This window comes from Schistocerca gregaria, chromosome 7 (genome assembly GCF_023897955.1).
Source record: "Schistocerca gregaria isolate iqSchGreg1 chromosome 7, iqSchGreg1.2, whole genome shotgun sequence".
NCBI lineage: Eukaryota > Metazoa > Arthropoda > Insecta > Orthoptera > Acrididae > Schistocerca > Schistocerca gregaria.
The window spans coordinates 92584877-92656965 of NC_064926.1; positions in this window are offsets into that span (position 1 = coordinate 92584877).

Here is a 72089-nt window from a genome sequence, read left to right on the forward strand (position 1 = left end):
TGCCTATTACTGTAAAGTCCCTCCCCCCATGAACCATGGACCTTGCCGTTGGTGGGGAGGCTTGCGTGCCTCAGCGATACAGATGGCCGTACTGTAGGTGCAATCACAACGGAGTTGTATCTGTTGAGAGGCCAAACAAACGTGTGGTTCCTGAAGAGGGGCAGCAGCCTTTTCAGTAGTTGCAGGGGCAACAGTCTGGATGATTGACTGATCTGGCCTTGCAACATTAACCAAAACGGCCTTGCTGTGCTGGTACTGCGAACGGCTGAAAGCAAGGGGAAACTACAGCCGTAATTTTTCCCGAAGACATGCAGCTTTACTGTATGATTAAATGATGATGGCATCCTCTTGGGTAAAATATTCCGGAGGTAAAATAGTCCCCCATTCGGATCTCCGGGAGGGGACTACTCAGGAGGATGTCGTTATCAGGAGAAAGAAAACTGGCGTTCTACGGATCGGAGCGTGGAATGTCAGATCCCTTAATCGGGCAGGTAGGTTAGAAAATTTGAAAAGGGAAATGGATAGGTTAACGTTAGACATAGTGGGAATTAGTGAAGTTCGGTGGCAGGAGGAACAAGACTTCTGGTCAGGTGACTACAGGGTTATAAACACAAAATCAAATAGGGGTAATGCAGGAGTAGGTTTAATAATGAATAGGAAAATAGGAATGCGGGTAAGCTACTACAAACAGCATAGTGAACGCATTATTGTGGCCAAGATAGATACGAATCCCACACCTACTACAGTAGTACAAGTTTATATGCCAACTAGCTCTGCAGATGATGAAGAAATTGAAGAAATGTACGATGAAATAAAAGAAATTATTCAGATAGTGAAGGGAGACGAAAATTTAATAGTAATGGGTGACTGGAATTCGAGAGTAGAAAAAGGGAGAGAAGGAAACATAGTAGGTGAATATGGATTGGGGCTAAGAAATAAAAGAGGACGCCGCCTAGTAGAATTTTGCACAGAGCACAACTTAATCATAGCTAACACTTGGATTTAAGAATCATGAAAGAAGGTCGTATACGTGGAAGAACCCTGGAGATACTAAAAGGTATCAGATAGATTATATAATGGTTCGACAGAGATTTAGGAACCAGGTTTTAAGTTGTAAGACATTTCCTGGGGCAAATGTGGACTCTGACCACAATCTATTGGTTATGACCTGTAGATTAAAACTGAAGAAACTGCAAAAATGTGGGAAATTAAGGAGATGGGACCTGGATAAACTGAAAGAACCAGAGGTTGTACAGAGTTTCAGAGAGAGCATAAGGGAACAATTGACAGGAATAGGGGAAAGAAATACAATAGAAGAAGAATGGGTAGCTCTGAGGGATGTAGTAGTGAAGGCAGCAGAGGATAAAGTAGGTACAAAGACGAGGGCTGCTAGAAATCCTTGGGTAACAGAAGAAATATTGAATTTAATTAATGAAAGGAGAAAATATAAAAATGCAGTAAATGAAGCAGGCAAAAAGGAATACAAACGTCTCAAAAATGAGATCGACAGGAAGTGCAAAATGGCTAACCAGGGATGGCTAGAGGACAAATGTAAGGATGTAGAAGCTTATCTCACTAGGGGTAAGATAGATACTGCCTACAGGAAAATTAAAGAGACCTTTGGAGAGAACAGAACCACGTGTATGAATATCAAGAGCTCAGATGGCAGCCCAGTTGTAAACAAAGAAGGGAAGGCAGAAAGGTGGAAGGAGTATATAGAATGTTTATACAAGGGCGATGTACTTGAGGACAATATTATGGAAATAGAAGAGGATGTAGATGAAGACGAAATGGGAGATACGATACTGCGTGAAGAGTTTGACAGAGCACTGAAAGACCTGAGTCGAAACAAGGCCCCCGGAGTAGACAACATTCCATTAGAACTACTGACGGCCTTGGGAGAGCCAGTCATGACAAAACTCTACCAGCTGGTGAGCAAGATGTATGAGACAGGCGAAATACCCTCAGACTTCAAGAAGAATATAATAATTCCAATCCCAAAGAAAGCAGGTGCTGACAGATGTGAATATTACCGAACTATCTGTTTAATAAGCCACGGCTGCAAAATACTAACGCGAATTCTTTACAGACGAATGGAAAAACTGGTAGATGCAGACCTCGGGGAGGATCAGTTTGGATTCCGTCGAAATGTTGGAACACGTGAGCCAATACTGACCTTACGACTTATATTAGAAGAAAGATTAAGAAAAGGCAAACCTACATTTCTAGCATTTGTAGACGTAGAGAAAGCTTTTGACAATGTTGACTGGAATACTCTTTTTCAAATTCTAAAGGTGGCAGGGGTAAAATACAGGGAGCGAAAGGCTATTTATAATTTGTACAGAAACCAGATGGCAGTCATAAGAGTCGAGGGGCATGAAAGGGAAGCAGTGGTTGGGAAAGTAGTGAGACAGGGTTGTAGCCTCTCCCCGATGTTATTCAATCTGTATATTGAGCAAGCAGTAAAGGAAACAAAAGAAAAATTTGGAGTAGGTATTAAAATTCATGGAGACGAAGTAAAAACTTTGAGGTTCGCCGATGACATTGTAATTCTGTCAGAGACGGCAAAGGACTTGGAAGAGCAGTTGAACAGAATGGACAGTGTCTTGAAAGGAGGATATAAGATGAACATCAACAAAAGCAAAACGAGGATAATGGAATGTAGTCAAATTAAATCGGGTGATGCTGAGGGAATTAGATTAGGAAATGAGACACTTAAAGTAGTAAAGGAGTTTTGCTATTTAGGAAGTAAAATAACTGATGATGGTCGAAGTAGAGTGGATATAAAATGTAGACTGGCAATGGCAAGGAAAGCGTTTCTGAAGAAGAGAAATTTGTTAACATCGAATATAGATTTATGTATCAGGAAGTCGTTTCTGAAAGTATTTTTTTGGAGTGTAGCCATGAATGGAAGTGAAACATGGCCAATAACTAGTTTGGACAAGAAGAGAATAGAAGCTTTCGAAATGTGGTGCTACAGAAGAATACTGAAGATATGGTGGATAGATCACGTAACTAATGAGGAGGTATTGAATGGGATTGGGGAGAAGAGAAGTTTGTGGCACAACTTGACTAGAAGAAGGGATCGGTTGGTAGGACATGTTTTGAGGCATCAAGGGATCACAAATTTAGCATTGCAGGGCAGCGTGGAGGGTAAAAATCGTAGAGGGAGACCGAGAGATGAGTACACTAAGCAGATTCAGAAGGATGTAGGTTGCAGTAGGTACTGGGAGATAAAGCAGCTTGCACAGGATAGAGTAGCATGGAGAGCTGCATCAAACCAGTCTCAGGACTGAAGACAACAACAACAACAACTGTAAAGTCGAGTAAAGTTGCAGGCTGCTGTTCTTTGAACTATTCCTGGGAGTCTCGTAGTTATTTCCGATACAATACTGCACGTTTATTGGTAACCTTGGACCTTCGCACTGACGATGAAACTCTGAAATTGAATCAAATTTGAATACAGCAGGGGTCATGACGACTACTGTAAAGTCGCGTAACGTAGCAGACTACTGTTTTTGGAACTAGTCTTGCGAGTCTCGTAGTTATATCCGATGCAATACTGCTCATTTACTGGTAACGTTGGACCTTTACATGGACAATGGTACACAGAAATTGCATCAAGGTTTGATACAGCTGGCATCATGCCGACGACTGTAAAGTCGAGTAACGTTCCTGACCGCTGTTCTTAGAACTAGTCCTGGGAGCCTCGCAATTATTTCCGATGCAATACTGCACGTTTACTGGTAACCTTTCACCTTCGCTTTGACGACGAAAAACAGAAATTGCATAAAAGCTGAATACAGCTGGCATCATGCCGACTACTGTAAAGTCCGGTAAGTTGCAGACTGCTGTTCTTTGAACCTGTTCTGGGAGTAGCGTAGTAATTTCGGATGCAATACTGCACGTATACTGGTATCCTTGGACATTCGCATTGACGATGAAACACAGAAATTGAATCAAGATTGAATACAGCTGCCATCATGACGATTACTGTAAGGTCCAGTAACGTTTCACACCGCTGTTCTTGGAACTAGTCCTGGGAGTCTGGTATTTATTTCCAATGCAATACTGTACGTTTACTGGTTGCCTTGGCCCTTCACATTGACGATGGTACACAGATACTGCATCAAGATTGAGTACAGCTGGCATCATGACGACTACTGTAAAGTCGAGAAACGTTGCAGACTGCTGTTCTTGGAACTAGTCCTCCAAGCCTCGTAGTGTTTTCAGATGCAATACTATTCGTTTCCTGATAACAGTGGACTTCGCATTGACGATGAAACTCAGAAATAGCATCAAGATTGAATACAGCTGGCATCATGCCGACTACTGTAAAGTCGAATAACGTTGCAGACTGCTGTTCTTGGTACTAGTCCTGGGAGTCTCGTAGTTATTTCTGATGCAATACTGCACGTTTCTGGTAACCTTGGACACTCGCATTGACGATGAAACATAGAAATTGCATCAAAATTGAATACAGCTTGCACCATGCCGATTACTGAAAGGCAGAGTAACGTTGCAGACTGCTGTTCTAGGAACTAGTAGCGGGAGTCTCATGGTTATTTCCGATGCAATACTGCTCGTTTAATGGTAGCCTTGGACTTTCGCACTGACGATTAAACACAGAAATTGCATCAAGAGTGAATACAGCTGGCATCATGCCGATTACTGTAAAGTATAGTAACGTTGCACACTGCTATTCTTGGAACTAGTCCTGGGAGTCTCGTAGTTATTTTCGATGCAATACTGAACGTTTACTGGTAGCCTTGGACCTTCACATTGACGATGAAACAAAGAAATTGCATCAAGATGGAATATAGCTTGCATCATGCCGACTACTGTAAAGTCGCATAACGTCGCAGTCTGCTGTTTTTGGAACTAGTCCTCTGAGCCTCGTAGTTATTTCCGATACAATACTGGCCGTTTACAATTTATCATTGCAAATTCGCATTGACGTTGAAACAGAGAAATTGCATCAAGTTTGAATACAGCTGGCATCATGCCGATTACTGTAAAGCAAGTAATATTGCAAACTGCTGTTCTTCGAACTAATCCTTGGAGTCCCGTAGTTATTTCCGATGCAATACTGCACGTTTACTGGTAGCTTTGGACATTCGCATTGACGAAGAAACACAGAAATTGCAACACGATTGAATACAGCTGGCATAATGCCGATTACTGTAAAGTCGAGTAATGTTACAGACTGCTCTTCTTGGAACAAGTCCTGGGTGTCTCGTAGCTATTTCCGATGCAATACTTCTCGTTTACTGGTAACTTCGGACCTACGCATTGACGATGAAACACAGAAATTGCACTAAGATTGAATACAGCTGGCATCATGCCGATTACTGAAAGGCAGAGTAACGTTGCAAACTGCTGTTCTAGGAACTAGTAGTGGGAGTCTCGTGGTTATTTCCGATGCAATACTGCTCTTTTAATGGTAGCCTTGGACTTTCGCATTGACGATGAAACACAGAAATTGCATCAAGAGTGAATACAGCTGGCATCATGCCGATTACTGTAAAGTCGAGTAACGTTGCACACTGCTGTTTTTGGAACTAGTCCTGGGAGTCTCGTAGTTATTCCAGATGCAAATACTGCACGTTTACTGCTAGCCTTGGACCTTCGCATTGACGATGGAACACAGAAATTGCATCAACATTGAATGCAGCTGGCATCATGCCGACTACTGTAAAGTCAACTAAGGTTGCAGACTGCTGTTCTTGGAAGTAGTCCTGAGAGTCTCGTATTGATTTCCGTTGATATACTGCACTTTTACTCGTTTCCTTGGACCATCGCATTGACGATGAAACACAGAAAATGCATCAAGATTGAATACAGCTGGCATCATGACGATTACTGAAAAGTCGAGTAACGTTGCAGACTGCTGTTCTTGGAACTAGTCCTGGGAGTCTTGCAGTTATTTCCGATGCAATACTGCATGTTTACTGTTAGCCTCGGCCTTCACATTGACGATGAAAAACAGAAATTGCATCAAGATTAAATACAGCTAGCAGCATGCCGATTACTGTAAAGTCGACTAACGTTGCACACTGCTGTGTTTTGAACTAGTCTTGCGAGTCTCGTAGTTATATCCGATGCAATACTGCACATATACTGGTAACGTTGGACCTTTACATGGACAATGCTACACAGATATTGCATCAAGGTTTGATACAGCTGGCATCATGCCGACGACTGTAAAGTCGAGTAACGTTCCTGAATGCTGTTCTTGGAACTAGTCCTGGGAGTCTCGTAATTATTTCCGATGCAATACTGCACGTTTACTGGTAACCTTTCACCTTCGCTTTGACGACGAAAAACAGAAATTGCGTAAAAATTGAATACAGCTGGATCATGCCGACTACTGTAAAGTCTGGTAAGTTGCAGACTGCTGTTCTTGGAACCTGTCCTGGGAGTAGCGTAGTAATTTCGGAAGCAATACTGCACGTATACTGGTATCCTTGGACATTCGCATTGATGATGAAACACATAAATTGAATCAAGATTGAATACAGCTGGCATCATGACGATTACTGTAAGGTCCAGTAACGTTTCAAACTGCTGTTCTTGGAACTAGTCCTGGGAGTCTGGTATTTATTTCCAATGCCATACTGTACGTTTACTGGTATCCTTGGACCTTCACATTGACGATGGTACACAGATATTGCATCAAGATTGAGTACAGCTGGCATCATGCCGACTATTGTAATATAATGTAACGTTGCAGGCTGCTGTTCTTGTAACTAGTCCTGGGAGTCTCTTAGTTATTTCCGATGCAATACTGCACGTTTACTAGTAGCCTTGGACCTTCGCATTGACGAATAAACACGGAGATTGCATCAAGATTAAATACAGCTGGCATCATGCCAACTACAGTAATGTCGCGTAACGTTGCACACTGCTGGTCTAGGAACTAGACCTGTGAGTCTCGTAGTAATTTCCGATGCATTATTGCAAGTTTCCTGGTAACGTTCGACCTTCACATTGAAGATGGTACACAGAGATTGCATCAAGATTGAGTACAGCTGCTATCATGCCGATTAAAGTACAGTCGAGTAACGTTGCAGACTGCTGTTCTTGGAACTAGTCCTGGGAGTCTCGTAGGGATTTCGGATGCAATACTGCACGTTCACTGGTAGCCTTGGACCTTCGCATTGATGATGAAACACATAAATTGCATCAAGAACAAATACAGCTGGCATCATGCCGATTACTGTAAAGTCGAGTAACATTGCAGAATGATGTTATTGGAACTAATCCTAGGAGTCTCGTAGTTATTTCCGATGCAATATTGCACGTTTACTGGTAACCTTGGACATTCGCTTTGACGATGAAACACAGAAGTTGCATCACGATACAATACAGCTGGCATCATTCCGAGTTCTGTAAAGTCGAGTAACGTTGCACACTGCTGTTCTTGGTTCTAGTCCTGAGAGTCTCGTTGTTATTTCCGATCATTTACTGCACGTATACTGGTAGCTTTGGACCTTCACATTGACGATGAAACACAGAAATGGCATCAAGATTAAATACAGCTGACATCATGCCGATTACTGTAAATTCGAGTAACGTTGCAGACAACTGTCTTGGAATTAGTCCTGGGAGTCTTGTAGTTATTTCGATGCAATACTGCACGTTTACCGGTAGCCTTGCACCTTCGCATGTCGATAAAACACAAAAATTGCATCAAGATTGAGTACATCTGACATCATGCCGATTGCTGTAATGTCAAGTAATATTGCAAACTGCTTTTCTTGGAGCTAGTCCTTGGAGTCTCGTGGTTATTTCCGATGCAATACTGCACATTTTTTGGTAGCCTTGGACCTTCGCATTGACCAAGAAACACAGAAATTGCATCACGATTGAATACAGCTGGCATAATGCCGACATCTGTAAAGTCGAGTAAAGTTGCAGACTGCCGTGCTTGGATCTAGTCCTGGGTGTGTCGTAGTTATTTCCGATTTAATACTGCACGTTGACTGGAAAGCTTGGAAAAACGCATTGACGATTAAAAACAGAAATTGCATCAAGATTGAAAACAGCTGGCATCATGCCGATTACTGTAAAGTCGATTAACGTAGATGACTGCTGTTCTTGGAAATAGTCCTGGGAGCCTCGTAGTTAATTCCGATGCAATACTGGACATTTACTTTTAGCATTGCAACTTCGCATACACGATGAAACAGAGAAATTGCATCAAGTTTGAAAATAGCTGGCATCATGCCCATTAATGTAAAACGAGTAACGTTGCAGACTGCTGTTCTTGGATCTAGTCCTAGGAGTCTCGTAGTTATATCCGATTCATTACTGCACGTTTACTGGTAGCCATGGACCTTCACATTGACGATGAAACAAAGAAATTGCATCAAGATGGGATACAGCTTGCATCATGCTGACTACTGTAAAGTCGCGTAACGTTGCAGACTGCTGTTCTTGGAACTAGTCCTGGGAGTCTCGTAGTTATTTCCGATGCAGTACTGCAGGTTTACATGTAACCTTGGTCCTTCGCATAGATGGTGAAACATAGAAATTGCATCAAGATTGAATACAGCTGGCATCATGCCGATTACTGTAAAGTAGAGTAAGGTTGCAAACTGCTGCTCTTGGAACTAGTCCTGCGAGTCACGTAGTTATTTCCGATGCTATACTGCACGTTTACAGGTAGCCTTGGACCTTCACATTGACGATGAAACACAGAAATTGCATCAAGATTAAATAAATCTGGCATCATGACGACTACTGTAAAGTCGAGTAACGTTGCAGACTGCTGTACTTGGAACTATTCCTGGGAGTCTCGAAGTGATTTCCAATGCAACACTGCACGTTTACTGGTAGCCTTGGACCTTCGCATTGACGATGAAACAAAGAAATTGCATCAAGATTGAATACAGCTTGCATCATGCCAACTATTGTAAAGTCGAGTAAGGTTGCAGACTGCTGTTCTTGGAACTAGTCCTGGGAGTCTCATAGCTATTTCCGATGCAATACTTCTCGTTTACTGGTAACCTCGAGTAACGTTGCAGACTGCTGTACTTGGAACTATTCCTGGGAGTCTCGTAGTGATTTCCGATGCAATCCTGCACCTTTACTGGTAGCCTTGTACCTTCGCATTGAAGATGAAACATAGAAATTGCATCAACATTGAATACAGCTGGCATCATGCCGACTACTGTAAAGTCGCGTAAAGTTGCAGACTGCTGTTCTTGGAAGTAGTCCTGAGATTCTCGTATTTATTTCCGTTGCAATACTGCACTTTTACTCGTTTCCTTGTACCATCGCATTGACGATGAAACACTGAAATTGCATCAAGACAAATACAGCTGGCATCATGCCGATTACTGTAAAGTCGTGGAACGTTGCTGACCGCTGTTTTTGGAACTAGTCCTGGGATTCTCGTAGTAATTTCTGATGCTATATTGCACGTTTACTGGTAACTTAGGACCTTCGCATTGACGATGAAACGCAGAAAATGCATCAAGATTGAATACAGCTGGCATTATGCCGATTACTGAAAAGTCGGGTAACGTTGCAGACTGCTGTTCTTGGAACTAGTCCTGGGAATCTTGTAGTTATTTCCGATGCAATACTGCATGTTTACCGTTAGCCTTGGCCTTCACATTCACGATGAAAAACAGAAATTGCATCAAGATTAAATACAGCTAGCTGCATGCAGATTACTGTAAAGTCGACTAACGTTGATGACTGCTGTGTTTGGAACTAGTCCTGGGAGTCTCGTAGTTATATCCGATGCGATACTGCACATTTACTGGTAACGTTGGACCTTTACATGGACAATAGTACACAGATATTGCATCAAGGTTTGATACATCTGGCATCATGCCGACGACTGTAAAGTCGAGTGACGTTCCTGAATGCTGTTCTTGGAACTAGTCCTGGGAGTCTCGTAATTATTTCCGATGCAATACTGCACGTTTACTGGTAACCTTTCACCTTCGCTTTGACGACGAAAAACAGAAATTGCATAAATATTGAATACAGGTGGATCATACCGACTACTGTGAATTCCGGTAAGTTGCAGACTGCTGTTCTTGGAACCTGACCTGGGAGTAGCTTAATAATTTCCGATGCAATACTGCACGTATACTGGTATCCTTCGACATTCACATTGACGATGAAACCCAGAAATTGAATCAAGATTAAATACAGCTGGCATCATCACGATTACCGTAAGGTCCAGTAACGTTTCAAACTGCTATTCTTGGAACTAGTCCTGGGAGTCTGGTATTTATTTCCAATGCAATACTGTACGTTTACTGGTAGACTTGGACCTTCACATTGACGATGGTACACAGATATTGCATCAAGATTGAGTACAGCTGGCATCATGCCGACTATTGTAATATAACGTAACGTTGCAGACTGCTGTTGTTGGAACTAGTTTTGCGATTCTCGTAGGTATTTCCGATGCAATACTGCACGTTTACTAGTAGCCTTGGACCTTCGCATTGAAGAATAAACACGGAAATTGCATTAAGATTGAATACAGATGGCATCATGCCAACTACAGTAAAGTCGCGTAACGTTGCACAATGCTGGTCTAGGAACTACACCTGTGAGTCTGGTAGTAATTTCCGATGCATTATTGCAAGTTTCCTGGTAACGTTCGACCTTCACATTGAAGATGGTACACAGAGATTGCATCAAGATTGAGTACAGCTGCTATCATGCCGATTAAAGTACAGTCGAGTAACGTTGCAGACTGCTGTTCTTGGAACAAGTCCTGGGAGTCTCGTAGTGATTTAGGATGCAATACTGCACGTTCACTGGTAGCCTTGGACCTTCGCATTGATGATAAAACACATAAATTGCATCAAGAACAAATACAGCTGGCATCATGCCGATTACTGTAAAGTCGAGTAACATTGCACAATGATGTTATTGGAACTAATCCTGGGAGTCTCGTAGTTATTTCCGATGCAATATTGCACGTTTACTGGTAACCTTGGACCTTCGCTTTGACGATGAAACACAGAAATTGCATCACGATAGAATACAGCTGGCATCATTCCGAGTTCTGTAAAGTCGAGTAACGTTGCACACTGCTGTTCTTGGTACTAGTCCTGAGAGTCTCGTTGTTATTTCCGATCATTTACTGCACGTATACTGGTAGCTTTGGACCTTCACATTGACGATGAAACACAGAAATTGCATCAAGATTAAATACAGCTGACATCATGCCGATTACTGTAAATTCGAGTAACGTTGCAGACAACTGTCTTGGAAATAGTCCTGGGAGTCTTGTAGTTATTTCGATGCAATACTGGACGTTTACTGGTAACATTGGACCTTCACATTGACGATGGTACACAGAACTTGCTTCAAGATTGAGTATAGCTGGCATCATGCCGATTACTGTAAATTCGAGTAACGTTACATACTGCTGTTCTTGGAACTAGTCCTGGGAGTCTCGTAGTTATTTCTGATGCAACACTGCACGTTTACCGGTAGCCTTGGACCATCGCAGTGACGATGAAACACAAAAATTGCATCAAAATTGAATATCTCTGACATCATGCCGATTACTGTAATGTCAAGTAATATAGAAACTGCTTTTCTTCGAACTAGTGCTTGGAGTCTCGTGGTTAATTCCGATGCAATACTGGACATTTACTGGTAGCCTTGGACCTTCGCATTGACCAAGAAACACAGAAATTGCATCACGTTTGAATACAGCTGGCATCATGCCGACATCTGTAAAGTCGAGTAAAGTTGCAGACTGCTGTGCTTGGATCTATTATGGGATTCTCGAAGTGATTTCCGATGCAACACTGCACGTTTACTGGTAGCCTTGGACCTTCGCATTGACAATGATACAAAGAAATTGCATCAAGATTGAATACAGCTTGAATCATGCCGATTACTGAAACGTCGAGTAACGTTGCAGACTGCTGTTCTTGGAACTAGTCCTTGGAGTCTTGTAGTTATTTCCGATGCAATACTGCATGTTTATTGTTAGCCTTGGCCTTCACATTGACGATGAAAAACAGAAATTGCATCAAGATTAAATACAGCTAGCAGCATGCCGATTACTGTAAAGTCGACTAACGTTGATGACTGCTGTGTTTGGAACTAGTCAGGGGAGTCTCGTAGTTATTTCCGACGCAATACTGAACGTTTACTGTTAACGCTGGACCTTCACATTTGACGTTGGTACACAGATATTGCATCAAGATTGAGTACAGCTGGCATCATGTCGATTACTGTAAAGTCGAGTAACGTTGCAGACTGCTGTTCTTGGAACTAGTCCACGAAGCCTCCTAGTGTTTTCAGATGGAATACTGCACATTTCTGGTAACCTTGGACATTCGCATTGACGATGAAACATAGAAATTGCATCAAAATTGAATACAGCTGGCACCATGCAGACTACTGTAAAGTCACGTAACGTCGCAGTCTGCTGTTTTTGGAACTAGTCCTCGGAGTCTCGTAGTTATTTCCGATACAGTACTACACGTTTACTGGTAACCTTGGACATTTGCATTGACGATGAATCACAGATATTGCTTCAAGATTAAATAGAACTGGCATCATGCCTATTACTGTAAGGTCGAGTAAAGTCTCAGACCGCTTTTCTTTGAACTACTCCTGGGAGTCTCGTAATCATCTCCGATACAATATTGCACGTTTATTGGTAAACTTGGACCTTCGCATTGACGACGAAACTCAGAAATTGCATGAAATTTCAATACAGCTGGGTTCATGGCGACAACTGTAAAGTCCCGTAACGTTGCAGACAGCTGTTTTTGGAACTAGTCTTGCGAGTCTCGTAGTTATATCCGATGCAATACTGCACATTTACTGGTAACATTGGACCTTTACATGGACAATGGTACACAGATATTGCATCAAGGTTTGATACAGCTTTCATCATGCCGACGACTGTAAAGTTGAGTAACGTTTCTGAATGCTGTTCTTGGAACTAGTCCTGGGAGTCTCGCAATTATTTCCGATGCAATACTGCACGTTTACTGGTCACTTTTCACCTTCGCTTTGACGACGAAAAACAGAAATTGCATAAAAATTGAATACAGCTGGATCATGCCGACTACTGTAAAGTCCGGTAAGTTGCAGACTGCTGTTCTTGGAACCTGTCCTGTTAGTAGCGTAGTAATTTCGGATGCAATACTGCACGTATACTGGTATCCTTGGACATTCGCATTGACGATGAAACACAGAAATTGAATCAAGACTGAATACAGCTGGCATCATGACGATTACTGTAAAGTCGGGTAACATTGCAGACTGATGTTATTGGAACTAGTCCTGGGAGTCTCGTAGTTATTTCCGATGCAATATTGCACGTTTACTGGTTACCTTGGACCTTCGCTTTGACGATGAAACACAGAAATTGCATCACAATTCAATACAGCTGGCATCATTTCGAGTTCTGTAAAGTCGAGTAACGTTGCACACTGCTGTTCTTGGTACTAGTCCTGAGAGTCTCGTTGTTATTTCCGATCATTTACTGCACGTATACTGGTAGCTTTGGACCTTAACATTGACGATGATACAATGAAATTGCATCAAGATTGTATACAGCTCGCATCATGCCGACTACTGTCATGTCGCGTAACGTTGCAGACTGCTGTTCTTGGAAATAGTCCTGGGAGTCTCGTAGTGATTTCCGATGCAATACTGCACGTTTACTATTAGCCTTGGACCTTCGCATTGACGATGAAGCACAGAAATTACAAAAAGACTGAATACAGCTGGAATCAAGCCGATTACTGTAAAGTCGAGTAACGTTGCAGACTGCTGTTATTGGATCTAGTCCTGGGAGTCTCGTAGTAATTTCCGATGCAATACTGCACGTTTAATGGTAATGTTGGACAATCACATTGACTATGGTACATAGATATTGGATCAAGATTGAGTACAGCTGACACCATGCCGATTACTGTAAAGTCTAGTAATGTTGAAGACTGCTGTTCTTGGAACTTGTCATGGAATTATCGTAGTTATTTATGATGCAATACTGCACGTTCACTGGTATCCTTGGACCTTCGCATTGACTATGAATCACAGAAATTGCATCAAAATTTAATACAGCTGGCATCATGCCAATTACTGTAAAGTCTAGTAACGTTGCAGACTGCTGTTCTTTGAACTTGACCCGGGAGTCTCGTAGTTATTTGCGATGCAATAGTGGACGTTTACTTGTAACGTTGGACATTCATATTGACGATGGTACACAGAAATTGCATCAAGAATGAGTATAGCTGGCATCACAATGATTACTGTAAAGTCGAGTATCGTTGCAGACTGCTGTTTTTCGAACTGGTCCTCGGAGTCTCGCAGTGATCTCCGATGCAATACCGCACGTTCACTTGTAGCCTTGGACCTTCGCATTGACGATGAAACACAGAAATTGCATCAATCTTGGATACAGCTGGCATCATGACGACTACTGTAAAGTCAAGTAACGTTGCAGACTACTGTACTAAGAACTAGTCCTGATAGTCTCGTAGCTATTTCCGATGCAATACTGCACGTTTACTGGTAACATTTCACCTTCACATTGACGTTGATACAAAGAAATTGCATCAAGATTGAATACAGCTGTCATCATGCCGATTACTGTAAAGTCAGGTAAGGGTGCAGACTGCCGTTCTTGGAACTTGTCCCGAGAGTCTCGTAGTTATTTCCGATGCAATACTGAACGTTTACTGGAAGCTGTGGACCTTCGCATTGACGATGAAACACAGAAATTGCATCAAAATTGAATACAGCTGGCATCACGCCGACTACAGTAAAATCGCGTAACGTTGCAGACTGCCGTTTTTGGAACTAGTCCTGGGGTTCTTGTAGTTATTCCTGATGCAATACTGCATGTTTACTGGTAACCTTGGTCCATCTCATTGACGATGAAACACAGAATATTCATCAAGATTGAATACAGCTGGCAGCATGCCGACTACTGAAAGTCGAGTAACGTTGCAGACTGCTGTTCTTGGGACTAGTCCTGGGAGTCTCGTCGTGATTTCCAATGCAATACTGCACGTTTACTGGTAGCCTTGGACCATCGCATTGACGATGAAACAGAGAAATTGCATCTAGATTGAAGACAGCTTGCATCATGCCGATTACTGTAAAGTCGCGTAACGTTACAGACTGCTGACCTTGGAACTAGTCCTGGGAGACTCGTAGTTATTTCCGATGCAATGCTGCACGTATATTGGTAGCCTTGGACCTTCTGATTGACGGTGAAATACAGAACTTGCATCAGCATTGAATACGGCTGGCATCACAACGATTACTGTAAAGTCAAATAACGTTGCAGACTGCTGTCCTTGGTACTAGTCCTAGGAGTCTCGTAGTGATTTCCGATGCAATACTGCACGTTTACCGTTAGCCTTGGACGTTCGCATTGACGTTGAAACACAGAAATTGGATCAAGATTGAATACAGCTGGCATCATGCCGATTACTGTTAAGTCGAGTAACGTACCAGACTGCTGTTCTTAGAATTAGTCCCGGGAGTATCGTAGTTATTTCCGATGCAATAATGCGTGTTTACTGGTAACCTTCTACCTTCCCATTGACGATGAAACACAGAAATTGCATGAAGATTGAATACAGCTGCCATCATGACGACTACTGTAAAGCGCATAACGTTGAAGACTGGTGTTCTTGGAACTAGTTCTGGGAGTCTCGTAGTTATTTCAGATGCAATACTGCAAGTTAACTAGTTGATTTCGTCCTTCGGATTAACGATGAAACACAGAAATTGCAATAAAATGAAATACAGCTGGCAACATTCCGACTACTGTAAAGCGCATAACGTTGAAGACTGGTGTTCTTGGAACTAGTTCTGGGAGTCTCGTAGTTATTTCAGATGCAATACTGGACGTTTACTGGTAACCTTGGACCTTCGCATTGACGATGAAACATAGAAATTTCGTGAAGATTAAATACAGCTGGCATCATGCCGACTACTGTAAAGCGCATAACGTTGAAGACTGGTGTTCTTGGAACTAGTTCTGGGAGTCTCGTAACTATTTCCGATGCAATACTGCACGTTTAGTGGTAGCCTTGGACCTTCGGATTGACGGCGAAAGACAGAAATTGCATCAAAATTGAATACGGCTGGCATCATACCGATTACTGTAAAGTCGCCTAACGTTGCAGACTGCTGTTATTGGAACTAGTCCTGGGAGTCTCGTAATTATTGCCGATGCAATACCGCAAATTTACTTTTAACCTTGGACCTTCACATTGACGATGAATGACAGAAATTGCATCAAATTTTAATACAGTGGCCATTATGCCGATTAACGTAAAGTCGAGTATAGTTGCAGACTGCTGTTCTTGGAACTAGTTCTGTGAGTCTCGTAATAATTTCCGTTGCAATACTGTACGTTTACTGGTAGCCTTGGGCCTTCGCATTGAGGATGAAACACAGAAATTGCATCAAAATTGAATACAGCTGGCATCATGCCGACTACTATAAAGTGGCGTAACGTTGAAGACTATTGTCCTTGGAACTAGTCCTGGGAGACTCATAGTGATTTCCGATGCAATACTGCACGTTCAATGGTAGCTTTGGACCTTCGCATTGACGATGAAACATAGACATATCGTCAAGATTAAATACAGCTGGCATCATGCCGACTACTGTAAAATAGCGTAACGTTGCCCACTGCTCTTCTTGGAACTAGTCCTGGGAGTCTCGTAGTTATTGCTAATGCAATACTGCAAGTTTACTTGTAACCTTGGTCCTTCACATTGCCGATGAAAGACAGAAATTGCATCGAATTTGAATATAGCTCGTAGTTATTTACGATGCAATGCTGCACGTTCAGTGCTAGCCTTGGACCTTCTGATTGACGGTGAAAAACAGAAATTGCATCAACATTGAATACGGCTGGCATCATACCGATTACTGTAAAGTCAAACGACGTTGCAGACTGCTGTCCTTGGAACTAGTCCTGGGAGTCTTGTAGTTATTGCTAATGCAATACTGCAAGTTTACTTGTAACCTTGGTCCTTCACATTGCCGATGAAAGACAGAAATTGCATCGAATTTGAATATAGCTATCATTATTCCCATTACAGTAATGTCGAGTAATGTTGCAGACTGCTGTTTTTGGAATTAGTCCTGGGAGTCTCGTAGTTATTTCCGATTCAATACTGCACGTTTACTGGTAACCTTGGACCTTCACATTGACGATGAAACATAGAAATTGCATTAAGATTAAATACAGCTGGCATCATGCCGACTGCTGTAATTTCGAGTAGCGTTGCAGATTGCTGTTCTTGGAACTAGTCCTGGGAGTCTCGTATAGATTTACCATGCAATACTGCACTTTTACCGTTAGCCTTGGACGTCCGCATTGACGTTGAAACACAGAAGTTGTATCAAGAATGAATACAGCTGGCATCATACCGACTACTGTAAAATCGAGTAATGTTGCAGACTGCTGTTCTTGGAACTAGTCCTGGGAGTCTCGTAGTTATTTCCGATGCAATACTGCATGTTTACTGGTAACCTTCTACCTTCGTATTGACGATGAAACACAGAAATTGCATCATGCCGACTACTGTAAAGTCGCTTAACGTTGCACACTGCTGTACTTGGAACTAGTCCTGGGAGTCTTATAGTGTTTTCTGATGCAATACTGCACGTTTAGTGGTAGCTTTTGTCCTTCGGATTGACAGTGAAATACCGAAATTGCATCAAGATTGAATACAGCTGGCATAATGCTGGTTACTGTAAAGTAGAATAACATTGCAGACTGCTGTTCTTGGAACTAGTCCTGGGACTCTCGTAGTTATTTATGATACAATACAGCACGTTTACTGGTAGGCTTGGATCTTCCAATTGACGGTGAAACACAGAAATTGCATCAACATTGTATAAAGCTTATATCATGCCGACTACTGTAAAGTCGCGTAATGTTGCAAAGTACTGTTCTTGGAACTAGTCCTGGGAGTCTTGTAGTTATTTCCGAAGCAATACTGCACGTTAACTGGTAAAGTTGGACCTTCACACTGACGATGGTACACAGCATTTGCATCAAGATTGAGTACTGATGGCATCAGCTGACTACTGTAAAATCGAGTAACGTTGCAGACTGCTGTTTTTGGAACTAGTCCTGAGAGTCTCGTATTTATTTCCTTTGCAATACTGCACTTTTACTGGTTTCCTTTGACCATCGCATTGACGATGAAACACTGAAATTGCATTAACATTCAATACAGCTGGCATCATGCCAAATACATTAAAGTCCTGGGAGTCTTGTAGTTATTGCTAATGCAATACTGCAAGTTTACTTGTAACCTTGGTCCTTCACATTGACGATGAAAGACAGAAATTGCATCAAATTTGAATACAGCTATCATTATTCCGATTACAGTAATGTCGAGTAATGTTGCAGACTGCTGTTTTTGGAATTAGTCCTGGGAGTCTCGTAGTTATTTCCGATGCAATACAGCACGTTTACTGGTAGCCTTGGACCTTCGCATTGACGATGCAACACAGAAATTCCATCAAAATTGAATACAGCTTGCATCATGCCGACTACTGTCAAGTGGCGTAACGTTGCAGACTGCTGTTCTTGGAACTAGTCCTGGGAGTCTCGTAGTTATTTCCGATGCAATACTGCATGTTTACTGGTAACCTTCTACCTTCGCATTGTCGATGAAACACAGAAATTGCATCAAGATATAATACAGCTTGCATCATGCCGACTACTGTCAAGTCGCGTAACGTTGCAGACTGCTGTTGTTGGAACTAGTCCTACCAGTCTCTTAGTTATTTCCGATGCAGTGCTGCACGTTTAGTGGTAGCTTTGGACCTTCTGATTGATGGTGAAATTTAGAAATTGCATCAACGTTGAATACGGCTGGCATCAAACCGATTACTGTAAAGTCAAATAACGTTGCAGACTGCTGTCCTTGGAACTAGTCCTGGGAGTCTCGTAGTTATTGCTGATGCAATACTGCAAGGTTAACTTATAACCTTGGTCCTTCACATTGACGATGAAAGACAGAAATGACATCAAGATTTAATACAGCTGGCATCATGCCGACTAGTGTAAAGTCGCTTAACGTTTCACACTGCTCTTCATGGAACTAGTTCTGGGAGACTCGTAGTAATTACCGATGCAATACTGCACGTTTACTTTTAACGTAGGACCTTCACATTGACGATGGTACACAGGAATTGCATAAAGATTGAGTACAGTTGGCTTCATGCCGTCTACTGTAAAATCGAGTAACGTTGAAGACTGCTGTTCTTGGAACTAGTCCTTGGAGTCTCGTTGCAATTTCCGATGCAATACTGCAAGTTAAGTAGTAGCTTTCGACCTTCGGATTAACGTTGAAACACAGAAATTGCAATAAGGTGAAATACAGCTGGCATCATGCCGACTACTGTAAAGTCGCGTAATGTTGCAGACTGCTGTTCTTGGAACTAGTCCTGGGAGTCTGTTAGTTATTTCCGATGAGATACTGCATGTCTACTGGTAACCTTGGACCTTCCATTGACGATGAAACACAGAAATTGCATCAAGATTGAATAGAAATGGCATCATGCCGACTACTGTAAATTCGAGTAACGTTGCAGACTGCTGTTCTTGGAACTAGTCCCTGGAGTCTCGTAGTTATTTCCGATGCAATACTGCAAGTTTAGTGGTAACCTTTATCCTCCTCTATGATGATGAAACACAGAAATTGCATCAAGATTGAATACAGCTGGCATCATGCCGACTACTGTAAATTCGAGTAACGTTGCAGTTTGCTGTTCTTGGAACTAGACCTAGGAGTCACGTGATTGTTTCCGATGCAATAATGCATGTTTATTGATAGCCTTGAACCTTTGCATTGACGATGAAACACAGAAATTGCATCAAGAGTCAATACAGCTGGCATCATGTTGATTAGCGTAAAGTCGAGTAACGTAGCAGACTGTTGTTTTCAGAACTGGTCGTGAGTTTCTCTTAGATATTTCCGACGCAATACTGCACGTTTACTGGTAGAGTAGGACCTCCGCATTGACGATCAAACACAGAAATTGCATGTAGATTAAATACACCTGGCATCATGCCGACAACCGTGAAGTCGCGGAATGTTGCAGACTGCTGTTCTTGGAACTAGTCCTGGGAATCTCGTAGTTATTTGCGATGCAATACAGCACGTTTACTAGTAACCTCTTACCTTCGCATTCACGATGAAACACAGATATTACAACGAGATTGAATACAGCTGGCATCATGCCGAATACTGTAAAGTCGCGTAACGTTGCGGACTGCTGTTCTTGGAACTAGTCCTGGGAGTCGCGTAGTAATTACCTTTGCAATACTGCACGTTTACTGGTAACGTTGGACCTTCACATTGACGATGAAACACAGAAATTACATCATGATTGAGTACAGCTGGAATTATGCCGACTACTGTAATGTCGAGTAACGTTGCAGACTGCCGTTCTTGAAACTAGTCCTGGGATTCTTGGAGTAATTTCCGAAGCAATACTGCACGTTTACTGGTAAGGTTGGAACTTCACATTGACGATGAAACACAGAAATTGCATCATGTTTGAGTAGACCAGGAATTACGCCGACTACTGTAATGTCGAATAACGTTGCAGACTGCTGTTGTTGAAACTAGTCCTTTGAGTCTGTTAGTTATTTCCGATGAGATACTGCATGTCTACTGGTAACATTGGACCTTTAAATTGACGATGAAACACAGAAATTACATCATGATTGAGTACAGCTGGAATTATGCCGACTACTGTAAAGTCGCGTAACGTTGCAGACTGCTGTTCTCGGAACTAGTATTGGAAGTCTCGTAGTTATATCCGATTCAATACTGCACGTATACTTGTAGCCTTGGACCTTCGCATTGACGATGCAATACAGAAATTGCATCAAAAATGAATACAGCGGCGTCATGCCGACTACTGTCAAGTCGCATAACGTTGCAGACTGCTGTTCTTGGAACTAGTCCAGGGAGTCTCATAGTGATTTCCGATGCAATACTGCACGTTCGCTGGTAGCCTTGGACCTTCGGAATGACGATGCAACACAGAAATTATATCAAAAATGAATACAGCTGGCATCATGCCAAGTACTGTCAAGTCGCGTAACGTTGCAGACTGCTTTTCTTGAAACTAGTCCTGGGATTCTTGTAGTAATTTCTGAAGCAATACTGCACGTATACTGGTAAGGTTGGACCTTCACATTGACGATGAAGCACAGAAATTACATCATGATTGAGTACAGCTGGAATTATGCCGACTACTGTAAAGTCGAGTAACGTTGCAGACTGCTGTTCTTGAAACTAGTCCTTTGAGTCTGTTAGTTATTTCCGATAAGATACTGCATGTCTACTGGTAACCTTCGACATTTACATTGACGATGAAACACAGAAATTGCATCAAGATTAAATAGAGTTGGAATCATGCCGTTTACTTTGAAGTCGAGTAACGTTGCAGACTGCTGCACTTGGAACTAGTCCTGGGAGTCTCGTAGTTATTTCCGATGCAATACAGCACGTTTACTGGTAACCTTGAACCTCCGTATTGAAGATGAAACATAGAAATTGCATCAAGATTGAATACAGCTGGCGTCATGTCGACTACTGTAAAGTGTCGTAACTTTGCAGACTGCTGTTCTTGGAACTAGTCCTGAGAGTCTCGTATTTATTTCCGTTGCAATACTGCACTTTTACTGGTTGCCTTTTACCATCGCAATGACGATGAAACACTGAAATTGCATCAAGATTGAATACAGCTTGCATCATGCCGATTACTGTAAGGTCGAGAACATTGCAGACTGCCGTTCTTGAAACTAGTCCTGCCAGTCTTGTAGTAATTTCCGATGCAATACTGCACGTTGACTGGCAGCCTTGGACCTTCGCATTGACGATGAAACACAGAAATTGCATCAAGATTGAATACAGCTGTCATCATGCCGACTACTGTAAAGTCGCTTAACGTCGCACAATGTTGTTCTTGGAACTAGTTCTGGGAGTCTCGTAGTAATTCCTGAAGCAATACTGCACGTTTACTGGTAACGTTTTACTTTCACATTGACGGTGGTACACAGAAATTGCATAAAAATCGAGTACAGTTGGAATCATGCCGACTACTGTAAATTCGAGTAACGTTGCAGTCTGCTGTTCTTGGAACTAGTCCTAGGAGTCACGTGATTGTTTCCGAGGCAATAATGCATATTTATTGATAGCCTTGAACCTTTGCATTGACGATGAAACACAGAAATTGCATCAAGATTCAATACAGCTGGCATCATGTTGATTAGCGTAAAGTCGAGTAACGTAGCAGACTGTTGTTTTCAGAACTAGTCCTGAGTGTCTCTTAGATATTTCCGACGCAATACTGCACGTTTACTGGTAGAGTAGGACCTCCACATTGACGATGAAACACAGAAATTGCATCTAGATTAAATACACCTGGCATCATGCCGATTACTGTAAAGTCGAGTAACATTGCAGACTGCCGTTCTTGAAACTAGTCCTGGGATTCTTGTAGTAATTTCCGAGGCAATACTGCATATTTACTGGTAAGGTTGGAACTTCACATTGGCGATGAATCACAGAAATTGCATCATGATTGAGTAGACCAGGAATTACGCCGACTACTGTAATGTCGAATAACGTTGCAGACTGCTGTTGTTGAAACTAGTCCTTTGAGTCTGTTAGTTATTTCCGAGGAGATACTGCATGTCTACTGGTAACATTGGACCTTTACATTGACGATGAAACACAGAAATTGCATCAAGATTGAATACAGCTGGAATCAAGCCTATTACTATGAAGTCGAGTAACTTTGCAGACTGCTGCACTTGGAACTAGTCCTGGGACTCTCGTATTTATTTCCGATGCAATACTGCACCTTTAATGGTAACATTGGACCTTCACATTGACGATGAAACACAGAAATTACATCATGATTGAGTACATCTGGAATTATGCCGACTACTGTAAAGTCGCGTAACGTTGCAGACTGCTGTTCTTGGAACTAGTCCAGGGAGTCTCATAGTGATTTCCGTTGCAATACTGCACGTTTACTGGTAACGTTGGACCTTCAGATTGACGATGGTACACAGAAATTGCATCAAGATTGAGTACAGTTGGCATCATGCCGATTACTGTAAAGTCGAGTAACGTTGCAGACTGCTGTTCTTGGAACTAGTCCTGGGAGTCTCGTAGTTATTTCTGATGCAATGCTGCACGTTTACTGGTAACCTTGGACGTTCGCATTGACGTTGAAACACAGAAATTGCATCAAGATTGAATACAGCTGGCATCATGCCGATTACTGTAAAGTCGAGTAACGTTGCAGACTGCTGTTCTTGGAAATAGTCGTAGGAGTAACGTGGTTGTTTCCGATGGAATACTGCACGTTTACTGATAGCCTTGAACCTTTGCACTGACGACGAAACACAGAAATTGCATCAAGACTGTATACCGATGGCATCATGTTGATTAGTGTAAAGTCGAGTAACGTAGCAGAATATGGTTCTCAGAACTTGTCCTGGGAATCTCGTAGATACTTCCGACGCAATACTGCACGTTTACTGGTACAGTTGGACCTCCGCATTGACGATGAAACACAGAAATTGCATCAAGATTAAATACAGCTTGCATCATGCTGACAACCGTAAAGTCGCGTAACGTTGCAGACAGCTGTTCGTGGAGCTAGTCCTAGGAATCTCGTAGTTATTTCCGATGCAATACTGCACGTTTACAAGTAACCTCTAACCTTCAGATTGACGATGAAACGCAGATATTAGAACGAGATTGAATACAGCTGGCATCATGCCGATTATTGTAAAGTTGAGTAACGTTTCAGACTGCTGTTCTTCGAACTAGTCCTGAGAGTCTCGTAGTTATTTCCGATGCAATGCTGCACGTTTACTGGTAACCTTGGACATTCGCGTTGACGTTGAAACACAGATATTTCATCAAGATTGAATACAGCTTGCATCATGCCGATTACTGTAAAGTCGAGTAACATTGCAGACTGCCGTTCTTGAAACTAGTCCTGGGAGTCTTGTAGTAATTTCCGATGCAATACTGCACGTTTACTGGTAACGTTGGACATTCACATTGACGATGAAACACAGAAATTCCATCAAGATTGAATACAGCTCGCATCATGCCGATTACTGTGAAGTCGAGTAACGTTGCAGACTGCTGTATTTGGAACTAGTCTTGCGAGTCTCGTAGTTATTTCCGATGCAATACTGCACGTTTACTGGTAGCCTTGGACTTTCACATTGACGATGAAACACAGAAATTGCATCAAGATTGAATACAGCTGGCATCATGTTGATTAGTGTAAAGTTGAGTAACGTAGCAGACTGTTGTTTTCAGAACTAGTCCTGAAAGTCTCGTAGATATTTCCGACGCAATACTGCATGTTTAGTGGTAGAGTTGGACCTCCGCATTGACGATGAAACACAGATATTGCATCAAGATTAAATACAGCTGGCATCATGCCGACAACCGTAAAGTCGCGTAACGTTGCAGACTGCTGTTCTTGCAACTAGTCCTGGGAATCTCGTAGTTATTTCCGATGCACTATTGCACGTTTACTAGTGACCTCTTACCTTCGCATTGACGATGAAACACAGATATTACAACGAGATTGTATACAGCTGGCATCATGCCGATTACTGTAAAGTCGCGTAACGTTGCAGACTGCTGTTCTTGGGACTAGTCCTGGGAGTTGCGTAATAATTTCCGGTGCAATACTGCACGATTACTGGTAACGTTGGACCTTCATATTGACGATGGTACACAGAAATTGCATCAAGATAGAAAACAGCTGGCATCATGTTGATTAGTGTAAAGTCGCGTAACGTTGCAGACTGTTGTTCTTGGAACTAGTCCTGGGAATCTCGTAGTTATTTCCGATGCAATACTGCACGTTTACTAGTAACCTCTTACCTTCGCATTGACAATGAAGCACAGATATTACATCGAGATTGAATACAGCTGCCATCATGAAGATTACTGTAATCCGCGTAACGTTGCAGACTGCTGTTCGTGGAACTAGTTCTGGGAGTCTCGTAGTTATTTCCGATGCAATGCTGCACATTTACTGGCAATCTTCTACCTTCGCATTGACAATGAAACAGAGAAATTGCATCAAGATTGAATACAGCTTGCATCATGCCGAATACCGTAAAGTCGAGTAATGTTGCACACTGCTGTTCTTGGAATTAGTCCTGGGGGTCTCGTAGTTATTTCCGATTCAATACTGCACGTTTAGTGGTAATGTTGGACCTTCACATTGACGATGACACAGAAATTGCATCATGATTGAGTACAGCTGAAATTACACCGACTACTGTAATGTCGAGTAACGTTGCAGAATGCTGTTCTTGAAAGTAGTCCTTTAAGTCTTTTAGTTATTTCCGATGAGATACTGCACGTTTACTGGTAACCTTGGACGTTCGCATTGACGATGATACACAGAAATTGAATCAAGATTTAATACAGCTGGCATCATGCCAATTACTGTAAAGTCGAGTAACATTGCAGACTGCTGTTCTTGAAACTAGTCCTCGGAGTCTCGTAGTTATTTCAGATGCAATACTGCACGTTTACTGGTAACCTTGGACGTTCGGATTGACGGTGACATACAGAAATTGCATCAAAATTTAATACAGCTGGCAGCATGCCGACTACGGTAAAGTCGCGTAACGTTGCAGACTGCTGTTCTTGGAACTAGTCCTATGAGTCACGTGGTTGTTTCCGATGCAATAATGCTCGTTTACTGATAGCCTTGGACCTTTGCATTGACGATGAAACACAGAAATTGCATCAAGATTGAATACAGCTGGCATCATGTTGATTAGTGTAAAGTCGCGTAACGTTGCAGACTGCTGTTCTTTGCTCTAGTGCTGGGAATCTCGTAGTTATTTCCGATGCAATACTGCACGTTTACTAGTAACCTCTTACCTTCGCATTGACGATGAAGCACAGATATTACATCGAGATTGAATACAGCTGGCATCATGCCGACTACTGTAAAGTTGCGTAACGTTGCAGACTGCTGTTCTCGGAACTAGTCCTGGAAGTCTCGTACTTATATCTGATGCAATTCTGGATGTATACAGGTAGCCTCGGACCTTCGCATTGAGGATGAAACAGAAATTGCATCAAATTTGTATACAGCTGACATCATGCCGATTACTGTAAAGTCGACTAACAGTGCACACTGCTGTCCTTGGAACTAGTTCTGAATGTCTCGTAGTTATTACCGATGCAATACTGCACGTTTACTGGTAGCCTTGGACTTTCACATTGACGATGAAAGACAGAAATTGCATCAAGATTGAATACAGTTGGCATCATGCCGACTACTGTAAAGTCGCGTAACGTTGCAGACTGCTGTTCTTGAAGTAGTCCTAGGAGTCACGTGGTTGTTTCCGATGCAATAATGCACGTTTACTGATTGCCTTGAACCTTTGCATTCACGATGAAACATAGAAATTGCATCATGATTGAGTACAGCTGGATTTATGCCGACTACCGTAATGTCGAGTAACGTTGCAGACTGCTGTTCTTGAAACTAGTCCTTTGAGTCTGTTAGTTATTTCCGATGAGATACTGCATGTCTACTGGTAACCTTGGACCTTCGGATTAACGGTAAAATACAGAAATTACATTAAAATTTAATACAGCTGGCATCATACCGATTGCTGTAAAGACAAGTAACGTAGCAGACTACTGTTCTTATAACTAGTCCTGGGAGGCTCGTAGTTATTTCCGATGCAATACTGCACGTTTACTGGTAACCTTGGACATTCGGATTGACGGTGAAATACAGAAATTGCATCAAAATTTAATACAGCTGGCAGCATGCCGACTACGGTAAAGTCGCGTAATGTTGCAGACTGCTGTTCGTGGAACTAGTCTAGGGAATCTCGTAGTTATTTCCAATGCAATGCTGCACGTTTACTGGTAAACCTCTACCTTCGAATTGTCAATGAAACACAGAAATTGCATCAAGATTGAATACAGCTGGCATCATGCCGATTACTGTAAAGTAGCGTAACGTGCAGACTGCTGTCCTTGGAAATAGTCCTGGGAGTTACGTAGTAAATTCCGGTGCAATACTGCACGTTTATTGGTAACGTTGGACCTTCAGATTGACGATGGTACACAGAAATTGCATGAAGATAGAGTACGGTTGGCATCATGCCGATTACTGTAAAGTCGAGTAACGTTGCACACTGCTGTTCTTGGAACTAGTCCTTTGAGTCTGTTAGTTATTTCCGATGAGATACTGCATGTCTACTGGTAACATTGGACCTTTAAATTGACGATGAAACACAGAAATTACATCATGATTGAGTACAGCTGGAATTATGCCGACTACTGTAAAGTCGCGTAACGTTGCAGACTGCTGTTCTCGGAACTAGTATTGGAAGTCTCGTAGTTATATCCGATTCAATACTGCACGTATACTTGTAGCCTTGGACCTTCGCATTGACGATGCAATACAGAAATTGCATCAAAAATGAATACAGCGGCGTCATGCGGACTACTGTCAAGTCGCATAACGTTGCAGACTGCTGTTCTTGGAACTAGTCCAGGGAGTCTCATAGTGATTTCCGATGCAATACTGCACGTTCGCTGGTAGCCTTGGACCTTCGGAATGACGATGCAACACAGAAATTATATCAAAAATGAATACAGCTGGCATCATGCCAAGTACTGTCAAGTCGCGTAACGTTGCAGACTGCTTTTCTTGAAACTAGTCCTGGGATTCTTGTAGTAATTTCTGAAGCAATACTGCACGTATACTGGTAAGGTTGGACCTTCACATTGACGATGAAGCACAGAAATTACATCATGATTGAGTACAGCTGGAATTATGCCGACTACTGTAAAGTCGAGTAACGTTGCAGACTGCTGTTCTTGAAACTAGTCCTTTGAGTCTGTTAGTTATTTCCGATAAGATACTGCATGTCTACTGGTAACCTTCGACATTTACATTGACGATGAAACACAGAAATTGCATCAAGATTAAATAGAGTTGGAATCATGCCGTTTACTTTGAAGTCGAGTAACGTTGCAGACTGCTGCACTTGGAACTAGTCCTGGGAGTCTCGTAGTTATTTCCGATGCAATACAGCACGTTTACTGGTAACCTTGAACCTCCGTATTGAAGATGAAACATAGAAATTGCATCAAGATTGAATACAGCTGGCGTCATGTCGACTACTGTAAAGTGTCGTAACTTTGCAGACTGCTGTTCTTGGAACTAGTCCTGAGAGTCTCGTATTTATTTCCGTTGCAATACTGCACTTTTACTGGTTGCCTTTTACCATCGCAATGACGATGAAACACTGAAATTGCATCAAGATTGAATACAGCTTGCATCATGCCGATTACTGTAAGGTCGAGAACATTGCAGACTGCCGTTCTTGAAACTAGTCCTGCCAGTCTTGTAGTAATTTCCGATGCAATACTGCACGTTGACTGGCAGCCTTGGACCTTCGCATTGACGATGAAACACAGAAATTGCATCAAGATTGAATACAGCTGTCATCATGCCGACTACTGTAAAGTCGCTTAACGTCGCACAATGTTGTTCTTGGAACTAGTTCTGGGAGTCTCGTAGTAATTCCTGAAGCAATACTGCACGTTTACTGGTAACGTTTTACTTTCACATTGACGGTGGTACACAGAAATTGCATAAAAATCGAGTACAGTTGGAATCATGCCGACTACTGTAAATTCGAGTAACGTTGCAGTCTGCTGTTCTTGGAACTAGTCCTAGGAGTCACGTGATTGTTTCCGAGGCAATAATGCATATTTATTGATAGCCTTGAACCTTTGCATTGACGATGAAACACAGAAATTGCATCAAGATTCAATACAGCTGGCATCATGTTGATTAGCGTAAAGTCGAGTAACGTAGCAGACTGTTGTTTTCAGAACTAGTCCTGAGTGTCTCTTAGATATTTCCGACGCAATACTGCACGTTTACTGGTAGAGTAGGACCTCCACATTGACGATGAAACACAGAAATTGCATCTAGATTAAATACACCTGGCATCATGCCGATTACTGTAAAGTCGAGTAACATTGCAGACTGCCGTTCTTGAAACTAGTCCTGGGATTCTTGTAGTAATTTCCGAGGCAATACTGCATATTTACTGGTAAGGTTGGAACTTCACATTGGCGATGAATCACAGAAATTGCATCATGATTGAGTAGACCAGGAATTACGCCGACTACTGTAATGTCGAATAACGTTGCAGACTGCTGTTGTTGAAACTAGTCCTTTGAGTCTGTTAGTTATTTCCGAGGAGATACTGCATGTCTACTGGTAACATTGGACCTTTACATTGACGATGAAACACAGAAATTGCATCAAGATTGAATACAGCTGGAATCAAGCCTATTACTATGAAGTCGAGTAACTTTGCAGACTGCTGCACTTGGAACTAGTCCTGGGACTCTCGTATTTATTTCCGATGCAATACTGCACCTTTAATGGTAACATTGGACCTTCACATTGACGATGAAACACAGAAATTACATCATGATTGAGTACATCTGGAATTATGCCGACTACTGTAAAGTCGCGTAACGTTGCAGACTGCTGTTCTTGGAACTAGTCCAGGGAGTCTCATAGTGATTTCCGTTGCAATACTGCACGTTTACTGGTAACGTTGGACCTTCAGATTGACGATGGTACACAGAAATTGCATCAAGATTGAGTACAGTTGGCATCATGCCGATTACTGTAAAGTCGAGTAACGTTGCAGACTGCTGTTCTTGGAACTAGTCCTGGGAGTCTCGTAGTTATTTCTGATGCAATGCTGCACGTTTACTGGTAACCTTGGACGTTCGCATTGACGTTGAAACACAGAAATTGCATCAAGATTGAATACAGCTGGCATCATGCCGATTACTGTAAAGTCGAGTAACGTTGCAGACTGCTGTTCTTGGAAATAGTCGTAGGAGTAACGTGGTTGTTTCCGATGGAATACTGCACGTTTACTGATAGCCTTGAACCTTTGCACTGACGACGAAACACAGAAATTGCATCAAGACTGTATACCGATGGCATCATGTTGATTAGTGTAAAGTCGAGTAACGTAGCAGAATATGGTTCTCAGAACTTGTCCTGGGAATCTCGTAGATACTTCCGATGCAATACTGCACGTTTACTGGTACAGTTGGACCTCCGCATTGACGATGAAACACAGAAATTGCATCAAGATTAAATACAGCTTGCATCATGCTGACAACCGTAAAGTCGCGTAACGTTGCAGACAGCTGTTCGTGGAGCTAGTCCTAGGAATCTCGTAGTTATTTCCGATGCAATACTGCACGTTTACAAGTAACCTCTAACCTTCAGATTGACGATGAAACGCAGATATTAGAACGAGATTGAATACAGCTGGCATCATGCCGATTATTGTAAAGTTGAGTAACGTTTCAGACTGCTGTTCTTCGAACTAGTCCTGAGAGTCTCGTAGTTATTTCCGATGCAATGCTGCACGTTTACTGGTAACCTTGGACATTCGCGTTGACGTTGAAACACAGATATTTCATCAAGATTGAATACAGCTTGCATCATGCCGATTACTGTAAAGTCGAGTAACATTGCAGACTGCCGTTCTTGAAACTAGTCCTGGGAGTCTTGTAGTAATTTCCGATGCAATACTGCACGTTTACTGGTAACGTTGGACATTCACATTGACGATGAAACACAGAAATTCCATCAAGATTGAATACAGCTCGCATCATGCCGATTACTGTGAAGTCGAGTAACGTTGCAGACTGCTGTATTTGGAACTAGTCTTGCGAGTCTCGTAGTTATTTCCGATGCAATACTGCACGTTTACTGGTAGCCTTGGACTTTCACATTGACGATGAAACACAGAAATTGCATCAAGATTGAATACAGCTGGCATCATGTTGATTAGTGTAAAGTTGAGTAACGTAGCAGACTGTTGTTTTCAGAACTAGTCCTGAAAGTCTCGTAGATATTTCCGACGCAATACTGCATGTTTAGTGGTAGAGTTGGACCTCCGCATTGACGATGAAACACAGATATTGCATCAAGATTAAATACAGCTGGCATCATGCCGACAACCGTAAAGTCGCGTAACGTTGCAGACTGCTGTTCTTGCAACTAGTCCTGGGAATCTCGTAGTTATTTCCGATGCACTATTGCACGTTTACTAGTGACCTCTTACCTTCGCATTGACGATGAAACACAGATATTACAACGAGATTGTATACAGCTGGCATCATGCCGATTACTGTAAAGTCGCGTAACGTTGCAGACTGCTGTTCTTGGGACTAGTCCTGGGAGTTGCGTAATAATTTCCGGTGCAATACTGCACGATTACTGGTAACGTTGGACCTTCATATTGACGATGGTACACAGAAATTGCATCAAGATAGAATACAGCTGGCATCATGTTGATTAGTGTAAAGTCGCGTAACGTTGCAGACTGTTGTTCTTGGAACTAGTCCTGGGAATCTCGTAGTTATTTCCGATGCAATACTGCACGTTTACTAGTAACCTCTTACCTTCGCATTGACAATGAAGCACAGATATTACATCGAGATTGAATACAGCTGCCATCATGAAGATTACTGTAATCCGCGTAACGTTGCAGACTGCTGTTCGTGGAACTAGTTCTGGGAGTCTCGTAGTTATTTCCGATGCAATGCTGCACATTTACTGGCAATCTTCTACCTTCGCATTGACAATGAAACAGAGAAATTGCATCAAGATTGAATACAGCTTGCATCATGCCGAATACCGTAAAGTCGAGTAATGTTGCACACTGCTGTTCTTGGAATTAGTCCTGGGGGTCTCGTAGTTATTTCCGATTCAATACTGCACGTTTAGTGGTAATGTTGGACCTTCACATTGACGATGACACAGAAATTGCATCATGATTGAGTACAGCTGAAATTACACCGACTACTGTAATGTCGAGTAACGTTGCAGAACGCTTTTCTTGAAAGTAGTCCTTTAAGTCTTTTAGTTATTTCCGATGAGATACTGCACGTTTACTGGTAACCTTGGACGTTCGCATTGACGATGATACACAGAAATTGAATCAAGATTTAATACAGCTGGCATCATGCCAATTACTGTAAAGTCGAGTAACATTGCAGACTGCTGTTCTTGAAACTAGTCCTGGGAGTCTCGTAGTTATTTCAGATGCAATACTGCACGTTTACTGGTAACCTTGGACGTTCGGATTGACGGTGACATACAGAAATTGCATCAAAATTTAATACAGCTGGCAGCATGCCGACTACGGTAAAGTCGCGTAACGTTGCAGACTGCTGTTCTTGGAACTAGTCCTATGAGTCACGTGGTTGTTTCCGATGCAATAATGCTCGTTTACTGATAGCCTTGGACCTTTGCATTGACGATGAAACACAGAAATTGCATCAAGATTGAATACAGCTGGCATCATGTTGATTAGTGTAAAGTCGCGTAACGTTGCAGACTGCTGTTCTTTGCTCTAGTGCTGGGAATCTCGTAGTTATTTCCGATGCAATACTGCACGTTTACTAGTAACCTCTTACCTTCGCATTGACGATGAAGCACAGATATTACATCGAGATTGAATACAGCTGGCATCATGCCGACTACTGTAAAGTTGCGTAACGTTGCAGACTGCTGTTCTCGGAACTAGTCCTGGAAGTCTCGTACTTATATCTGATGCAATTCTGGATGTATACAGGTAGCCTCGGACCTTCGCATTGAGGATGAAACAGAAATTGCATCAAATTTGTATACAGCTGACATCATGCCGATTACTGTAAAGTCGACTAACAGTGCACACTGCTGTCCTTGGAACTAGTTCTGAATGTCTCGTAGTTATTACCGATGCAATACTGCACGTTTACTGGTAGCCTTGGACTTTCACATTGACGATGAAAGACAGAAATTGCATCAAGATTGAATACAGTTGGCATCATGCCGACTACTGTAAAGTCGCGTAACGTTGCAGACTGCTGTTCTTGAAGTAGTCCTAGGAGTCACGTGGTTGTTTCCGATGCAATAATGCACGTTTACTGATTGCCTTGAACCTTTGCATTCACGATGAAACATAGAAATTGCATCATGATTGAGTACAGCTGGATTTATGCCGACTACCGTAATGTCGAGTAACGTTGCAGACTGCTGTTCTTGAAACTAGTCCTTTGAGTCTGTTAGTTATTTCCGATGAGATACTGCATGTCTACTGGTAACCTTGGACCTTCGGATTAACGGTAAAATACAGAAATTACATTAAAATTTAATACAGCTGGCATCATACCGATTGCTGTAAAGACAAGTAACGTAGCAGACTACTGTTCTTATAACTAGTCCTGGGAGGCTCGTAGTTATTTCCGATGCAATACTGCACGTTTACTGGTAACCTTGGACATTCGGATTGACGGTGAAATACAGAAATTGCATCAAAATTTAATACAGCTGGCAGCATGCCGACTACGGTAAAGTCGCGTAACGTTGCAGACTGCTGTTCGTGGAACTAGTCTAGGGAATCTCGTAGTTATTTCCAATGCAATGCTGCACGTTTACTGGTAAACCTCTACCTTCGAATTGTCAATGAAACACAGAAATTGCATCAAGATTGAATACAGCTGGCATCATGCCGATTACTGTAAAGTAGCGTAACGTGCAGACTGCTGTCCTTGGAAATAGTCCTGGGAGTTACGTAGTAAATTCCGGTGCAATACTGCACGTTTATTGGTAACGTTGGACCTTCAGATTGACGATGGTACACAGAAATTGCATGAAGATAGAGTACGGTTGGCATCATGCCGATTACTGTAAAGTCGAGTAACGTTGCACACTGCTGTTCTTGGAACTAGTCCTGGGAGTCTCTTAGTTATTTCCGATGCAATACTGCACGTTTACTGGTAGACTTGGACTTTCACATTGACGATGAAACACAGTAATTGCATCAAGATTGAATAGAGCTGGCATCATGTTGTTTAGTGTAAAGTCGAGTAACGTAGCAGACTGTTGTTTTCAGAACTAGTCCTGAGTGTCTCGTAGATATTTCCGACGCAATACTACACGTTTACTGGCAGAGTTGGACCTCCGCATTGACGATGAAACACAGAAATTGCATCAAGATTAAATACACCTGGCATCATGCCAACAACCGTAAAGTCGCGTAATGTTGCAAACTGCTGTTCTTGGAACTAGTCCTGGGAATCTCGTAGTTATTTGCGATGCAGTACTGCACGATTACTAGTAACCTCTTACTTTCGCATTCACGATGAAACACAGATATCACAACGAGATTGAATACAGCTGGCATCATGCCGAATACTGTAAAGCCGCGTAACGTTGCAGACTGCTGTTCTTGGAACTAGTCCTGGTAGTCGCGTAGTAAATTCCGGTGCAATACTGCACGTTTACTGGTAACGTTGGACCTTCAGATTGACGATGGTACAAAGAAATTGCATCAAGATTCAATACAGGTGGCATCATGTAGATTACTGTAAAGTCGAGAAAGGTAGCAGACTGCTGTTCTTAGAACTAGTTCTGGGAGTCTCGTAATTATTTCCGACGCATTACTGCTCTTTACTGGCAGCCTTGGACCTTCGCATTGACGATGAAACACAGAGATTACATCAAAAATGAATACAGCTGGCATCATGCCGACTACTGTAATGTCGAGTAACGTTGCAGACTGCTGTACTTTAAACTAGTCCTGGGAGTCTCGTAGTTATTTCCAATGAAATACTGCACGTTTAGAGATAGCCTTTGACCTTCGGATTGACGGTAAAATACAGAAATTGCATCAAAATTTAATACAGCTCTCATCACACGATTACTGTAAATTCTAGTAACGTTGCAGACTGTTGTTCTTGGAACTAGTCCTGTGGGTATCGTAAGTATTTCCGATGCAATACTGCAAGTTCACTGGTAGCTTTGAACCTTCGCATTGACGATGAAACACAGAAATTGGATCAAGATTAAATACAGCTGGCATCAAGCCGGCTACCGTGAAATCGCGCAACGTTGCAGACTGCTGTTCTCGTAACTAGTCCTGGAAGTCTCGTAGTAGTTTCCAAAAGCAATTCTGCAAGTTCACTGGTAGTTTTGGACCTTCGCATTGACGATGAAACACAGGAATTGCATCAGGGTGAAATACAGATGACCTCATGCCGATTACTGTAAAAACGAGTAACGTGGCAGACTGCTTTTCTTGGAACTAGTCCTTGCAGTTTTGTAGTTATTTCCGATGCAATACTGCACGTTTACTGGTAACCTTGGACATTCGCATTAACGTTGAAACACAGAAATTGCATCAAGATTGGATACCGCTGGCATCATAGCGTTTACTGTAAAGTCGAGAAACATTGCAGATTGCTGTTTTTGGAACTAGTCCTGGGAGTCTCGCAGTTATTTACGATGAAATACTGCACGTTTACTGGTAGCCTTGAATCTTCCGATTGAACGTAAAACATAGAATTTGCATCAAGATTGAATACAGCTTGCATCATGCCGATTACTGGAAACTTGTGTAACGTTGAAGACAGCTGATGTTGGAACTAGTCCTGGAAGTCTTGTAGTAATTTCCCATGCAATACTGCACGTTTACTAGTTACCTCTGACCTTCGCAGTAACGATGAATCACAGATATTGCATCAAGATTAAATACACCTGGCATAATGCCGATTACTGCAAAGGCGCGTAACGTTGCAGACTGCTGTTCTTGGAACTAGTCCTGGGAGTCGCGTAATAATTTCTGGTGGAATACTGCACTTTTACTGGTAAAGTTGGACCTTCACATTGACGATGGTACATAGAAATTGTATCATGATTGAGTAAAGTTGGCATCATGCCAACTACTGTAAAATCGAGTAACGTTGCACACTGCTGTTTTCGGAACTCGTCCTGGGAGTCTCATAGTGATTTCCGATGCAATACAGCACGTTTACCGGGAGCCCTTGACGTTCGCATTGACGTTGAAACGCAGAAATAGCATCAAGATTGAATACAGCTGGCATCATGCCGATTACTGTAAAGTCGAGTAACGTTTCAGACTGTTGTTCTTGAAACTAGTCCTGGGATTCTTGTAGTAATTTCCGATCCAATACTGCACATTTACTGGTAACGTTGGACCTTCACATTGAAGATGAAACACAGAAATTGCATCAAGATTGAGTACAGCTGGCATCATGCCGATTACTATAATGTCGAGTAACGTTGCAGACTGCGGTTCTTGGAACTAGACCTGGGTGTCTTGTAGTTTTTTCAGATGCAATACTGCACGTTTACCGGAAACCATGGAACTTCGGATTGACGGAGACACACAGAAATTGCATCAAGATTGAAACCAGTTGGCTTCATAACGATTAATGTAATGTTGAATATCGTTGCAGATTGCTGTTCTTGGAACTAGTCCTAAGTGTCTTGTAGTTATTTCCCACGCAATACTGCACGTTTACTGGTTAGAGTTGGATCTGCTCATTGTAGATGAAACACAGAAATAGCATCAAAATTGTATACAGGTGGCATCATGCCGACTACCGTAAAGTCGCGTCACGTTTTAGACTGCTGTTCTTTGAACTAGTCCTGGGAGTCTCGCAGTAATTTCCGATGCAAAACTGCACGTTTACTGGTAACGTTGAACCTTCACATTGACGACTGTACACAATAATTGTATCAAGATTGAGTACAGTTGACATCATGCCGACTACTGTAAAGTCGCGTAACGTTGCAGACTGCTGTTCTTGGAACTAGACCTGGGAGTCGTGTAGTAATTTCCGGTGGAATACTGCTCGTTTACTGGTAACGTTGGACCTTCACATTGACGATGGTACATAGAAATTACATCATGATTGAGTAAAGTTGGCATCATGCCGACTACTGTAATATCGAGTAATGTTGCAGACTGCTGTTCTTGGAACTAGTCCTGGCAGTCTCATAGTGATTTCCGATGCAATACAGCAAGTTTACCGGTAGACTTGGACATTCGCATTGACGTTGAAACACAGAAATTGTGTCAAGATTGAATACAGCTGGCATTATGCCGACTACTGTAATGTAACGTGACGTTGCAGGCTGCTCTTATTGGATCTAATCCTGGGAGACTCGTAGTTATTTCCGATGAAATACTGCACGTTAACCGGTAACCTTGGACTTCGCACTGATTTTGAAACACAGAAATTACATCAAGATTGAATACAGCTGGCATCATGTCGACTACTGTAATGTCGGGTAACGTTGCAGACTGCTGTTCTTGGACGTAGTCCTGGAAGTCGCGTAGTAATTTCCGGTGCAATTATGCACGTTTACTGGTAACGCTGGGCCTTCACATTGACGATGGTACACAGAAATTGCATCAAGATGAAGTACAGTTTTCATCATGCCGACCACTGTAAATTCGAGTTACGTTGCAGACTGCTGTTCTTGGAACGCGTCCTGGGAGTCTCGTAGTGATTTCCGATGGAATACAGCACGTTTACTAGTAATGTCTGACCCTCCAATTGACGATTAAACGCAGATATTGCATCAAGACTGAATACATCTGGCATCATGCCGACTACTGTAAAGTCGAGTAACGTTGCAGACTGCTGTTCATCGAACTAGTCCTGAGAGTCTTGTAGTTATTTCAGATGCAATACTGCACGTTTAATAGTAACCTCTGACCTTCGCATAAACGATGAAACATAGATATTGCATCAAGATTGTATACTGATGGCATCATGTCGACTACTGTAATGTCGGGTAACGTTGCAGACTGCTGTTCTTGGACGTAGTCCTGGAAGTCGCGTAGTAATTTCCGGTGCAATTATGCACGTTTACTGGTAACGCTGGGCCTTCACATTGACGATGGTACACAGAAATTGCATCAAGATGAAGTACAGTTTTCATCATATCGACCACTGTAAATTCGAGTTACGTTGCAGACTGCTGTTCTTGGAACTAGTCCTGGGAGTCTCGTAGTGATTTCCGTTGCAATACAGCACGTTTACCTGTAGCCTTGGATGTTCGCATTGACGTAGAAACGCAGAAATTGCATCAAGATTGTATACAGCTGGCATCATGCCGATTACTGTGATGTCGAGTAACGTTGCACACTGCTGTTCTTGGAACTAGTCCTGGGAGTCTCGTCGTTATTTCCGATGCATTACTGCACGTTTACTGGTAGAGATGGAACTTCGCATTGACGATGAAACACAGAAATTGCATCAAAATTGTATACAGCTGGCATCATGCCGACTACTGTATAGTCGCGTAACGTTGCAGACTGCTGTTCTTAGAGCTAGTCCTGGGTGTCTCGTAGTTATTTCCGATGTAATACTCTACTTTTACTGGCAGCCTTAGAACATCGCATTGACGATGAAACACAGAAATTGCATCAAGATTGAATACAGCTTGCATCATGCCAACTACTGTAAAGTCGCGTAACATTGCAGACTGCTGTTCTTGGAAGTAGTCCTAGGTGTATCGTAGTTATTTCCGATGCAATACTGCTCGTTTACTGGTAACGTTGGACCTTCACTTTGACGATGGTACACATAATTTGCGTCAACATTGAGTACAGTTGGCATCATGCCGACTGCTGCAAAATCGAGTAACATTGCAGACTGCTGTTCTTCGAACTAGTTCTCAGAGTCTTGTAGTGATTTCCGATGCAATACTGCACGTTTACCGGTAGCCTTGTACGATCGCATAGACGTCGACACACAGAAATTGCATCAAGGTTGAATATAGCTTGCATCATGCCGATTACTGTAAAGTCGCGTAACGTTGAAGCCTGCTGTTCTTGGAACTAGTCCTGGGAGTTTTCTAGTTATTTCCCATGCAACACTGCACTTTTCTTGTAGCCTTGGACCCTCGCATTAACGATGAAACACAGAAATTTCATCCAGATTGGATACAGCTTGCATCATGCCGACTACTGTAAAGTTGCCTAACGTTGCAGACTGCTAGTCTTGGAACTAGTCCTGGGAGTCTCGTAGTTATTTCCGATGCAATACTGCAAGTTTACTGGTAACCTTGGACCTTCGCATTGATGATGAATTACAGAAATTCCATCAAGACTGAATACAGCTTGCATCATGCCGACTACTGTAAAGTGGCGTAACGTTGCAGACTGCTGTTCTTGGAACTAGTCCTGGGAGTCTCGTAGTAATTTCCGATGCAATACTGCACGTTTACTGATAGCCTTGGACCTTTGCATTTACGATGAAACACAGAAATTGCATCATGATTGAATACACTTGGCATCATGCCGACTACTGTAAAATCGAGTAACGTTGCAGACTGCTGTTCCTGGAACTAGTCCTGGCAGTCGCGTAGTAATTTTTGTTGCAATACTGCACGTTCACTGGTAACGTTGGACCTTCACGTTGACAATGGTACACAGCTATTGCATAAAGATAGAGTACAGTTGGTATCATGCTGACTACTGTAAAATCGTGTAACGTTGCAGACTGCTGTTTTTGGAATTAGTCTTGGGAGTCTTGTAGTCATTTCCCATGCAATACTGCACTTTTACTTGTAGCCTTGGACCATCGCATTGACGATGAAACACAGAAATTTCATCCAGATTGGATACAGCTTGCATCATGCCGACTACTGTAAAGTTGCCTAACGTTGCAATCTGCTGGTCTTGGAACTAGTCCTGGGAGTCTCGTAGTTATTCTCGACGGAATACTGCATGTTTACTGGTAACGTTGGACCTTCACATTGACGATTGTACACAAAATTTGCATCAACATTGAGTACAGATGGCATCATGCCGACTATTGTAAAATCGAGTAACGATGCAGACTGCTGTTCTTGGACCTAGTCCTGGGAGTCTCGTAGTGATTTCCGATGCAATACTGCACGTTTACCGGAAACATTTGACGTTGGCATTGCGTTGAAACACAGAAATTGCATCAAGATTGAATACAGCTGGCATCACGCCTATTGCTGTAAAGTCGAGTAACATTGCAGACTGCTGTTCTTGGAACTAGTCCTGGGTGTCTCGTAGTTATTTACGATGTATACTGCACGTTTACTGGTAGCCTTATATCTTCCGATTGACGGTGAAACACAGAAATTGCATCAAGATTGAATAGAGCTTTCATTAGGCCGATTACTGTAAAGTCGCGTATCGTTGAACACTGGTGTTCTTGGTACTAGTCCTGGGAGTCTTGTAGTTATTTCCGATGCAATACTGTACGTTTACTGGTAGCCTTGGACCCTCGCATTGACGATAAAACACAGAAATTGCATGAAAAATGAATACAGCTGACATCGAGTCGATTACTATGAAGTCGAGTAACGTTGCAGACTGCTGTACTTGGAACTAGTCCTGGGAGTCTCGTAATTATTTCCGACGGAAAACTGCACGTTTACTGGTAACGTTTGACCTTCACTTTGACGATGGTAGACAGAATTTGCATCAAGATTGAGTACAGAAGGCATCATGCCGACTGCTGTAAAATCGAGTAACGTTGCAGACTGCTGTTCTTGGCTCTAGTTTTCGGAGTCTCGTGGTGATTTCCGATGCAATACTGCACGTTTACCGGTAACCTTTTACTTTCGCATTGACGTTGAAACATAGAAATTGCATCAAGATTGAATACAGCTGTCATCATGCCGATTGCTGTTAAGTCGAGTAGCATTGCTGACTGCTGTTCTTGGAACTAGTCCTGGGTGTCTCGTAATAATTTCCGATGCAATACTACAAGTTTACTGGTAACCTTCGACCTTCGAATTGACGATGAAACACAGAAATTCCATCAAGACTGAATACAGCTTGCCTCATGCCGACTACTGTAAAGTGGCGTGACGTTGCAGACTGCTTTCCTTGGAACTAGTCCTGGGAGTCTCGTAGTAATTTCCGATGCAATACTGCACGTTTACTGACAGCCTTGGATCTTTGCATTGACGATGAAACGAAGAAATTGCATCAGGATTGTATACAGTAGCCATCATGCCGACTACTGTAAAATCGAGTAACTTTGCAGACTGGTGTTCTTGGAACTAGTCCTGGGAGTCGCGTAGTACTTTCCGTTGCAATACTGCACGTTTACAGGTAACCTTGGACCTTCGCATTGACGATGGACACAGAAATTACATCAAGAAGGAGTACAGTTGGCATCATGCCGACTACTGTAAAATCGAGTAATGTTGCAGACTGCTGTTCTTATAACTAGTCCTGGGAGTCTCGTTGTTATTTCCGATGCAAAGCTGTACGTTTACTGGTAACCTTCTACCTTCGCATTGACGATGAAACACAGAAATTGCATCATGATAGAATACAGCTGGCATCATGCAGACTACTGTAAAGTCGAGTAACGTTGCAGACTGCTGTTCTTAGTATTAGTCCTGGGAATCTCGTAGTAATATCCGATGCAATACTGCCCTTTTAGTGGTAAAGTTGGACCTTCACATTGACAATGGTGGACAGAAATTGCATCAAGACTGAGTACAGCTGGAATCATGCAGAGTATTGTAAAGTCGAGTTACTTTGCAGACTGTTGTTCTTGGAACTAGTCCTTGGAGTCTTGTAGTTATTTCCGATGCAATACTGCACGTTTGCTGGTAGCCTTGGACCTTCTCATTGACGAAGAGACACAGAAATTGCATCAAAATTAAATACAGCTGGCGTCATATCGACTACTGTAAAGTCGGGTAACGTTGCAGATTGCTGTTCTTTGAACTAGTCCTGGGAGTCTCGTAATTATTTCCGCTGCAATACTGCACCTTTACTGGTAGCCTTGGACCTTCGCATTGACGGTGTAACACAGAAATTGCATCAAGATTGAATACAGCTGGCATCATGGCGATACTGTAAAGTCGAGTAACGTTTCAGACTGCAGTTCTTGGAAGTAGTTCTTCGTGTCTTGTCGCGATTGCAGATGCAATACTGCACCTTTATTGGTAGCCTTGGACCTACGCATTGACTATCAAACACAGAAATTGCATCAAGATTAAATACAGCTTTCATCATGCCGACTACTGTAAAGTCGTTTAACGTTGCCGACTTCTGTTCGTGGAACTAGTCCTGGGAGTCTCGTAGTAATTTCCGATGTAATACTGCACGTTTTCTGGTTGCCTTACACCTTCATATTGGCGATGAAACACAGAAATTGCATCCAGATAAATACAGATGGCATCATGCCGATTACTGTAAAATCGAGTAACGTTGCAGACGGCTGTTCTTGGAACTAGTCCTGAGAGTCTCGGAGTTATTTCCGATGAAATACTGCACGTTTACTGGCAACCTTGGACTTTTGCATTGACGATGAGACACAGAAATTGCATCAAAATTTAATACAGCTGGCGTCATGCTGACTACTGTAAAGTCGAGTAACGTTGCAGACGGCTGTTTTTGGAACTAGTCTTGGGGTCTCGTAGTTATATCCGAAGTAATACTGCACGTATATTAGAAGCCTTCGATCTCTCGATTGGGGATGAAACACAGAAATTGCATCAAGATTGAATACAGCTGGCATCATGCCGATAACTGTAAAAACGTGTAAAATTGCAGACTGCTGTTCACTGAACTAGACCTGGGAGTCTCATAGTAATTACGATGCAATAATGTACATATACTGGTAGCCTTGGATCTTTCGATTGGGGATGAAACACAGAAATTGCATCAAGATTGAATACAGCTGGCATCATGCCGATAACTGTATAGTTACGTAACGTTGAAGAATGCAGTTCTTGGAATTAGTAATGGGAGTCTTGTAGTTATTTTCGATGCAATACTGCACGTTTACTGGTAGCCTTGGACCTTCGCATTGACGATAAAACACAGAAATTGCATCGAAAAAGAATATAGCTGGCATCATGTCGGTTACTGTGTACTTGAATAACGTTGCTGACTGCTGATCTTGGAACTAGTCCTGGGAGTCTCGTAGTGATTTCCGATGTCACGTCGATTACTGTGAAGTCGAGTAACGTTGCAGAGGGTCTGTTCTTGGAACTAATCCTGGGAGTCCCCTAGTGATTTCCTATGCAATACTGCACGGTTATTGGTAACCTTGGACGTTCGCATTGACGTTGAAACACAGAAATTGAATCAAAATTGAATACAGCTAGCATAATGCCGATTACTGTAAAGTCGAGTAACATTGTAGACTGCTCTTCTTGGAACTATTCCTCGGAGTCTCGTAGTAATTTCCGATGCAATACTGCACGTTTACTGGTAACGCTGGACCTTCACATTCACGATGGACACAGAAATTGCATCAAGATGGAGTACAGTTGGCATCATTCCGGCTACTGTAAATTCGAGTAACGTTGAAGACTGCTGTTCTTGGAACTAGTCCTCAGAGTCTCACAGTGATTTCCGATGCAATACAGTACGTTTAGCGGTAGCCTTGGACGTTGGCATTGACGTTGAAACTCAGAAACTGCATCTACAGTGAATACAGCTGGCATCATGCCGAGTACTGTAAAGTCGAGTAACGTTGCAGACTGCTGTTCTTGGAACTAGTCCTGGGAGTCTCGTTGTTATTTCCGATGCAAAGCTGTACGTTTACTGGTAACCTTCTACCTCCGCATTCACGATGAAACACAGAAATTGCATCATGATAGAATACAGCTGGCATCATGCCGACTACTGTAAAGTCGAGTAACGCTGCAGACTGCTGTCCTTGGAACTAGTCCTGGGAGTCTTGTAGGGTTTTCCGATGCAATAGTGCACGTTTACTGGTAGAGTTAGACTTCGCATTGCCGATGAAACACAGAAATTGCATAAAGATTGAATACAGCTGGCATCAGGCAGATTACTGTCAAGTCGAGTAACATTACAGACTGCTGTTCTTGGAACTAGTCATGGGAGTCTCGTAGTTATTTCCGATGCAATACTTCTCGTTTACTGGTAACGTTAGAAATTCACATTGACGATGGAACACAGAAATTTCATGAAGGATGAGTACAGCTGGCGTCATGTCGACTACTGTAAAGTCGAGTAACGTTGCAGACGGCTGTTCTTGGAACTAGCCCTAGGACTCTCGGAGTTATTTCCGATGCAATACTGCACGATAACTGGTAACCTTGGACTTTTGCATTGACGATGAGACCCAGAAATTGGATCAAAATTTAATACAGCTGGCGTCATGCTGACTACTGTAAAGTCGAGTAACGTTGCAGACTGCTGCACTTGGTACTAGTGCTTTTTGTCTCGTTGTAATTTTTGATGCAATATTGCACGTTTACTTGTAACGTTGGATCTTCACTTTTATGATGGTACACAGAAATTACATCAAGATTAAGTACAGCTCGCATCATGCCTTTTATTGTAAAGTCGAGTAACGTTGCAGACTGCTGTTCTTGGAACTAGTCCTGGGAGTCTCGTAGTGATTTCCGATGCAATACTGGACGTTTACTGGTAGCCTTGGACGTTCGCAATGACGTTGAAACACGCGAATTGCATGAAGATTGAATACCTTTGGCATCATGCCGACCACTGCAAAGGCGAGTAACGTTGCAGACTGCTGTTCTTGGAACTAGTCCTGGGAGTTTCAAGGTTATTTCCGTTGCAATACTGCACGTATACTGGTAGTCTTGGACCTTCGCATTGAAGATGAATCATAGAAATTGCATCAAGATTGAATACAGCTGGCATCATGCCGACTTCTGTAATGTCGCGTAATGTTGCAGACTGCTGTTCTTGGAACTACTACTGGGAGTCAGTAGTAATTTCCGTAGCAATATTGCACGTTTCTGGTAACCTTGGACCTTCACATTGTCGATGGTACACAGAAATTGCTTCAAGATTGAATGCAGCTGGCATCGTGCCGACTACTGTAAAGTCGAATAAGTTGCAGACTGATGCTCGTGGAACTAGTCCTGGAAGTCTCGTAGTTATTTCCGATGTAATACTGCAAATTTATTGGTAGCCTTGTAACTTCGCATTGATAATGGAACACATAAACCTTATCAAGATTAAATACCGCTGGCATCACTACGATTACTGTACAGTCGAGTAACGTTACAGACTGCTGTTCTTGGAAGTGGTCCCAGGAGTCTCGTAGTTATTTACGATGGAATACTGGACGTTTACTGGTAACCTTGGACCTTCGAATTGACGATGAAACACAAAAATTGCATAAAAATTGAAAACAGCTGCCATCATGCCGATTACTGTAAAGTCGAGTAACGTTACAGACTGCTGTACTTGGAACTAGCCCTGGGTGTCTGGTAGTTATTTCCGATGCAATTCTGCACGATTACTGGTAGCCTTCGATCTTTCGATTGATGATGAAACACAGAAATTGCATCAAAGTTGAATACAGCTGGCATCATGAGGGCTACTGTAAAGTCGCCTAACGTTGCACACTGCTGTTCTTGAAATTAGTCCTGGGAATCTCGTAGCAATATCCGATGAAATACTGCACGTTTAGTGGTGAAGTTGGACCTTCACATTGACAATGGTGCACAGAAATTGCATCAATACTGAGTACAGCTGGCATCATGCTGAGTATTGTAAAGTCGAGTAACTTTGCAGACTGTTGTTCTTGGAACTAGTCCTTGGAGTCTTGTAGTTATTTCCGATGCAATACTGCACGTTTGCTGGTAGCCTTGGACCTTCTCATTGACGATGAGGCACATAAATTGCACCAAAATTAAATACAGCTGGCGTCATGCCGACTACTGTAAAATCGGGTAAGGTTGCAGACTGCTGTTCTTTGAACTAGTCCTGGGAGTCTCATAATTATTTCCGCTGCAGTACTGCACCTTTGCTGGTAGCCTTGGACCTTCGCATTGACGGTGTAACACAGAAATTGCATGAAGATTGAATACAGCTGGCATCATGGCGATACTGTAAAGTCGAGTAACGTTTCAGACTGCTGTTCTTGGAAGCAGTGTTGGGTGTCTCGTCGTGATTGCACATGGAATACTGCACGTTTATTGGTAGCCTTCGACCTACGCATTGACGATGAAACACAGAAATATCATCAAGATTAAATACAGCTTTCCTCATGCCGACTACTGTAAAGTCGTTTAACGTTGCCGACATCTGTTCGTGGAACTAGTCCTGGGAGTCTCGAAGTAATTTCCGATGTAATACTGCACGATTTCTGGTAGCCTTACACCTTCATATTGGCGATGAAACACAGAAATTGCATCCAAATTGAATACAGCTGGCATCATGCCGATTACTGTAAAGTCGAGTACCGTTGCAGACTGCTGTTCTTGGAACTAGTCCCGGAAGTCTCGTAGTTATTTCCGATGCAATAGTGCATGTTTGCTGGTAACCTTGGACCTTCGCATTAACAATGATCCACAGAAATTGTATCAAGATTGAATACAGCTGGCATCATGCCGACTAATGTAAAGCCGTGTAACGTTGCAGACTGCTCTCCTTGGTACTAATCCTGGGAAACTCGTATTTATTTCCGATGCAATACTGCACGTTTACTGGTAGCTTTGGACTTTCGCATTGACATTGAAACGCAGAAATTGCCTCTAGATTAAATACAGCTGGCATCATGACGACTACTGTAAAGTCGCGTAACGTTGCAGACTGCTGTTCTTATATCTAGTGCTGTTGGTCTCGTAGTTATTTCTGATGCAATATTGCACGTTTAATGGTAACATTGGCCCTTCGCATTGACGTTGAAACACAGAAATTGCATAAAGATTGAATACAGCTGGCATCAGCCAGATTACTGTCAAGTCGAGAAACATTGCAGACTGCTGTTCTTGGAACTAGTCGTGGGAGTCTCGTAGTTTTTTCCGATGCAATACGGCACGTTTACTGGTAGCCTCCGACCTTCGCATTGACTATGAAACACAGAAATTACATCAAAATTGAATACAGCTGGCATCATTCCGATTACTGTGAAGTAGCGTAACATTGAAGACTGCTGCTTTGGAACTAGTCCTGGGAGTCTCGTAGTAATTTCCGATGCAATACTGCACGTTTACTGGTAGCTTTGGATTTTCGCATTGACGATGAAACACAGAAATTGCCTCTAGATAAAATACAGCTGGCATCATGCCGACTACTGTAAAGTCGCGTAACGTTGCAGACTGCTGTTCTTGGTACTAGTGCTGTTTGTCTCGTTGTAATTTCTGATGCAATATTGCACGTTTACTTGTAACGTTGGATCTTCACTTTTATGATGGTACACAGAAGTTACATTAAGATTGAGTGCAGCTCGCATCATGCCTTTTCTTGTAAAGTCGAGTAACGTTGCACACTGCTGTTCTTGGAACTAGTCCTGGGAGTCTCGTAGTTATTTCCGTTGCAATACTGCACGTATACTGGCAGCCTTGGACGTTCGCATTGAAGATGAATCACAGAAATTGCATCAAGATTGAATACAGCTGGCATCATGCGGACTTCTGAAATGTCGCGTAATGTTGCAGACGGCTGTTATTGGAACTAGTCGTCGTAGTCTTGTTGTTATTTCCGATGCAATACTGCACGCTTACTGGTAACCTTTGATTATCGCATTGACGATGAAACACAGAAATTGCATCAAAATTGAATACAGCTGGCATCACGCCGACTACTGTAAAGTCGCTTAACGTTGCAGACTGCTGTTCTTGGAACTAGTCCATGGAGTCTCGTATTAATTTCCGATGAAGTACTGCACGTTTACTAGTAAAGTTGGACCTTCAAATTGACCATGGTTTTCGTATACAGAAATTTCATCAAGATTGAATACAGCTGGCATCATGTCAACTATTGTAAGTTCGCGTACCGTTACAGACTGCTGTTTTTGCAACTAGTCCTGGGAGCATCGTAATTATTTCCGATGAAATACTGCACGTTTTCTGCTAGCCATGGACCTTCGAATTGACGATGAAACACAGTAATAGTATCAAAATTGAGTACATCTGGGATCATACCGATTACTGTTAAGTCGCGTAACGTTGCCGACTGCTGATCTTGTTACTAGTCCTGGGTGTCTCGTAGTTATTTCCGATGCAATACTGAACATTTACTGGTAAAGTTGGACCTTCGCATTGACGATGAAACACAGAAATTGCATCAAGATTGAATACAGCTGGCATCATGCCGACTACTGTAAAGTCGCGTAACGTAATAGACTGCTGTTTATGGAACTAGTCCTGGGAGTCTCGCAGTTGTTTCCGAAGCAATACTGCACATATACTGGTAAACTTGGACGTTCAAATTGACGATGAAACACAGATATTGCATCAAAATTGAATACAGTTAGCATCATGGCGATTACTGTAAAGTCGAGTAACGTTGCAATTTCCTGTTCTTGGAACTAGTCCTGGGAGTCTCGTAGTAATTTCCCATGCAATATTGCACGTTTATTGGTAGCCTTGAACCTTCGCATTGACGATGCTACACAGAAATTGCATCGAGATTGAGTACAGCAGCCATTATGCCAATTACTGTACAGTCGAGTAACGTTGCAGACTGCTGTTCTTGGAAATAGTCCTGGGAGTCTTGCATTAATTTCCGATGCAATACTGCACGTATACTGTTAAAGTTGGACCTTCAAATTGACGATGGTACACAGAAATTGCATCAAGAGTGATTACAGCTGGCATCATGCCAACGACTGTAAAGTCGAATAATTTGCAGACTGATGCTCTTGGAACTAGTCCTGGAAGTCTCGTAGTGATTTCCGATGCAATACTGCACGTTTATTGGTAGCCTTGAACCTTCACATTGACGATGGAACACAGAAACTGCATCAAGACTAAATACTGCAGGCATCACTACGATTACTGTAAAGTCTCGTAACGTTGAAGACTGCTGTTTTGGCACTAGTCGTGGGAGTCTCGTAGTTAATTCCAAAGCAATATTGCACGTTTACTGGTAGCCTTGGACCTTCGCATTGACGATGGTACACACCAATTGCATCAAGATTGAGTACAGCTGGCATCATGCCGATTACTGTATAATCGAGTAATGTTGCAGTCTGCTGTTCATGGAAATAGTCCTGAGATACTCATAGTGCTTTCAGATGCAATACTGCACGTTTATGGGTAGCCTTGAACCTTCGCATTGACGATGGAACACAGAAAGTACATCAAGATTAAATACTGCTGGCATCACTACCATTAATGTAAAGTCGAGTAACGTTGAAGATTGCTGTCCTCTGAACTAGTCGTGGGAGTCTCGTAGTTATTTCCAAAGCACTATTGCACGTTTACTGGTAGCCTTGGACCTTCGCACTGGCTATGGAACACAGAAATTGCATCAAGATTAAATACCGCTTGCATCACGCCGATTACCGTAAAGTCGAGTAACGTTGCAGACTGTTGTTCTTGGAACTAGTCCCTGGAGTCTCGTATTAATTTCCGATGCAATACTGCACGTTTACTGGTAAAGTTGGACCTTCAAATTGACGATGGTGCACGGAAATTGCATCAAGACTGAGTACAGCTGGCATCATGCCGATCACAGTAAAGTCGAGTAACGTTGCAGACTGCTGTACTTGGAATTGGTCCTGGGAGTCTCGTAGTGATTTCAGATGCAATACTGCACGTTTACTGGTAACCTTCGACTATCGCATTGACGATTAACCACAGAAATTAGATCAAGATTGAGTACAGCTGGCATCATGCCGATTACTCTAAAGTCGAGTTACGTTGCAGACAGCTGTTCTTTGAACTAGTCCTGGGAGTCTCGTAGTGATTTCCGATGCTATACTTCACATTTACTGGTAGTCATGGTCCTTCGCATTAACGATGAAACACAGAAATTGCATCAAGATTGAATACAGCTGGCATCATGCCGTTTATTGTAAAGTGGCGTTACATTTTAGACTGATGTTCTTGGTACTATTCCTATGAGCCTCGTAGTTATTTCCGATGCAATACTGCACGTTTATTGGTAACAGTGTACCTTCACATTGACGATTTGACGATGAAACACAAAATTGCATCAAGATTGAGTACACCTGGCATCATGCTGACTACTGTAATGTCGCGTAACATTGCAGACATCAATTATTCGCATTGACGATGAAACACAGATATTGCATGAAGGTTAAATACAGCTGGCATCATGCCTACTACTGAAAATCCCATAACGTTGCAGACTGCTGTTATTTGAACTAGTCCTGGGAGTCTCGTAGTTACTTCCTATGCAATATTGCTCGTTTAGTGGTAACATTGGACTTTCACATTGACGATGGTACATAGAAATTGGATGAAGATTGAGTACGGCTTGGATCATGCCGATTACTCTAATGTCGAGTTACATTGCAGACTGCTGTTTATGGATCTAGTCCTGGGAGTCTCGTAGTGGTTTCCGACGCAATACTGCACATTTACTGGTAGCTTTGAACCTTCGCATTGACGATGAATCACAGAAATTGCATCAAGATTGAATACAGATGGCATCATGCCGACTTCTGTAAAGTCGGGTAACGTTGCAGACTGCTGTTCTTGGAACTAGTCCGAGGAAACTGGTAGTTATTTCTGATGCAATACTGCACGTTTACTGGTAACGTTGGACCTTCGAATTGACGATGGTACACAGAAACTGCATCAAGATTGAGTACAGCTGGCATCCTGCCGATTACTGTAAAGTTGAGTAACGTTTCAGACTGCTATACTTTTAACTTGTCCTTGGAGTATCGTAGTGATATCCCATACAATACTGCATGTTTAGCGGTAGCCTTGGACCTTCGCATTGACGATGAATCACAGACATTGCATCAAGAATGAGTACAGGTGGCATCATGCCGATTACTGTAAAGTCGAGTAACGTTGCACACTGGTGTTCTTGGAACTAGTCCTTCGAGACTTGTAGTTATTTCCGATGCAATACTGCACGTTAACTGGTAACGCTGGACCTTCACATTGACGATGGTACACAGAAATTGCTTCAAGATCGAGTACAGTTGGCATCATGACGATTACTGTAAAGTCGAGTAACGGTGCAGACTGCTGTTCTTTTAACATGATCTGCAAGTGTCGTAGTTATTTCCGATGCAATACTGCATGTCTACTGGTAACGTTTTACCTTCATATGGACGATGGTACACAGAAATTATATCAAGTTTGAATACAGCCGGTATCATGCCGACAACTGTAAAGTCGCGTAACATTGCAGACTGCTGTTCTTGGAGCTAGTGCTGCGAGTCTCGTATTTATTTCCGATGCAATACTGCACGTTTACTGGTAACGTTGGACGTTCACATTGACAGAAATTGCATCAAGATTGAGTACTGCTTGCATCATGCCGATTACTGTAAAGTCGAACAACGATGCATACTGCTGCTCTTGGAACTAGTCCTGCGAGTCTCGTAGTTATTTCCGATGCAATTCCACACGATTATTGTAACGTTGGACTTTCACATTGTCGATCAAACACAGAAATTGCATCAAGACTGAATACAGATGATAGCATGCCTACTTCTGCAAAGTCGCGTAACGTTAAAGACTGCTGTTCTTCTAACTGGTCCGGGGAGTTTCGTAGTTATTTCCGATGCCATACTGCACATTTTTAGGTAACGTTGGACTTTCACATTGACGATGGTACACTGAAATGTAATCAAGATTGAGGACAGCTGTCATCATGCCGATTAATGTAAAGTCGAACAACGTTGCAGACTGTTGTACTTGGAACTAGTCCTGCGAGTCTCGTAGTTATTTCCGATGCAATACTGCACATTTACTGGTAACGTTGGACCTTCACATTGACGATCAAACAGAAATTGCATCACGATTCAATACAGCTGGCATCATGCCGACTACTGTAACGTCCCATAACATTAAATATTTCAGTTCTTTGAACAAGTCCTGCGAGTATTGTAGTTATTTCCGATGCACCACTGCACCTTTGCTGGTAACGTTGGACCTTCACATAGACGATCAAACACAGAAATTGCATCAAGATTGAATACAGCTGGCATCATGCCGATTACTGTAAAGTGGAGTAATGTTGCAGTTGCTGTTTTTGGAACTAGTCCTGCGAGTCTCGTAGTTATTTCCGATGCAATACTGCACGTTTACTGGTAACGTTGGACCTTCACATTGACGATGGTACCCAGAAAATGGATCAAGATTGAGTACAGCTGGCATCAGGCCGATTACTGTAATGTCGAGTTTTGTGAGAGACTGATGTTCTAAGAAGTAGTCATGCGAGTCTCGTAGTTATTTCCGATTCAATATTGCAACTTTGCTAGTAACGTTGGATCTTCACATTGACGATCAAACACAGAAATTACCTCAAGATTGAATACAGCTGGCATCATGCCGATTACTGTAAAGTCGAGTAACGTTGCAGACTGCTGTTTTTGGAACTAGTCCTACGAGTCTCGTAGTTATTTCCGATGCAATACTGCACGTTTACTGGTAAAGATGAACCTTCACATTGACGATCAAACACAGAAATTGCATCAAGATTGAATACAGCTGGCATGATGCCGACTACTGTAAATTCGAGTAACGTGACAGACTGCTGTTCTTGGAACTAGTCCTACGAGTCTCGTAGTTATTTCCGATGCAATACTGCACGTTTACTGGTAACGATGAACCTTCACATTGACGATCAAACACAGAAATTGCATCAAGATTTAATACAGCTGGCATTATGCCGATTGCGGTGAAGTCGAGTAACGTGACAGACTGTTGATCTTATAAGCAGTCCTGCGAGTCCTGTAGTAATTTCCGATGCAATATTGCACGTTCACTGGTAACGTTGGACCTTCACATTGTCGATCAAACACAGAAGTTGCATCAAGATTGAATACAGCAGGCATCATGCCGACTACTGTAACGTCCTGTAACATTGCACACTGCAGTTTTTTGAACTAGTCCTGCGAGTATCTTAGTTATTTCCGATGCAATACTGCTCGTTTAATGATAAATATGGACCTTCACATTTACAATGGTGCACTGAAATTGCATCAAAATTGAGTACAGCTGTCATCATGCTGATTCATGTAAAGTCGAGTAATGTTACAGACTGCTGTTCTTGGAATTATTCCTGCGAGTCTCGTAGTTATTTCCGATGCAATACTGCCTGTTTACTGGTATCGTTGGACCTTCACATTGACGATTGTACACAGAAAATGGATCAAGATTGAGTACAGCTGGCATCATGCCGATTACTGTAATGTCGAGTAACGAGAGAGACTGATGTTCTAAGAACTAGTCATGCGAGTCTCGTAGTTATTTCTGATGCAATACTGAAACTTTACTGGTAACATTGGACCTTCACATAGACGATCAAACATAGAAATTGCCTCAAGATTGAATACAGTTGGCATCATGCCGAATACTGTAAAGTCGAGTAACATTGCAGACTGCTATTTTTTGAACTAGTCCTGCGAGTCGCGTAATTATTTCCGATGCAATACTGCACGTTTACTGGTAACGTTCAACTTTCACATTGACGATGGTACACAGATATTTCACCTAGATTGAGTGCAGCTGGCATCATGCCGATGTCTGTAAAGTCGAACAACGAGCAGACTGCTGTTCTTGGAACTAGTCCAGCGAATCTCGTAGTTATTTCCGATGCAATACTGCACATTTACTGTTAACGTTGGACCTTCACATTGACGATCAAACACAGAAATTGCATCAAGAATGAATACAGCTGGCATGATGCCGAATACTGTAACGTCCCGTAACATTGAAGATTGCACTTCCTTGAACAAGTCCTGCGAGTATCGTTGTTATTTCCGATGCAATACTGCATGTATACTGATAACCATGGACCTTCACATTGAAGATGGTACACAGAAATTGCTTCAAGATTGAGTACAGCTGTCATCATTCTGATTACTGTAAAGTCGAGTAACGTTGCAGACTGCTGTACTTGGAACTAGTCCTGCGAGTCTCATAGTTATTTCCTATCCGATACTGCACGATTATTGGTAACGTTGGACATTCACATTGACAATGGTACACAGAAATTGCATCAGGATTAAGTACAGCTGGAATCATTCCGACTACTGTAAAGTCGCGTAACATTGCAGACTGCATTTCTTATAACTAGTCAAGCGTGTCTCATACTTATTTCCAAAGCAATTCTCCACGTTTACTGGTAACGTTGGACCTTCACATTGACTATGGTACACAGAAATTGCATCAAGATTAAGTACAGCTGGCATCATGCCGATTACTATAAAGTCAAGTAACGTTGCAGACTGCTGTTCTTGGAACTAGTCCTGCGAGTCTCGTAGTTATTTCCGATGCAATACTGCACGTTTACTGGTAACGGTGGACCTTCACATTGACGATGGTACACAGAAATTGCATCAAGATTAAGTACAGCTGGCATCATGCCGATTACTATAAAGTCAAGTAACGTTGCAGACTGCTGTTCTTGGAACTAGTCCTGCGAGTCTCGTAGTTATTTCCGATGCAATACTGCACGTTTACTATTAACGGTGGATTTTCACATTGACAAAGAAACACAGAAATTGCTTCAAGACTGAATAAAGCTGGCATCATGCCGACTACTGTAAAGTCGCTTAACTTTGCAGACTGCTGTTCTTGGAACTATTCCTGGGAGTCTCGTAGTTATTGCCGATGCAATATTGCACGTTTACTGGTAACGTTGGACCTTCACATTGACGATGGTAAACAGAAATTGCATCAAGATTGAGTACAGCTGGCATCATGCCGGTTAGTGTAAAGTCGAGTAACGTTTCAGACTGCTGTTCTTGGAACTAGTCTGGGGAGTCTCGTAATTATTTCCGATGCAATAGTGTATGTTTACTGGTAACGTTATACCTTTACATTGACAATGGCTCTTGGAAGTTGCATCAAGATTGAGTACAGCTGGCATCATTCCGATTACTGTAAGGTTGAGTAACGTTGCTGCCTGGGGTTCTGGGAAGTAGACCTGGGGGTATCGTAGTGATTTCCGATGCAATAGTGCACGTATACTAGTAGCCTTGGACCTTTGCATTGACGATGAAACACAGATATTTCATGAAGATTAAATACAGCTGGCATCATGCCGACTACTGTAAAGTCCCATTACGATGCAGACTGCTGTTCTTGGAACTAGTCCGGGAAGTCTCGTAATTATTTCCGATGCAATACTGCACGTTTACGGGTAACGTTAGACTTTCACATTGACGATGGTACACAGAAATTGCATCAAGATTAAGTACAGCTGGCATCATGCCGACTACTGTAAAGTCGCATAACATTGCAGACTACAACTCTTGGAACTAGTCCTGGGAGTATCGAAGTTATTATCGATGCAATACTACACTTTTTTTTTAACACTGGACTTTCACATTGACGATGGAACACAGAAATTGCATCAAGATTTAGTACGGCTGGCATCATGCCGGATACTGTAAAGTCGAGTATCGTTACAGAAGTGCTGTACTTGGAGGTAGTCCTGGGAGTATCGTAGTTATTTCCGATGCAATACTGTATGTATACTCATAACCTTGGACTTTCGCATTGACGATGAAACACACAAATTGCATCAAAATTGAATACAGCTGGCATCATGCCGACTAATGTAAAGTCGCGTAACATTGAAGACTGCAATTCTTGGAACTAGTCCTTGAAGTCTCGTAATTATTTCCGATGCCATACTGCACGTTTTCTGGTAGCCTTTTCCCTCGCATTGACGATGAATCACAGAAATTGCATGAAGATTAAATACAGCAGGCATTATGCCGATTACTGTAAAGGCGCGTAATATTGCAGACTGCTGTTCTTGGAAATTTTAAAGGGAGTCTCGTAATTATTTCCGATGCAATACTGAACGTTTACTGGTAACGTTGGACTTTCACATTGATGGTGGTACACAGAAATTGGATCAAGATTGAGTACAGCAGGCATCATGCCGATTACAGTAAACTCGATTAACGTTGCAGACTGCTGTTCTTGGAACTAGTCCTGGGGGTCTCGTGGAGATGTCCGATGTAATACTGCACTTTTACTGGTAACCTTGAACCGTCGCACTGATGATGAACCACAGAAATTGCAACAAGATTGAATACAGCTAGCATAATGTCGACTACTGTAAAGTCGCGTAACATTGCAGACTGCGGTTCTTGGGACTATTCCTGGGAGCCTAGTAGTTATTTCCGAAGTAATACTGCACGTTTACTGGTAGTGGTGGACCTTCACATTGACGATGGTACACAGAAGTTGCATCAAGTTTGAGTACAGCTGGCATCATTCCGATTACTCTAAGGTTAAGTAGCGTTGCAGACTGCTGTTCTTGGAACTATTCCTCGGAGTATAGTAATGATTTCCGATGCAATACTGCACGTTTACTGGTAGTTTTGGACCTTCGCATTGACGATGAAACACAGAAATTGCATGAACTTTAAATACATCTGGCATCATTTCGTCTACTGTAAAGTCCTATAACGTAACAGACTGCTGTTCTTGGAACTAGTCCTGGGAGTCTCGTAGTTATTTCCGATACAATACTGCACGTTTACAGGTAACGTTGATTTTCACATTGATGATGGTACACAGAAATTGGATCAAGATTGAGTACAGCTGGCATCATGCCGCCTATTGTTAAGTCGAGTAACGTTTTACACTGCTGTACTTGGAACTAGTCCTTGGAGTCTAGAAGTAATATCCGATGCAATACTGCACATTTACTGGTAGCCTTGGAACTTCGCATTGACGATGAAACACAGATATTGCATGAAGGTTAAATACAGCTGGCATCATGCCTACTACTGAAAATCCCATAACGTTGCAGACTGCTGTTATTTGAACTAGTCCTGGGAGTCTCGTAGTTACTTCCTATGCAATATTGCTCGTTTAGTGGTAACATTGGACTTTCACATTGACGATGGTACATAGAAATTGGATGAAGATTGAGTACGGCTTGGATCATGCCGATTACTCTAATGTCGAGTTACATTGCAGACTGCTGTTTATGGATCTAGTCCTGGGAGTCTCGTAGTGGTTTCCGACGCAATACTGCACATTTACTGGTAGCTTTGAACCTTCGCATTGACGATGAATCACAGAAATTGCATCAAGATTGAATACAGATGGCATCATGCCGACTTCTGTAAAGTCGGGTAACGTTGCAGACTGCTGTTCTTGAAACTAGTCCGAGGAAACTGGTAGTTATTTCTGATGCAATACTGCACGTTTACTGGTAACGTTGGACCTTCGAATTGACGATGGTACACAGAAACTGCATCAAGATTGAGTACAGCTGGCATCCTGCCGATTACTGTAAAGTTGAGTAACGTTTCAGACTGCTATACATTTAACTTGTCCTTGGAGTATCGTAGTGATATCCCATACAATACTGCATGTTTAGCGGTAGCCTTGGACCTTCGCATTGACGATGAATCACAGACATTGCATCAAGAATGAGTACAGGTGGCATCATGCCGATTACTGTAAAGTCGAGTAACGTTGCACACTGGTGTTCTTGGAACTAGTCCTTCGAGACTTGTAGTTATTTCCGATGCAATACTGCACGTTAACTGGTAACGCTGGACCTTCACATTGACGATGGTACACAGAAATTGCTTCAAGATCGAGTACAGTTGGCATCATGACGATTACTGTAAAGTCGAGTAACGGTGCAGACTGCTGTTCTTTTAACATGATCTGCGAGTGTCGTAGTTATTTCCGATGCAATACTGCATGTTTACTGGTAACGTTTTACCTTCATATGGACGATGGTACACAGAAATTATATCAAGTTTGAATACAGCCGGTATCATGCCGACAACTGTAAAGTCGCGTAACATTGCAGACTGCTGTTCTTGGAGCTAGTGCTGCGAGTCTCGTATTTATTTCCGATGCAATACTGCACGTTTACTGGTAACGTTGGACGTTCACATTGACAGAAATTGCATCAAGATTGAGTACTGCTTGCATCATGCCGATTACTGTAAAGTCGAACAACGATGCATACTGCTGCTCTTGGAACTAGTCCTGCGAGTCTCGTAGTTATTTCCGATGCAATTCCACACGATTATTGTAACGTTGGACTTTCACATTGTCGATCAAACACAGAAATTGCATCAAGACTGAATACAGATGATAGCATGCCTACTTCTGCAAAGTCGCGTAACGTTAAAGACTGCTGTTCTTCTAACTGGTCCGGGGAGTTTCGTAGTTATTTCCGATGCCATACTGCACATTTTTAGGTAACGTTGGACTTTCACATTGACGATGGTACACTGAAATGTAATCAAGATTGAGGACAGCTGTCATCATGCCGATTAATGTAAAGTCGAACAACGTTGCAGACTGTTGTACTTGGAACTAGTCCTGCGAGTCTCGTAGTTATTTCCGATGCAATACTGCACATTTACTGGTAACGTTGGACCTTCACATTGACGATCAAACAGAAATTGCATCACGATTCAATACAGCTGGCATCATGCCGACTACTGTAACGTCCCATAACATTAAATATTTCAGTTCTTTGAACAAGTCCTGCGAGTATTGTAGTTATTTCCGATGCACCACTGCACCTTTGCTGGTAACGTTGGACCTTCACATAGACGATCAAACACAGAAATTGCATCAAGATTGAATACAGCTGGCATCATGCCGATTACTGTAAAGTGGAGTAATGTTGCAGTTGCTGTTTTTGGAACTAGTCCTGCGAGTCTCGTAGTTATTTCCGATGCAATACTGCACGTTTACTGGTAACGTTGGACCTTCACATTGACGATGGTACCCAGAAAATGGATCAAGATTGAGTACAGCTGGCATCAGGCCGATTACTGTAATGTCGAGTTTTGTGAGAGACTGATGTTCTAAGAAGTAGTCATGCGAGTCTCGTAGTTATTTCCGATTCAATATTGCAACTTTGCTAGTAACGTTGGATCTTCACATTGACGATCAAACACAGAAATTACCTCAAGATTGAATACAGCTGGCATCATGCCGATTACTGTAAAGTCGAGTAACGTTGCAGACTGCTGTTTTTGGAACTAGTCCTACGAGTCTCGTAGTTATTTCCGATGCAATACTGCACGTTTACTGGTAAAGATGAACCTTCACATTGACGATCAAACACAGAAATTGCATCAAGATTGAATACAGCTGGCATGATGCCGACTACTGTAAATTCGAGTAACGTGACAGACTGCTGTTCTTGGAACTAGTCCTACGAGTCTCGTAGTTATTTCCGATGCAATACTGCACGTTTACTGGTAACGATGAACCTTCACATTGACGATCAAACACAGAAATTGCATCAAGATTTAATACAGCTGGCATTATGCCGATTGCGGTGAAGTCGAGTAACGTGACAGACTGTTGATCTTATAAGCAGTCCTGCGAGTCCTGTAGTAATTTCCGATGCAATATTGCACGTTCACTGGTAACGTTGGACCTTCACATTGTCGATCAAACACAGAAGTTGCATCAAGATTGAATACAGCAGGCATCATGCCGACTACTGTAACGTCCTGTAACATTGCACACTGCAGTTTTTTGAACTAGTCCTGCGAGTATCTTAGTTATTTCCGATGCAATACTGCTCGTTTAATGATAAATATGGACCTTCACATTTACAATGGTGCACTGAAATTGCATCAAAATTGAGTACAGCTGTCATCATGCTGATTCATGTAAAGTCGAGTAATGTTACAGACTGCTGTTCTTGGAATTATTCCTGCGAGTCTCGTAGTTATTTCCGATGCAATACTGCCTGTTTACTGGTATCGTTGGACCTTCACATTGACGATTGTACACAGAAAATGGATCAAGATTGAGTACAGCTGGCATCATGCCGATTACTGTAATGTCGAGTAACGAGAGAGACTGATGTTCTAAGAACTAGTCATGCGAGTCTCGTAGTTATTTCTGATGCAATACTGAAACTTTACTGGTAACATTGGACCTTCACATAGACGATCAAACATAGAAATTGCCTCAAGATTGAATACAGTTGGCATCATGCCGAATACTGTAAAGTCGAGTAACATTGCAGACTGCTATTTTTTGAACTAGTCCTGCGAGTCGCGTAATTATTTCCGATGCAATACTGCACGTTTACTGGTAACGTTCAACTTTCACATTGACGATGGTACACAGATATTTCACCTAGATTGAGTGCAGCTGGCATCATGCCGATGTCTGTAAAGTCGAACAACGAGCAGACTGCTGTTCTTGGAACTAGTCCAGCGAATCTCGTAGTTATTTCCGATGCAATACTGCACATTTACTGTTAACGTTGGACCTTCACATTGACGATCAAACACAGAAATTGCATCAAGAATGAATACAGCTGGCATGATGCCGAATACTGTAACGTCCCGTAACATTGAAGATTGCACTTCCTTGAACAAGTCCTGCGAGTATCGTTGTTATTTCCGATGCAATACTGCATGTATACTGATAACCATGGACCTTCACTTTGACGATGGTACACAGAAATTGCTTCAAGATTGAGTACAGCTGTCATCATTCTGATTACTGTAAAGTCGAGTAACGTTGCAGACTGCTGTACTTGGAACTAGTCCTGCGAGTCTCATAGTTATTTCCTATCCGATACTGCACGATTATTGGTAACGTTGGACATTCACATTGACAATGGTACACAGAAATTGCATCAGGATTAAGTACAGCTGGAATCATTCCGACTACTGTAAAGTCGCGTAACATTGCAGACTGCATTTCTTATAACTAGTCAAGCGTGTCTCATACTTATTTCCAAAGCAATTCTCCACGTTTACTGGTAACGTTGGACCTTCACATTGACTATGGTACACAGAAATTGCATCAAGATTAAGTACAGCTGGCATCATGCCGATTACTATAAAGTCAAGTAACGTTGCAGACTGCTGTTCTTGGAACTAGTCCTGCGAGTCTCGTAGTTATTTCCGATGCAATACTGCACGTTTACTGGTAACGGTGGACCTTCACATTGACGATGGTACACAGAAATTGCATCAAGATTAAGTACAGCTGGCATCATGCCGATTACTATAAAGTCAAGTAACGTTGCAGACTGCTGTTCTTGGAACTAGTCCTGCGAGTCTCGTAGTTATTTCCGATGCAATACTGCACGTTTACTATTAACGGTGGATTTTCACATTGACAAAGAAACACAGAAATTGCTTCAAGACTGAATAAAGCTGGCATCATGCCGACTACTGTAAAGTCGCTTAACTTTGCAGACTGCTGTTTTTGGAACTATTCCTGGGAGTCTCGTAGTTATTGCCGATGCAATATTGCACGTTTACTGGTAACGTTGGACCTTCACATTGACGATGGTAAACAGAAATTGCATCAAGATTGAGTACAGCTGGCATCATGCCGGTTAGTGTAAAGTCGAGTAACGTTTCAGACTGCTGTTCGTGGAACTAGTCTGGGGAGTCTCGTAATTATTTCCGATGCAATAGTGTATGTTTACTGGTAACGTTATACCTTTACATTGACAATGGCTCTTGGAAGTTGCATCAAGATTGAGTACAGCTGGCATCATTCCGATTACTGTAAGGTTGAGTAACGTTGCTGCCTGGGGTTCTGGGAAGTAGACCTGGGGGTATCGTAGTGATTTCCGATGCAATAGTGCACGTATACTGGTAGCCTTGGACCTTTGCATTGACGATGAAACACAGATATTTCATGAAGATTAAATACAGCTGGCATCATGCCGACTACTGTAAAGTCCCATTACGATGCAGACTGCTGTTCTTGGAACTAGTCCGGGAAGTCTCGTAATTATTTCCGATGCAATACTGCACGTTTACGGGTAACGTTAGACTTTCACATTGACGATGGTACACAGAAATTCCATCAAGATTAAGTACAGCTGGCATCATGCCGACTACTGTAAAGTCGCATAACATTGCAGACTACAACTCTTGGAACTAGTCCTGGGAGTATCGAAGTTATTATCGATGCAATACTACACTTTTTTTTTAACACTGGACTTTCACATTGACGATGGAACACAGAAATTGCATCAAGATTTAGTACGGCTGGCATCATGCCGGATACTGTAAAGTCGAGTATCGTTACAGAAGTGCTGTACTTGGAGGTAGTCCTGGGAGTATCGTAGTTATTTCCGATGCAATACTGTATGTATACTCATAACCTTGGACTTTCGCATTGACGATGAAACACACAAATTGCATCAAAATTGAATACAGCTGGCATCATGCCGACTAATGTAAAGTCGCGTAACATTGAAGACTGCAATTCTTGGAACTAGTCCTTGAAGTCTCGTAATTATTTCCGATGCCATACTGCACGTTTTCTGGTAGCCTTTTCCCTCGCATTGACGATGAATCACAGAAATTGCATGAAGATTAAATACAGCAGGCATTATGCCGATTACTGTAAAGGCGCGTAATATTGCAGACTGCTGTTCTTGGAAATTTTAAAGGGAGTCTCGTAATTATTTCCGATGCAATACTGAACGTTTACTGGTAACGTTGGACTTTCACATTGATGGTGGTACACAGAAATTGGATCAAGATTGAGTACAGCAGGCATCATGCCGATTACAGTAAACTCGATTAACGTTGCAGACTGCTGTTCTTGGAACTAGTCCTGGGGGTCTCGTGGAGATGTCCGATGTAATACTGCACTTTTACTGGTAACCTTGAACCGTCGCACTGATGATGAACCACAGAAATTGCAACAAGATTGAATACAGCTAGCATAATGCCGACTACTGTAAAGTCGCGTAACATTGCAGACTGCGGTTCTTGGGACTATTCCTGGGAGCCTAGTAGTTATTTCCGAAGTAATACTGCACGTTTACTGGTAGTGGTGGACCTTCACATTGACGATGGTACACAGAAGTTGCATCAAGTTTGAGTACAGCTGGCATCATTCCGATTACTCTAAGGTTAAGTAGCGTTGCAGACTGCTGTTCTTGGAACTATTCCTCGGAGTATAGTAATGATTTCCGATGCAATACTGCACGTTTACTGGTAGTTTTGGACCTTCGCATTGACGATGAAACACAGAAATTGCATGAACTTTAAATACAGCTGGCATCATTTCGTCTACTGTAAAGTCCTATAACGTAACAGACTGCTGTTCTTGGAACTAGTCCTGGGAGTCTCGTAGTTATTTCCGATACAATACTGCACGTTTACAGGTAACGTTGATTTTCACATTGATGATGGTACACAGAAATTGGATCAAGATTGAGTACAGCTGGCATCATGCCGCCTATTGTTAAGTCGAGTAACGTTTTACACTGCTGTACTTGGAACTAGTCCTTGGAGTCTAGAAGTAATATCCGATGCAATACTGCACATTTACTGGTAGCCTTGGAACTTCGCATTGACGATGAAACACAGATATTGCATGAAGGTTAAATACAGCTGGCATCATGCCTACTACTGAAAATCCCATAACGTTGCAGACTGCTGTTATTTGAACTAGTCCTGGGAGTCTCGTAGTTACTTCCTATGCAATATTGCTCGTTTAGTGGTAACATTGGACTTTCACATTGACGATGGTACATAGAAATTGGATGAAGATTGAGTACGGCTTGGATCATGCCGATTACTCTAATGTCGAGTTACATTGCAGACTGCTGTTTATGGATCTAGTCCTGGGAGTCTCGTAGTGGTTTCCGACGCAATACTGCACATTTACTGGTAGCTTTGAACCTTCGCATTGACGATGAATCACAGAAATTGCATCAAGATTGAATACAGATGGCATCATGCCGACTTCTGTAAAGTCGGGTAACGTTGCAGACTGCTGTTCTTGGAACTAGTCCGAGGAAACTGGTAGTTATTTCTGATGCAATACTGCACGTTTACTGGTAACGTTGGACCTTCGAATTGACGATGGTACACAGAAACTGCATCAAGATTGAGTACAGCTGGCATCCTGCCGATTACTGTAAAGTTGAGTAACGTTTCAGACTGCTATACTTTTAACTTGTCCTTGGAGTATCGTAGTGATATCCCATACAATACTGCATGTTTAGCGGTAGCCTTGGACCTTCGCATTGACGATGAATCACAGACATTGCATCAAGAATGAGTACAGGTGGCATCATGCCGATTACTGTAAAGTCGAGTAACGTTGCACACTGGTGTTCTTGGAACTAGTCCTTCGAGACTTGTAGTTATTTCCGATGCAATACTGCACGTTAACTGGTAACGCTGGACCTTCACATTGACGATGGTACACAGAAATTGCTTCAAGATCGAGTACAGTTGGCATCATGACGATTACTGTAAAGTCGAGTAACGGTGCAGACTGCTGTTCTTTTAACATGATCTGCGAGTGTCGTAGTTATTTCCGATGCAATACTGCATGTTTACTGGTAACGTTTTACCTTCATATGGACGATGGTACACAGAAATTGTATCAAGTTTGAATACAGCCGGTATCATGCCGACAACTGTAAAGTCGCGTAACATTGCAGACTGCTGTTCTTGGAGCTAGTGCTGCGAGTCTCGTATTTATTTCCGATGCAATACTGCACGTTTACTGGTAACGTTGGACGTTCACATTGACAGAAATTGCATCAAGATTGAGTACTGCTTGCATCATGCCGATTACTGTAAAGTCGAACAACGATGCATACTGCTGCTCTTGGAACTAGTCCTGCGAGTCTCGTAGTTATTTCCGATGCAATTCCACACGATTATTGTAACGTTGGACTTTCACATTGTCGATCAAACACAGAAATTGCATCAAGACTGAATACAGATGATAGCATGCCTACTTCTGCAAAGTTGCGTAACGTTAAAGACTGCTGTTCTTCTAACTGGTCCGGGGAGTTTCGTAGTTATTTCCGATGCCATACTGCACATTTTTAGGTAACGTTGGACTTTCACATTGACGATGGTACACTGAAATGTAATCAAGATTGAGGACAGCTGTCATCATGCCGATTAATGTAAAGTCGAACAACGTTGCAGACTGTTGTACTTGGAACTAGTCCTGCGAGTCTCGTAGTTATTTCCGATGCAATACTGCACATTTACTGGTAACGTTGGACCTTCACATTGACGTTCAAACAGAAATTGCATCACGATTCAATACAGCTGGCATCATGCCGACTACTGTAACGTCCCATAACATTAAATATTTCAGTTCTTTGAACAAGTCCTGCGAGTATTGTAGTTATTTCCGATGCACCACTGCACCTTTGCTGGTAACGTTGGACCTTCACATAGACGATCAAACACAGAAATTGCATCAAGATTGAATACAGCTGGCATCATGCCGATTACTGTAAAGTGGAGTAATGTTGCAGTTGCTGTTTTTGGAACTAGTCCTGCGAGTCTCGTAGTTATTTCCGATGCAATACTGCACGTTTACTGGTAACGTTGGACCTTCACATTGACGATGGTACCCAGAAAATGGATCAAGATTGAGTACAGCTGGCATCAGGCCGATTACTGTAATGTCGAGTTTTGTGAGAGACTGATGTTCTAAGAAGTAGTCATGCGAGTCTCGTAGTTATTTCCGATTCAATATTGCAACTTTGCTAGTAACGTTGGATCTTCACATTGACGATCAAACACAGAAATTACCTCAAGATTGAATACAGCTGGCATCATGCCGATTACTGTAAAGTCGAGTAACGTTGCAGACTGCTGTTTTTGGAACTAGTCCTACGAGTCTCGTAGTTATTTCCGATGCAATACTGCACGTTTACTGGTAAAGATGAACCTTCACATTGACGATCAAACACAGAAATTGCATCAAGATTGAATACAGCTGGCATGATGCCGACTACTGTAAATTCGAGTAACGTGACAGACTGCTGTTCTTGGAACTAGTCCTACGAGTCTCGTAGTTATTTCCGATGCAATACTGCACGTTTACTGGTAACGATGAACCTTCACATTGACGATCAAACACAGAAATTGCATCAAGATTTAATACAGCTGGCATTATGCCGATTGCGGTGAAGTCGAGTAACGTGACAGACTGTTGATCTTATAAGCAGTCCTGCGAGTCCTGTAGTAATTTCCGATGCAATATTGCACGTTCACTGGTAACGTTGGACCTTCACATTGTCGATCAAACACAGAAGTTGCATCAAGATTGAATACAGCAGGCATCATGCCGACTACTGTAACGTCCTGTAACATTGCACACTGCAGTTTTTTGAACTAGTCCTGCGAGTATCTTAGTTATTTCCGATGCAATACTGCTCGTTTAATGATAAATATGGACCTTCACATTTACAATGGTGCACTGAAATTGCATCAAAATTGAGTACAGCTGTCATCATGCTGATTCATGTAAAGTCGAGTAATGTTACAGACTGCTGTTCTTGGAATTATTCCTGCGAGTCTCGTAGTTATTTCCGATGCAATACTGCCTGTTTACTGGTATCGTTGGACCTTCACATTGACGATTGTACACAGAAAATGGATCAAGATTGAGTACAGCTGGCATCATGCCGATTACTGTAATGTCGAGTAACGAGAGAGACTGATGTTCTAAGAACTAGTCATGCGAGTCTCGTAGTTATTTCTGATGCAATACTGAAACTTTACTGGTAACATTGGACCTTCACATAGACGATCAAACATAGAAATTGCCTCAAGATTGAATACAGTTGGCATCATGCCGAATACTGTAAAGTCGAGTAACATTGCAGACTGCTATTTTTTGAACTAGTCCTGCGAGTCGCGTAATTATTTCCGATGCAATACTGCACGTTTACTGGTAACGTTCAACTTTCACATTGACGATGGTACACAGATATTTCACCTAGATTGAGTGCAGCTGGCATCATGCCGATGTCTGTAAAGTCGAACAACGAGCAGACTGCTGTTCTTGGAACTAGTCCAGCGAATCTCGTAGTTATTTCCGATGCAATACTGCACATTTACTGTTACCGTTGGACCTTCACATTGACGATCAAACACAGAAATTGCATCAAGAATGAATACAGCTGGCATGATGCCGAATACTGTAACGTCCCGTAACATTGAAGATTGCACTTCCTTGAACAAGTCCTGCGAGTATCGTTGTTATTTCCGATGCAATACTGCATGTATACTGATAACCATGGACCTTCACATTGACGATGGTACACAGAAATTGCTTGAAGATTGAGTACAGCTGTCATCATTCTGATTACTGTAAAGTCGAGTAACGTTGCAGACTGCTGTACTTGGAACTAGTCCTGCGAGTCTCATAGTTATTTCCTATCCGATACTGCACGATTATTGGTAACGTTGGACATTCACATTGACAATGGTACACAGAAATTGCATCAGGATTAAGTACAGCTGGAATCATTCCGACTACTGTAAAGTCGCGTAACATTGCAGACTGCATTTCTTATAACTAGTCAAGCGTGTCTCATACTTATTTCCAAAGCAATTCTCCACGTTTACTGGTAACGTTGGACCTTCACATTGACTATGGTACACAGAAATTGCATCAAGATTAAGTACAGCTGGCATCATGCCGATTACTATAAAGTCAAGTAACGTTGCAGACTGCTGTTCTTGGAACTAGTCCTGCGAGTCTCGTAGTTATTTCCGATGCAATACTGCACGTTTACTGGTAACGGTGGACCTTCACATTGACGATGGTACACAGAAATTGCATCAAGATTAAGTACAGCTGGCATCATGCCGTTTACTATAAAGTCAAGTAACGTTGCAGACTGCTGTTCTTGGAACTAGTCCTGCGAGTCTCGTAGTTATTTCCGATGCAATACTGCACGTTTACTGGTAACGTTGGACCTTCACATTGACGATGAAACACTGAAATTGCATCAAGATTGAATACAGCGGCATGATGCCGAATACTGTAAAGTCGAGTAACGTGGCAGACTGCTGTTCTTGGAACTAGTCCTACAAGACTCGTAGTTATTTCCGAACAATACTGCACGTTTACTGGTAACGTTGGACCTTCACATTGACGATCAAACACAGAAATTGCATCAAGATTTAATACAGCTGGCATCATGCCGACCACGGTGAAGTCGAGTAACATGACAGACTGTCGTTTTTTTAACCTGTCCTGGGAGTCTTGTAGTAATTTCCGATGCAATATTGCACGTTCACTGGTAACGTTGGAAATTCACATTGTCGATCAAACACAGAAATTGAACCAAGACTGAATAAAGCTGGCATCATGCCGACTACTGTAACGTCCTGTAACATTGCACACGGCAGTTTTTTGAACTAGTCCTGCTAGTATCTTAGTTATTTCCGGTGCAATACTGCACGATTAATGATAAATATGGTCCTTCACATTTACAATGGTGCACAGAAATTGCATCAAAATTGAGTACAGCTGTCATCATGCTGATTCATGTAAAGTCGAGTAACGTTACAGACTGCTGTTCTTGGAATTATTCCTGCGAGTCTCGTAGTTATTTCCGATTCAATACTGCACATTTACTGGTAACTTGGACCTTCACATAGACGATCAAACACAGAAATTGCCTCAAGATTGAATACAGTTGGCATCATGCCGACTTCTGCAAAGTCGAGTAACGTTGCAGACTGCTGTTCGTTGAATTAGTCCTGCGAGTCTCGTAGTTATTTCCGATGCAATACTACACGTTTACTGGTAACGTCGGACCTTCACATTGACGATGGTACACAGAAAATGGATCAAAATTGAGTACAGCTGGCATCATACCGATTACTGTAATGTCGAGTAACGAGAGAGACTGATGTTCTAAGAACTAGTCATGCGAGTCTTGTAGTTATTTCCGATGCAATACTGCAACTTTACTGGTAACGTTGGACCTTCCCATTGATGATCAAACATAGAATTTGCGTCAAGATTGAATACAGCTGGCATCATGCCGATTACTGTAAGGTCGAGTAACATTGCAGACTGCTGTTCTTTAAACTAGTCCTGTGAGTCGCGTAGTTATTTCCGATGCAATACTGCACGTCTACTGGTTATGTTGAACCTTCACATTGACGGTGGTACACAGAAATTGCAGCAAGGTTGAGTGCAGCTGGCATCATGCCGATTTCTGTAAAGTTGAACAACGAGCAGACTGCTGTTATTGCAACTAGTCCTGCGAGTCTCGTAGTTATTTCCGATGCAATTCTGCACATTTACTGGTAACGTTGGACCTTCACATTGACGATCAAACACAGAAATTGCATCAAGAATGAATACATCTGGCATGATGCCGAATACTGTAACGCCCCGTAACATTGCAGATTGCAGTTCCTTAAACAAGTCCTGCGAGTATCGTAGTTATTTCCGATGCAATACTGCACGTATACTGATAACCATGGACCTTCACATTGACGATGGTACACAGAAATTGCATCAAGATTGAGAACAGCTGTCATCATGCTGATTACTGTAAAGTCGCTTAACGTTGCAGACTGCTGTAATTGGAACTAGTCCTGCGAGTCTCGTAATTGTTTCCGATGCAATACTGCACGTTTACTGGTAACGTTGGACATTCACATAGACAATGGTACACAGAAATTGCATCAAGATTAAGTACAGCTGGCATCATTCCGACTACTGTAAAGTCGCGTAACATTGCAGACTGCAGTTCTTATAACTAGTCAAGCGTGTCTCATACTTATTTCCGAAGCAATACTCCACGTTTACTGGTAACGCTGGACCTTCACATTGACGATGGTACACAGAAATTGCATCAAGATAGAGTACAATTGGCATCATGCCGATAATTGTAAAGTCGAGTAACGTTGCAGACTGCTGTTCTTGGAACTAGTCCTGCGAGTCTCATAGTTATTTCCTATGCAATACTGCACATTTACTGGTAACGTTGGACATTCACATTGACAATGGTACACAGAAATTGCATCAGGATTAAGGACAGCTGGAATCATTCCGACTACTGTAAAGTCGCGTAACATTGCACACTGCAGCATTTTGAACTAGTCCTGCGAGTATCTTAGTTATTTCCGATGCAATACTGCACGTTTAATGATAAATATGGACCTTCACATTTACAATGGTGCACAGAAATTGCATCAAAATTGAGTACAGCTGTCATCATGCTGATTCATGTAAAGTCGACTAACGTTACAGACTGCTGTACTTGGAACTAGTCCTGCGAGTCTCGTAGTTATTTCCGATGCAATACTGCACGTTTACTGGTAACGTTATACCTCCACATTGACGATGGTACACAGAAAATGGATCAAAATTAAGTCCACCTGGCATCATGCCAATTACTGAAATGTTGAGTAACGTGAGGGGCTGATGTTCTAAGAACTAGTCATGCGAGTCTCGTAGTTATTTCCGATGCAGTACTGCAACTTTACTGGTAACGTTGGACCTTCACATTGACGATCAAACATAGAAATTGCCTCAAGATTGAATACAGCTGGCATCATGCCGATTACTGTAAAGTCGAGTAACATTGCAGACTGCTGTTATTTGAACTAGTCCTGCGAGGCGCGTAGTTGTTTCCGATGCAATACTGCACGTTTCCTGGTAACATTGAACCTTCACATTGATGGTGGTACACAGAAATTGCATCAGAGATTGATTACAGCTGGCATCATGCCGATTTCTGTAATGTCGAACAACTTTGCAGACTGCTGTTCTTGGAACTAGTCCTGCGAGTCTCGTAGTCTTTTCCAAAGCAATACTGCACATTTACTGGTAACGTTGGACCTTCATATAGACGATGAAGCACAGAAATTGCATCAAGATTGAATACAGCTGGCATCATGACGATTACTGTAAAGTGGAGTAATGTTGCAGACTGCTGTTCTTGGAACTAGTCCTGCGTGTCTCGTAGTTATTTCCGGTGCAATACTATACGTTTCCTGGTAACGATGGACCTTCACATAGACGATCAACCACTGAAATTGCATCAAAATTGAATTCAGCTGGCATGATGCCGACTATTGTAAAGTCGAGTAACGTGGCAGACTGCTGTTCTTGGAACTAGTCCTACGAGTCTCATAGTTATTTCCGATGCAATACTGCAAGTTTACTGGTAACGTTGGACCTTCACATTGACGATCAAACACAGAAATTGCATCAAGATTTAATACAGCGGGCTTCATGCCGACTACGGTGAAGTCGAGTAACGTGACAGACTGTCGTTCTTTTAACCAGTCCTGCGAGTCTTGTAGTAATTTCCGATGCAATATTGCACGTTCACTGGTAACGTTGGAACTTCACATTGTCGATCAAACACAGAAATTGCATTAAGATTGTATACAGCTGGCAACGTGCCGATTACTGTTAAGTGGAGTAATGTTGCAGACTGCTTTTTTTGGAACTAGTCCTGCGAGTCTCGTAGTTATTTCCGATGCAATACTGCACGTTTACTGGTAACGTCGGACCTTCACATTGACGATGGTACACAGAAAATGGATCAAAATTGAGTACAGCTGGCATCATACCGATTACTGTAATGTCGAGTAACGAGAGAGACTGATGTTCTAAGAACTAGTCATGCGAATCTCGTAGTTACTTCCTTTGCAATACTGCACCTTTACTGGTAACGTTGGACCTTCACATTGACGATCAAACACAGAAATTGCTTCAAGATTCAATACAGCTGGCATCATGCCGATTTCTGTAAAGTCGAGTAACGTTGCAGACTGCTGTTCGTTGAACTAGTCCTGCAAATCGCGTTGTTATTTCCGATGAAATACTGCACAATTACTGGTAACGTTGAACTTTCACATTGACGGTGGTACACAGAAATTGCATCAAGATTGAGTACAGCTTGCATCATGGCGATTTCTGTAAAGTCGAACAAATTTTCAGACTGCTGTTCTTGGAACTAGTCCTGCGAGTCTCGTAGTTATTTCCCAAGCAATACTGCATATTTACTGGTAACGTTGGACCTTCACATAGACGATCAAACACAGAAATTGCATTAAGATTGTATACAGCTGGCAACGTGCCGATTACTGTTAAGTGGAGTAATGTTGCAGACTGCTTTTTTTGGAACTAGTCCTGCGAGTCTCGTAGTTATTTCCGATGCAATACTGCACGTTTACTGGTAACGATATACCTCCACATTGACGATGGTACACAGAAAATGGATCAAAATTAAGTCCACCTGGCATCATGCCAATTACTGAAATGTTGAGTAACGTGAGGGGCTGATGTTCTAATAACTAGTCATGCGAGTCTCGTAGTTATTTCCGATGGAATACTGCAACTTTACTGGTAACGTTGGACCTTCCCATTGACGATCAAACATAGAAATTGCGTCAAGATTGAATACAGCTGGCATCATGCCGATTACTGTAAAGTCGAGTAACATTGCAGACTGCTGTTCTTTAAACTAGTCCTGCGAG